The sequence below is a fragment of the Ruditapes philippinarum genome, unplaced genomic scaffold, assembly GCF_026571515.1.
Source record: "Ruditapes philippinarum isolate M1 unplaced genomic scaffold, ASM2657151v2 ctg5798_1_1_1_1, whole genome shotgun sequence".
NCBI lineage: Eukaryota > Metazoa > Mollusca > Bivalvia > Venerida > Veneridae > Ruditapes > Ruditapes philippinarum.
The window spans coordinates 1-55,374 of NW_026865570.1; the positions used below are offsets into that span (position 1 = coordinate 1).

Below are 55,374 nucleotides of genomic sequence, written 5' to 3' on the forward strand. Positions count from 1 at the left end.
TTCATGTTGTAAATCGGAATGTCATTAGAAACGTTGATTTCTTTTTATAAAAGGTGACCATATTGCCCATCACAAACTAAGGAAATGCCTGCTTATATGTATTCTTTTAAGCGAAATATTGTGTCACATTGTACCTAGAATATAATGACACCTTGTACCTAAACAAATGGATTGAATGAATATTCTAGATTAATTTTGTGATATTTTGAACACTTCAAGACATCCATTATAAACTTGCACTTCAAAGTAAATGAAATTATTTCACTACGATAACAGGTTTTCCACCACAAATCAATGTATATGTGCACCCAGAAGCAGTTTAATTATTTATCTGGTACTACAAAGATCCCGTTTATGACAGAGCAACAATATACGATAAAGCAAATAAACAACTACATTGAAAATACCTTAACATTAATGTTCAAGGGAAAGGAAATTTGTAATAACAATAAAACACTTTTAATGTATATGCGTATAAAACATTTTACTGTTTTCTACTTAGTAATGAGGTGACGGCATGTCCTATATTTATATAAAAATGTACAAATTACACTAGAAGAAATTATATTTTATATCGTCTAATGTATGTTTTCAAGAAAACTGTAATGCATTTTTATACTAAAATAGTCATATTTGTTGATTAAGCCGTTTAGCGAAATTTAAAACTAAAAATAACTAAGTGTCCTTGAATGTTAGAATTGTATTTGTTATACAATATATTTGTCATAAATCTGTCTTTTCTATGTCTAAGAGTTGGGACAGGTAGGGAAGAACTGAAATTTGTAACATAGGCTTGGTATTGGTAATTAAAGCTATTAATTGCCAAAGGATTATAGCAGGAATATGCTTCGGGAAAAGATCACTCTAAAATTGTGAATACAGTAGAATAGAGAAAAACAGAATCCCTAAAGAAAGCACAACAAGGCAAAATTTGAAATGTTGAAGACTTAGTTTGATTCAGCCTGTTCACGGACGGTACTGAAAAGTGCAAGTTACCGTCGACTCCCTTTTGTACCGGCTTAATTAAGTAGAATTCAACATTAAAACACGAAAATGGTGAAATTTTGAATTAAGAAACATTTGCAGATATGTTCATACGGCGGTTATTATGGAACCTTCAATGTGATACAGTAGTGTCAGTCGAGCTATTAAATTAATTAGTCTGGCTTTCACATTTCTGACAACAATTTCATCAGTGTCTACACGTTAAAATTCAAGTTCATAATCACACATATTTATGAACTTAACTATCCAACTGCACATTTTTTATTTTCTATAATTATTCTACTTAACGAATGACATTTGCCTTTTACAAATGTACAAAAAACTAACTTGAAAACAATGTGGTACGTGAATTGATAATTAATTTACTCTTCCAAACAGAAGTTGCAGATTAAACTTTTCTCGAATTATGAATTAATTGTTATTTGATATTCGGTTCTAATAATTAATATACAGTACATATTAATCGGACACGGAAAAAACGTCTCACTTTGAAAATCCAAACCGTTGTTGGTCCCACTTAATGCTCAATGTTAATTATTTCCACTTTAATTCAAACCCACTTGTAACGAGTCAATTTCTGGAGTTTCGAGCTTTGTTTCTGCGATTTTTTTTCAATTACAGATTTAAGTCTACTTTCTATGAAAGCATTTCAATTGATATTCTAAATCGATATAAGAAAAAGTAGAACATTTCAGATCTTTCAGATAGTCGCGAATACAATATGTAATTATTTGAAACAAGCAATACGACCTTAAATCAAATAAATGCCGACCAGTGTAGTCAAAATAGCTTCATCTAAAAGATTTTAATTCTGTTGCCATGAGTAACAATTACTGCTTTTCTGCCATCTTTATAATGTTTGTTTTAATGAAATTATATTGTTTTGGATACCATGATCATCTTATTCATGAAAGCAGATCAAACCGTATCTTTCATTTCAAAATAAAAAAAATCTCTTTTATGTATTTGGTGACGGTATATATATGTATAATCCGACATCAATATTTTCTTGTCCGTTATTCTAAAGATGACAAGCGCGTTTATAATTATTTAGATCTAGTGACAGAATAAATTGGCAATTAAGGAATGCTTGTCTGGCACTAGACGTGACCAAGTCTAATGTCCTATCTTAATTATGAAATTTCTCAAATCCGCCCTGTTTTAATAAGACAGGTCATTATTTAGTAGTTCCTGTGTCTTTTCAAAATCTAACATGGTTTACTAGCATAGTGACCTTAATCTTTATGTGATCCTATTCTGTCGAAGTAAAGTGTACAACAAAATGTCACAGGAAGGAGGCGTTTAAAACAAAATTTAAAGATTAAAATAAAAGAATTGCAGATTCTAAATGAATTTGTCAGATGCATGTAGAGTAGACGTTTTTGGGACAACTTGTTTAACTTTACATGATAAGAGGAGGAAATAATAAATGGAGCAAATTGATAAAAGAATAAGGCGAACTATCCTACTTTTTAAGTAATTACATTTCAGATCATTCGCTCACTCCATTTTTCCAGAATAATCATTCCAATTTTGAAAATGACCCACAAACTGAAAAGCGTTGCAACACACACTTTTAACGCAAATCGGTCTAAGAAAAGCACAAAAATACGACTTTCACTTTATTTCTGAGTAGTTTTATAAAAACAAGGTATCATTTGTGTATCCTTCTGTTTTAAGTGCACCAGTAGAGCTCTACAAGAAAGTAAAATTTTATGATTTTAAACTTTCAGGCTTTTAGTCCTGCATGAAATTCCTTTAAATTCATATTTAATATATGACTTGTCTTGTTTTCATTTAGAAAAAAAAAAACAGAATGTACAATCTGCAAAAAATGCAAACTAACCTGAAGTCTACATTTTGCAAAAAGAAATAATTTTTAACAATTTTGATGGTTGACTTGAGATACGGTGTGTATACATTTATTAAATAGTTTTAGTTTTCCGATTCATATAATAGTGTCTTTGTGGTAAAAAAACACAGTATTTTCACATACATGTAAAATTGATTTAATTTTATCAATTTAATAAAATATGTAGGTCATTAAATCAAATGTATTCTATTATATTTAATTATATATTATAGTTTTTGAAAACATATGTCCAGAGTGTAATAAAGGACGTAAAATGCATTAACATTGCGATTACAATCTGTATCTGATGATAAACTTCTTTGTTTGAAATACTTAAGGAAATTTTTACAGTGTTTACTAATTGATGGATCCCTTCTCTAACATTTTATTTGAATAACAATAGATTTAACCACAAACATTGACACGTGTATTTTTGTTAACAAATAGTGTGTAATCAAATTCTTATTGAAATGTACTAATCTGATTATTTGAATTAGATAGGTAAGTGTCACATAAGAATCTATCCATCTGCTCGTCAATACTTTATTCCGGAGCAGGAAATTCGAAACTGCGTAAAGCAACAAAGTTCTTCTCTTCTTCTTTTGTTTACAATTTCCTTCTGTAAATATATAAGAATTCAGCTATCCTTAAAACGTCGTTAAAATTTTCTTATTTAAATGGGCTAGAAGTTTTATTCCGTGTTTGTTTATACATTTATTCTAATCTTTCTCTTTTATCTTATGAACTGAACCTTAATGTTATCGTCATACGTCTGAGAATGAAGGAAGCAGAATGTGCTACCACATTTATATATATAAAACAAAGTATCTATTTTTTTAATCAGACTTCATCACTTTATTTATATAACAAATTATCTTTTTTATTTATATATATTTATTTATATTTAGACTTTATAAATAATTTAAAGACGTTTTTGTATTCTGTATTAATATGAACGCGCATGTTCAAGGAAAAAATAAAATACGAGGGCTGTTAGGAAAGTATCCGGAAAGGTTTCATAACTTTTTTTTATTTACAAACATATCTTTTAACAAAATTAAGATAAAAAAATTTCAACACTGTTACTTTGGAGAATTATGCTTATGATCCGGTTGAAAAAAAAAACAAAAAACAAAAACATCACCAGTTGCATTTATGAACATTTTACAGTATCTATGGTAACGTAGGTTTACGTTGAGTGGGGTTACTTACTTATGGATGGGATACAGCGTCAGGAAAATCGGTCCTACACTTTTAAAAATTAATCCTTTCTATAATATTCTACACTACACGATACACACTTCTCCCATCTATGAATCCAATTGTCAATGCAGGACTTGAACTGATTGTCCTTGGAATTTACGAATCGTTTCTCGAATAAAAATTGACAAATCATAAACGTCATTAAACCTTGTCGTGTTTGGGCGTCCAGATCTTTGGCAGCCGACAACATCACGCGTAGAATCGTTTTAAATGTGTTGTACCACTCATATATGCTTGATTGCATCATAGAGCTGTTGACGTAGGTATTTATTAAGACTTTGTTTTTCACATTAGCACGCAAAACATTATTGAATACCGCTGCTCGATCTAACACCATAATTGCAATATCAGTAAAGCGATGTGTTTAACTTTTGTTGTTTCATCTTCTGTTCTTTACAAATATAACGTCATATTACAAACAATGACGTTACGTTCGTCAAGACAAAAATGCACAAAAAAGTCACATGAAATTTGGTCAACTTTTTATCTTCGCAAAATACAATTTTTGATCTTATTAGGAAAAGGTAAATATGTGATCGTTTACCCAATTAAACAAAGTTGTCCCTCTCGAAGTCACTCGACGTTGCCATAGTGACTGTAGGTAACACATAAGTATAAATAGGTTACTTATTTCTGCCGGACTATAAGAATAATTCCGAAAAGTATCAGTGTTAAAAATTCCATCACGATAAGTGCACAAATGAAAAAAAAAAAGAAAAAAAAAAAAAATGAAACATTTCCGGATACTTTTCTTACAGCCCTCGTAAAAAGTGTCAATATAAGGAAAGAATGTTATAAAAACATCAGGATTACGAAACTTGATTTAATCATTAGATACTGTGCATTTTACAATGAAACAATTGAGTTTTTTTACAAATATTTTGCAATATTTTATCAAATTGATGACTTAACACAATCTCACGGATAAATTGCGGACAACTGGACATATTGTGCATTGTACGATATAATAGAAATCAATTTTTAAAATTGGCAAATGTGCCTAAAAGGTTTTCAAGACCAAATATCGACACACCAGTACCAAATATTCTTAAAGGATTTAATTTTTTGAAGTACAAATCATCAAAAGGTGGCCAAAGTACCTGGGACATTAATCAAGGGATAAACCGGGACAACATACAAGTATTGCCACAGGTGATTCACCCCATAGAAATTATTAACAGGGAAATTCAGAAAATTTATAAAGTGTCTCAAAACACAACTGTATCCCGTATACATGGTATAAAGAGTGAATCCTCATCGTTAGTTACAGGCAAAACAACTATAAATGTATGTTGTATAAATCCGAGGTCATAGAAAAACAAAACAATATCGTTCTGTGACTTTATTATCACGAATAATTTAGACGTAGTTGCCGTAACTGAAACCTGGCTAGGTTCTTCCATTGACAAAGCCTGTTTGGGAGAACTGTTAACAAATGGCTACCACATACGTCACGTACTTAGGCCTTGTGGTAGGCGAGGTGGTGGCGTTGCTCTGATTTATAGATCAACAATCTATGTTAAGATCATCTCTTCGAGCCAGGATAAAAAATATTCCACGTTTGAACATTCATTTTGATAACCAATTAGGCAATAACACAATTAGGTTTAATAATGTGTTACATTCATGTGGCATGCTTCAACATGTGAAAGAGTCGACACACGTCAGTGGTCACATTTTAGACGTTGTCATTACCAGGGATTCAGACAATATAATTTCGAATCTAGCAGTGAATGATCCTGGATTCTCTGACAGTAGCGGGAAAGTAGCTAAAGATCATTTTGCAGTCTTATTCAGTGCTATTCTGTCGCGGGTCAGCTCTACCAGGTAGACAGTATCAAATGGATTTTGGATCGAAGTGAATACTGACGCAACAAAAGATACGATCCTGTAATTATATTCATGCAATTTATGGTACATATACACAAGTCATTATTTGATTAAATACACAATATTACATTTACTGATATACATGATTCATAACAGTATATATTTAAGAAATAATATCGGTCTGAGCGGTGTATATCGGCTATTTTACACCGGTTTGGAGTTTTGATGCATTTGTTCTTTCTTCCTTCGATTGCCTTTATTATGGGATAAATAATTTATTTACGTTTGAGCGTAGCGAATTAGGAAATAATGTCTTATCTAAGCAGTCATAACTAGACCTATCACTGAAGGTGATTAATACCCCCACCAGCAACTTTGACTTTTTGAAAAATAAGTAGTCTGAAGAAAAATTTGAACACAAACTATCAACTGTGTACAAAGAAATATTTCAATTAACTGAGACGTGTTTGATTACAATATCTCATACCTAACTCAAGTTATTGTCCGAAAACCATTTTTCTATTTTTAGTATCAGTGACCTTGACCCCAAGGAGTCCAAATGCAATACCAACCCAGGTCTTCATATAAGCTTGCTATTCACCAAGTTTGATGAACAAAATATCTCATTCCTAACTGTACTTATTGTTCGAAAACCATTTTTCTATTTTTAGTAACGGTGACCTTGAACTTGAACCCCAGGGGGTCCAAATGCAATACCAACCCAGGTCTTCATATAAGCTTGCTATACGCCAAGTTTGATAACAATATCTCATTCCTAACACTCTAGTTATTGTCCGAAACCATTTTTCTATTTTAGTAACGGTGACCTTGACGCTTGACCCCAGGGGGTCCAAATGCAATACCTGGCCAGGTCTTCATATAAGCTTTTGCCTATACACCAAAGTTTGATAACAATATCTCATTCCTAAACTCTAGTTATGTCCGGAAACCATTTTTCTATTTTTAAACGGTGACCTTGGACCTTGACCCCAGCCGGGGGTCCAAATGCAATCGACCAACCGGATTTTGCCACATAAGGTTGCATATAAAGTTTGATTACAATACCTTTCCAAACTTAGTTACTCCGGGAACCATGTTTTGGGATCGACGAGGGGACGGAGGGACCCGACCGACCAACCGACAAGTTTCTCCTAAAAACCCCCCCCCTAAACTCTTTTGGGGGGGGTATAAAAATAACTCATTTTTTGCATCTAAACAAATTTTCCAATATTTTATAAGGAAAATTATTACAAAATATTGATCAATTTTTGTGGAATGCAATTTCTTATTTTTTTTTCAATGCAGAATGAATTAAATATCAGTCAAAAATTTTGTTTTTTTCACAAATACGAAACAAAAAATTTTTATTTAAATTTTATATAAGGGGGCAAAGCATTTCAAACAAAGACCCCACATCAAGTTTGTCGTTAAAATTTAATTGTTTTTAAAAAATGTTCAATTTTTAAATTTCCATAGACATTTTTATTTAAAAATCTGCAAGTTTTATTTTTCCCAAAAATAAAAAACCCCTTTAATTTAAGACAAAAATTTAAAATCAAGTTTAAAAAGCCACCGAAAAAATTCTTTAAAAATAATTTTTTGTTTATTTTGTAGCATCCAAAATTTTTTCTTTTTTTACAGAACCCTAGTTTACAAACCCAGCCGTAATCGTTTGGGAAATTTTTAAAATCTTTCAGTGTCACTTTTAAACGGTGGGGCTACATCAATCGGTGCTAACATTTTGGTTTTGTGGTTTTTTACATTACAAGCACATGCTGAATTTTTAAATTTTATTATTTTAAAACCCATTTCCCTATCTGAACCATTAAATTAATTTCAAACATTTTTAATGTTGATTTTGGGGTTTAGTTACACCCTAATACACGTGAATGGAAATAAATAAAATTTTCAATTTAGGTGCCAAGTTACTTTGTATTGATAACGACCATAAGTACTAATATTATGACACGGGCGTGTGCATTTGAATTAATTAATGATTTTCAATTAACATGCTTAAGAAGAATGGTCTATTTTCATTTGGTATAATGTTGACATGTGCAAATAAACTTTAATGCTCTTGATTTTAAATACTAAACTACCTTTAAAATCTAAAATGCCTTAAATACTTACAAGTTACATTACAGACATTGGCATCTAATTTCGTTAACATCAGAATTTCATGTGTGTCATGTTTAATGTATTTTAATGGCTTTATGTAAAATAAAAAAATAATTTATTGAAATTTCATAAAACTTCCTTTTATCTATTATATTCTATGTACAAAAATTAAACGGCATTTTAAAGTACCAGCTCCTTTATGAAAAAATAATTAACAATATCATATCATTTATTACATTAGTTTCCTCTTCTAATATCAATCTGATATATTTATGTACGTTTTCAATTATGCAAAGCCAAGAAAAGGATGTTACGTAGGTCATGTGTCAGAGCAATATATCTTTTAAGAAGACACACACCGAAAATGTTCCTCAGTTATTTTTTCCGCAGGTTTGCCAAATTGTTTGTTTCTCAGAATTTATTTACAGACTGAATTAGCTATTAGTTGTTACAGGACCTATTAGAATATCTAGGCATAGTGGCATGCCCAGATTCGAACACGCTTTTTTCGAACACCTTTAGGAGACATGATTCAAAACTAGTATATTAAAGTCACTCGCCTGAATAAGACATTAATAGAAAGTTGTTTTTATAGAATGCATTAACTTTACAAAGAGGTAAAAAATATCAAAATATAGAATATGCTTTCAATAAAATAATTTACGTTGAACACTTTTCAGAGGAAAGGACAAATAAATCTTCAGCCACCGGTACTTTTTTGGAAACGAGTCTCACATCAATAATTCATAGATTTGAAATAGATAATACATAATGTAGCATGGATAACGTTCCAGCCAAATGTTTGTCCTCATTTAGTTTTGCATTTAGAGCTTTAGGATTGATTTTGGTACTGTGTCTGTTGCCAAGTCTGAAACAATTACGGCTACTGTAAAAATATTGTGAACCGACCTTGTGTAAATGAAGGGCCTTTTAAGCAGTACAATGGAGTGCTAGGTGATTTTCTGAGCATTTTATAAAATTGAAACGTGTGGAACTAAACTGTATTGTAATGAAGATTACATTTGATTTACAATCATTCACGTTTTAGAACAAAAAGGATTCGATTGAACAGAAAGACCGGAACTGTACAGGCTTACTAATAATGCAGCCGGATTATACAATTAATTTTAGAAAACTCTAATATATAACGTGGAGTAACAAGTTAGTGGTTTAATTTATATTATGTCATATATGACGTCATATGCGATGGGTAAATCGCGTAAACCTTGAAATATAGTATATATTTATGCATTTGGCACAATTGTCTATGTTAAATATGGAAATTGTTCCTGTTACAGGTCCATTGCTAACAAGTGTTTTTTATCATATTTTATTATTTATTCAGGCCTAATACAGTCTATATATATTGTACATAGCATTATTTATTGATTCTAACAGCGTAGTTTTTGTTGAATAAGAGAATAATGGGAAGTAAAATTTCAACAAGTTTTATACCCTTAACTAGTTTTGTAAGAGAGGGGAAATAAAAATACACAAATCATATCTGTACAATTCTTTATTATGAGAAGTGACACATTCGTGTTATCAGAACCAATCAAAAATCTTTTTTTCATTTCAAGTATTAGCTCTACATAATAATAACAAAACCGGCAAAACAACAATGCTTTCTATAAAATAAAGCTTCCATGACATATATAGATTAATATATATTGCTTCTATTTTGTTAACATTTCTCTATACTGATACACATGCAACTTTTGTTGGATAAATTCAATTGATGGGGATGTTGTATTATTTAAACTTTTAAACCTAAAAAATATAGAAATAGAGACCAGAATTTTTAAACAAAATATAAACCAATAAACGGGGGTGAAGTTGCATTTTATTAAATCCAATTCTTTTTAAAACCAGCAAATTTCAAAAAAAAATTTCCATATAAATTTAATAGAATAATGTAAAAAAATCTGTTTAGTCTCTCCCAGGCATATGCTAACAAAATAAATATCTGAATACTGTTTGCAATAAACTTTTCCCAATTTAAGATTTAATAATTGAATAAATATTAAACCCGTTAAATTATCTATACTATAATTGTTTAAGCATAAAAAGCCAATAAATTTTATCTTGCAATAATTACATGTTAACAAAACTGTCAAACAGCGAAGCTGATATACTAAACTCCGGAGTCTATGTGTTTTCTGACCAATTAGTTTGAAAAATGGGGGAAAAAAAAATTGAAAAACAAACAAAGGGCAAAATAAAAAAAATTAAGGCAGAGCAGCAGTTTCCTGTGCACTGCACTTCTTATCAATAAGAATCTATCATTCTCTGAAGTTTCAAGTCCATATCTTTTACAATTTATGAGAAATAGCCTGGACAAAAATAAAGTTTGAAAAATAATAAAGGGTAATAGCTACAAATAAAAACTATGAAAGAAAAATCAATTATGTATAATTATGTTTTAATTTATAGTAAAAATATAACACTGTTAACATAAATTCCAAGATCAAGGGGAATAATTCTAGAAACAGTCTCGGCTATGACTTTGGTCAAGCAAACATGTGTGATAATGATAAGAATATATATTTGAAGTTTGAAGTAGATACCTTAAAAAGTAAAGAAGTTATAATATTTCTTTAAGGAAAATTCCAAGTTCAAAGAGAGATACATTCTGTAAGAATATGAACATGTCACATAAAACTGAATTGAGGTAAGGAATAAAGTATTGAACAGTTGAAACGGTAGATACCTTTAAAAACTAAAAAATCATAGTAAAAAAATAACATTTTTCTAGTAAAAAAATCTAAGTTTTATGGGGAGATAATTCTTGCAATATTGGTGCTAGAGTTATGAACCTTGTCACATAAGATGTGGATGATGATAAGGTACTATATTTGAAGTGTAAATTGATCCCTTAAGAAATAAAAAAATAACGTAAAAATAGAATATTTTTAAGGAAAATTTTAAGTTCAAGGGCGAGATTAATCTGAAAAATATTGGTGTAAGAGTTATGTACCTTTGTCACATAAGATGTGGATGATGATAAGTACATATATTTGAAGTATGAAGTTGATCCCTTAAGAAATAATGAAGTAACAGTAAAAAAAAAATAATTTTTTTCAGGAAAATTCTAAGTTCAAGGAGATAAACCCAAAAAAATGTCGGTGCTTAGAGTTACAACCTTTCACATAAATCTGGTTGATGTTAAGTGAACATGTATTTGAATATGAAGTTTATCCCTTAATAAATAAGAGTTACCGTAAAAAAATAGTATTTTTAAAAGGAAAATTCTAAGTTCAAGTGGAGATAAGTCTAAAAAATATTGGCACTAGAGTTATGAACCTTTGTCACATAAGATGTGGTTGATGATAAGGAAACATATATTTGTAAGTTTGAAGTTGATACCTTAAGAAATACAAAGTTATAGTGAAAAATATTTTACTGCACCAAAACTTAGACGCGGACGCCGACGCCGGGCGAGTAGGACAGCTCTCCCATATAATTCGTATAGTCGGCTAAAATGTACTAATTATATATTCAAAAATTCCAATTAACAAACAAACATGTCTAATTGCATGTTTTCATAAGAAAATAGCATATCTAACCATGGAATAAAAATAACATTCATATACTTGTAAAGAATTAATAACACTTCAATAATTATATGTTTTTTACGTATATACTAGATGAATTACTCTATATATTATTAAAAGTTTAAAGGCACATAACGCCTCAGAAATAAATACATGTAGATTTTTATTTTTGTAAAAAGGGGCAAATATGTGTTTAATAATGTTGTTATAATAGAATTTAAAACATGTTATATTCTGACAAAAATATTGAGTTTTGAAAAGAAATATTAGGATAAGCAAAATGTAAACGAATTGGAATTAAACTCCCATAATTAAAAGACTTATTCTTTATTACTTACTATTTACTAAAATGAAAAAAATGGCTTAGATATATGACCAATGTGAAACGTTTTTTGAAAATAAGTGATAGCATTTTTTAGCTTTAATGGGCCTTTCAATCAAACTTGTGTAAAACCATTGAAAAATTACACAGACAATGTATATATTCTTATAGTATACAATAAACATTTAATAGCATGTGACTGTACATATAAATACTGGATACATTCAATAATAAACATTTTCATGTTATAAATAATTATGTGTAACATAATGTTTATATGGTACAAAATTGTGACAACACATTACATTCACCAATAAACGACACAAATGTATTAATCATTTGTACTCAAATATTGGTAATCAGTTAAGTAAAATCTAGACATCTTTAATGAATATTTAACTTTTAACATGAAATAACTAAGTTCACAAGCAATTATCATAGTATTGCAAGCAATCCATAAGTCCCCTACCGGTAAAGAGCCCAAGCAACATTCTGAAGGCCATTCACTTAGGTTCCTATTTTAAGTAAATTTGTTGAAAAAGTCCTTTAAAAGTGATCACAGGAAACAGTTTTTATGTACAGACAGACGGACTGAAAGACACTCTAAAAGTTATTTTTTAAACATCCCTGTTTATCAAAATATAACATTTTTAAAATCCTATCATGATTGTAGAAGTTTGGAGTAAAAATTACCAATTTCTCAAAAAAAAGTCTAAGTTCAAAAGGGGCATAATTCTGGAAATAGTCTTGCTAGAGTATTGAACACTCACAAAATTTAATGTTGAGTGATAATAAGAAACATTTATATGAAGTTTGAAGTAGATACATTTCAAAAAAAGAAGTTATTAAAAAAAAAACAATGTTTTTTTCATGAAAATTTAAAGTTCAAGGGAGGTAATTCTGAAAAATTCTGTGCTAGAGTTGTAAACCTTCTCACATATGATTTGGTTGATGACAAGCAACTTATATTTAAAGTTTGAAGAAAATACCTTAAGAAATAAAGAACTTATAGTGAAAAAACTTAAAAACTAGAACCAGAAATCTTGAAATTCAGTCTATTTGTTGCCATAGCAACCAGAATTTTCAACATAGGAAGATAAGAAAAGGATGTGCATAATTTCCATACTGCCATCTACCAATATGTCAAGTTTCATAAACATATTTTCAGTACTTTCTGTGTTATCACTGGATCCAGGTTATGTGTAAAATTTGCCATATTTTCAGTCTATTTGTTGCCATAGCAACCAGAATTTTCAACATAGGAAGAAAAGAAAAATACGTGCATAATCTCCATACTGCCATCTATCCATATAACAAATCTCATAAAAATATTTTCAGTACTTTTTGCGTTATCGCGGGATCCAGGTTATGTGTAAAATTTGCCATATTTTCAGTCTATTTGTTGCCATAGCAACCAGAATTTTCAACATAGGAAGAAAAGAAAAAGACGTGCATAATCTCCATACTGCCATCAATCCATATATCAAGTTTCATTAAAATATTATCAGTACTTTTTGCGTTATCGCGGGATCCAGTTTTGTGGACGGACGGACTGACGGACGGACAGACGGACGGACTGACGGACGGACGGAGGGTAAACCTAAAGTCCCCTCCGGTAAACCGATAGGGGACTAATAATGCATGGTTGTCAGTTGAAAGAGGATAATTTATTCAAAATAGCCCCAATATTTGTATAGGCCCCCAAAATGGACCTTTCCGCTAAAATAAAAAATTGCTTTCACAAATTCAAATACACGTACAGTACTGTGGAAAAGATCAAATGGAGGAATCTGTAATGGATTCTTAAGCACTGCACTTCAGGTCAATGAAAAAGTCGTGCATACCAAAAATTTGGAGTCAATCAAACTTAAGTTTCAAGTTGATAGGTTTTATAGTTTAGGAGAAAATGTTTCAGACAAAAATAATTTATGAGAATTTACAAAGGGCAATAACTGAAAAATAAAGAAGTGCAGAGACTGGTTCTTGTGCACTGCTCTTCTTCTTAATGAGATCTATTATCCTATGAAGTTTTACGTCCATACCTTTCATTGTTTAGGAGAAATGGCCAGGACAAAAATTAAGTATGAAACTTAACAAGAGGGCCATGATGGCCCTGAGGTCGCTCACCTGTATATAGGCCCCCTGGAGTGGGGCCAGTTTAAACCCCAGGGCTTTTATTTTAACAAACTTGGAAGACACCCATTAGATGTTTCATGATGTTAAGTTTTAACTACACACATATAATGAAAAAATAATTATTCCCCCCCCCCCCAACAGGGCAAATTTTAACCAAGGGCTTTTATTTGAACAAACTTGGTAGACACCCATAAGAAAGATGTTTCATGCTAAACATCTAAGCTCTAGCTCATTGGGTTTTTTAAAAAGAAGATTTTTTAAGTTTACTATACACATATAGTTTAAAAACAATGACACCCCGAGGCAGTGCCAGTTTTGACCCCAGGGCTTTTAATTTGAACAAACTTTGTAGACACTTGCTAAAAGATGTTTCATGCTTAATATCTAAACTCTAGTTATTTGGGTTTTTTTCAAGGAAAATTTTTAAGTTTTTTGCTATACACATATAAGGAAAATCAATGATCAATGACCCCCAGGGCAGGGCCAATTTTGACCCCAGGGCTTTTAACTGAACAAATTTTGTAGACACTTACTAGAAGATGTTTCATGCTTAATATCTAAACTCTAGCTATTTGGGTTTTTTCAAAGAAGATTTTTAAGTTTTTGCTATACACATATAAGGAAAATCAATGACCCCCTGGGGCGGGGCCAATTTTGACCCCAGGGCTTTTAATTGAACAAACTTGGTAGACACCCATTAGAACATGTTTCATGCTAAATATCTTAGCTCTAGCTCTTTGAATTCTTAAAAAGAAGATTTTTTAAGTTTTTACTATATGCATATCTGGAAAATCAATGACCCCCTAGGGCGGGGCCAATTTTGACCCTAGGGCTTTTATTTGAACAAACTTGGTAGACACCCATTAGAACATGTTTCATGCTAAATATCTTAGCTCTAGCTCTTTGGGTTTTTTAAAAGAATTTTTTTTAAGTCTACTATATGCATATAGGGAAAATCAATGACCCCCTGGGGCGGGGCCAATTTTGACCCCAGGGCTTTTATTTGAACAAACTTGGTAGAAACCCAATAGAACATGTTTCATGCTAAATATCTTAGCTCTAGCTCTTTCAGTTCTTTTAAAGAAGATTTTTTAAGTTTTTACTATATACATATAGGGAAAATCAATGACCCCCTGGGGCGGGGCCAATTTTGACCCCAGGGCTTTATTTGAACAAACTTGGTAGACACTCACTAGAAGATGTTTCATGCCAAATATCTAAGCTCTACCTCTTTAAGTTTTTTAAAAGAAGATATTTAAAGTTTTTTCTTTCGGTTGCCATGGCAACCAGAGTTCTGCATGGAATTGAATTCTTTGAAGAATTTTTAAAGGTGACCACCAAAGGAACATTCTTGTGAAGTTTTGATGAAATTGGCCCAGTGGTTTATGAGAAGATGTCATTTAAAGTAAAAGTTTACGGATGGACGCCGGACGGACGCCGGACGAAAAGCGATCATAAAAGCTCACCCTGTCACTTTGTGACAGGTGAGCTAACAAAAGGACAATTACTCAAAAAGATAAGAAGATGCACTGCAGTTCAGGTCATTGAAAGAAGCAGGCATACCAAGTTTGGAGTCAATCTGAATTATAGTGTGGAGACCCTTTCATTAAATTGAGTTATTTTAAGTAACAGTATAAACTCATGTACACACCAATACTTGGCATAATTATAAGCAAATATAAAATATAAAGGAATCTCTAAAATAAAACAAGTAAATGTTTCTTCTCATCTCAATGAAAACAAATATATATATATACACCATTTACTTGTCCTTTATGTCATATAATCATATTTATCATATCACTGGAAATAAAATATACTGTTCCCCTGTCTATATATCATATTACTGGTATTTATAAATACGATATCCTTGTCATATATATCATATAACTGGTATTTTTACAGAATATTCACTTCTCCTACATTCATATAACTGTATTTTTATAGACATTCACTTCTACATTCATATTACTTGTATTTATATATACCATATCCTTGTCATGTTTATCATATAACGTTTATTTTTTATATATACCATATGCTTGTCATATATATCATAAATCTGGTATTCATATATACCATTCAATTGTCCTTTATATCATATAACTGGTATTCATTTGTATACCATCCCTCGTCCAATATATCATATAACTGGTATTCATATCAGAAGACCATTCCCTTATCTTATATATCATATAAATGGTATTCATATATACCATTCACTAGTTCTATATATCATATAACTGGTATTTATATAATACCATTACCTTGTCTTATATATTAAATAACTTGTATTTGCATGTTACATTAATCTTATACTTTCTGACCTTGTACAATTAACATCTGTTTCATCAGATTTCAATTTTACTTATTAATTTATACACTTGTTTATTTACATATCTATTTGTATTTATAACTAGAATATTACTTTTTTCAAATCAGTTTTTTTTTCACAAACTATACCTGATCTTTAAAAAAAAATAACCTTTACCCTTACTAAGATCAATATATCTATAATATTTCACTTCATTTTTTTTTATTTTTTTTATTCATAAACACAATTTGAATGTTATTTTCTTCAATTTCAATTTTATAAATGCATTTTGTTAAAATGACCAGAAATCAATATTAAACAACTTAATATTTTGCATGATTTTTAACTTGTCATTAGTATCATTTGAAAATAAAGAAACAAATTCATGTCATTTTAACATAAAATAATTCAGTTTAAACTGCAAGTATCCTATATCACTGACCATATTTTTGTAAAAAATGAAGAAAAAACACATTTATCATCACTTTTTACTTTGACTAATTAAGTTTAAACACTACGTTTACCACATAAAATTCAAACCAAAAGTAATCATTATGCTTAACATGTAAATTACATGTACCTTACCTTTTTGTTGAAAAACAAAAGAATGCTTCATCACCTTTAACATGAAATAACTGATTCTTATCTTTTACATACTGTATAGCATCATTTCCCTTCCCTCCTCCAAGTCCTTGTGATATCAATGTAGAACTATCATATAACTCATCACCATCTTCTGTTATATTACAGTACATTAAACTCACATCTACAGTATGGGGAATACTAGGAAGACTATCAACAAATTTCTGCCATGTTGTCAAACTCATTATTACATAAACAAGCTTAATGTCCTTTAAACTTTTCATCTCTAAAGGTAACTGTATTATATTGTCAGTTAAACTACAATACCATAACTCAAGCTTACTGAGATTGTGTAACAATGGTAATACTGTGACTAGTCTCTCTGTTATATTGGCATGATATAATTGAGGTTTACTGAACTTATCATCATACAACACAAGTTCTTTTAATTTGTAAGATTGTTTAATAATATCAAATATTTTCTCATAACTACTATCTTTTAACTCACTAAATTTAAATATTTTAAGGTTTTTAGTATCAACATCTATCACTCTAACAGTATTTTCCAAATGAAGGTAATGAAGTTGTTGATGTTTTGAAAAATTAAAATCATGCTGGTTATGACATTGACAATAAACATTGCCAAGATAAATTTGTTCAAGATGACTGGTTCCCTCAAGAAAATTACAGAATGTAGTAGTATCATCATGACTCATTCTTATACAACTCATTCTTATTGCTACAAGATTGACCATACTAGGTAGGTTACTAACAACTGTTTTACCCAGTGGGTAATACTTGCCAGTGAAAAGGGTATTATTTTGGAGAGACAGAGATTTTAATGTTAAAGTATTTACTTTTATTGTCTCAGAAACACAATTGTTTATCTCATCAATCGTCTGTTCATTACTCTGTTCATTACTCTGTTCATTACTCAGTGTAAAATCTATTTGTATACTGAATAAACTGTATGTTATTGCAATTTTTTCAATATGATGAAAAATTGGTAAATATTTTGTAAATTTAACATTTTTAATGTTGATTTCATCTACATTAATAGACAGAACAGAGTCAGGAACAATTTGATGCTGATCAATGCTTGAACAAACAATATCACAATTACTGATTGAATGTTATCAAAAATCAAATCTCCTATATAAAACACAGGATTACTTCCTTCACTTACATGGTGCATTTGATTCTTCTATTAACTCAATAATAAGCTTTTGAATATCACGTTAATACAACTATCAACCATATAAAAGTCACTTCTTATTGTTCTCCTGTTATTCCTGAACACGAGAGTCTTCTGATACAGTATTCATATATGTAAATTTTGAAACAGGTGTTGCTAATCTAGGTCTAGACCACATAAGCATAATGAAAACATTTGACTGCTCTAATATGTCATTTACTGTTTGAACATTTCTGAAAAATCTCATTTAATAAACTTTTTTTTAATTCAACACTTCCTGTACTACCTGATGAACCAATATTTGTATTAAAATTAATAACCAATGTAGACTGCCAGCCCAGAAAATTCTTGCATTGACTTGTGAAAAAAGAGAACAATTTGAGCTTGGTGTTTCTTGATACAGACAAACTTGGACATTTCATTCTTCTGTAATTTATTTCCAAGTTTTCAAACAATTTCTCTTACTTCATCTGGATATTTCCCTAGTTCATCAAACATACAAATGTCAAATGACAAGGACTTATTCTGTAGGACAATTAAAAATAGTGTCTTCAAAAGCCAACTGGACACTTCATAATCAAATCTGTCTGTTTAATCTTAATTTGGTTTTATCTCGCTAAATATTGAGGGGGAGGTTTTTACATTTTCTGGGTACCCTTTCATTGAGTCGAATACTTGTTACTGTAGTTTTCATTGTCATTTCCAGGTGAAGAATAATTCTAACATACTGGTATTAGATGGCCACACTCTTGAGGTTTTATCGAGTTTACCATCAAACCATAGACATATTTTAGTGTTGCAGCATAATTGGTACCTGTTTTAAAACTTTTCAGAGACATTTCTTTGAGCTTTTTTCCCTACAGTCTCTAGCTTCTTTTATTAGCTTGTCTTCTAACATTTAATTGTGAGACTGTCCTATATACCATTTCTCTTTCACATCTAAAATCAAACCCATTCAGTTTCAGTGGACTGTTCGATCTTCCGCATCACTTGATCTTAATGTATGAAATTTCCATGGCCGTTGAAGTAGTTACTATTGTGTACTTCTTAAAGATGCTATGTTTTGGGACATTTTCAGATGACCATTCATCTAAGCCATCAAGCAAAATGATAAACTCTAGAAGATTCTTCTTCAAGAAGTGTGTTTAACATTTTCATTTGATAACGTTGTTGAAGCATTTCATCAATAGTGTTAATGTTTTGATACTGTCTAAGAGGGATGTAAAATAAAAAAAATCAAAATTTTTTTTCAGCTCTTTTTACACCATTGAATTTAAGTTCATAACTTTATTGTCATATTCATAGTCATCACTGTCGGATTCAGAGTCTGTCCCAAGTCACCATCAGAGTCATCACTGTATAATTCAGAGTTTGCTACGTCATTACTTTCACCCTGAATGTCATCACGGTCACTTCCATGTTTCTTAATGCCACCCATGTGTTTTTCATTTTCAATATCTCCTCCACGTTCCTTGTTTAACCTCTTCATTTACAATGTTCACTTCCATGTTCTTTATGTTTCTCATCACCACCTTCATTTTGATTGCCACCTCCATGTTTTTTCATGTTCTTCATTGTCACCCCCATGCTTGTCATTGCCACCTTTCATTTTTACCGTCATTTCTATATTTCCCACTGCTATCTTCACTTTTCTTTTTCATTTTTCATGTTTCTTATTATCATCTCCATGATTCTTCATTATTACGTCCATGTTTTTCATTTCCGCCCTCATGCTCATTTTTATTGTCAGCTTTCATTTTCATTGCCACCATTCATTTACATTATCTACCCCATGTTCTTCATTATCACCGTCATGTTCTTTATTTTCACTCCATGTTCTTCATTGTCGCCTCCATGTTTTTCATTTCTGGCCCCAATGCTCCTCATTTTTTATAGTCAGCTTCATTTTTATTATCACCTCCATGTCCTTTATTATCACCTACATGTTCCTTCATGTTCACCTCCATGTTCTTCATTATCACCTCCATGTCCTTTATTATCACCAACATGTTCTTCATTATCACCTTCATGTTCTTCATTGTCACCTCCATGTTCTTCATTATCACCAACATGTTCTTCATTTTCACCTACATGTTCTTCATTATAAACCTTCATGTTCTTCATTGTCACCTCTATGTTCTTCATTGTCACCTCCATGTTCTTTCCATTATCATCTCCATGTCCTTCATTGTCACCTCCATGTTCTTCATTTATCACCCCCATGTTTTTCATTGTCACCTCCATGTTCTTCATTATCACCAACATGTTCTTCATTATCACCCCCATGTTCTTCATTTCACCTACATGTTCTTCATTATCAACCTTCATGTTCTTCATTGTCACCTCCATGTTTTTTCATTTCCTCCCTGGTCCTAAATTTTCAAAATTGATTAGCTTCCCTTCTTTGTTCACTAAATTGTGGCCATAACACCAACAGGGGACTCCATGGTTATTTACAAAAACTAGGGGGGTTTTTCCTTACCCTGCCATCCTAGAATATTTTAAACCAAATTTTGGGGCTCTTAATTGTGAAAAAAATTTCAGGACATGTTTTAACCTCCACTTCCTTTTTCTTTTGCCCTTTTTCTTCTTTCTTTTCCCTCATAATTTTTGGGGCTAAATTTTTTAAAACTCAAAAAAAAAACCCAACCATTTTTTCCTTTTTGGGTTTAAAGGTATTGGGGAGGAACCTGCACCCGGGTTTTTTTTATGAATTATTCCCAAAACGCCCCCTTTTTCCGCCCCTTTTTTGTAATTTAAATTTATAAAAAAGTTTTCCAAAAGGTAAAAGGGTTTAATGGTAAATATTACAGAAATATATTAAAGGGAAAAGGCAATACAGCACTGAGGGCCTCCGTGAATTATAAAGACAAACTAGAAATGTTTGTGTCCATAGGACACTGTTTGAGCGTTGCCCCCACCGTGCCACTGTTATGTTCAATCTTATGACTCTATGGTTTGAAAAATATTTTGTCAATGAATGAAACTAAACAATCTTTTACTAAGTAAAGGGCAAGAACTTTACAAATACTGAAAAAATCCACAAGCAAACCCCAAGGAGCATAAGTACATATGCTGACCAACATTTCTTGTAAACTTTCAGGCCTACAAGTGAAATACTTTTTGGGCTATGCATAAACAAGTTGAAAAATTGCAAAATTTATACTTCTGTAAGTCAAGGGCAATAACTCTATTAAACAAGAGCACCGCCTAGGCGGAGCATTATATGCCCGATGGTGATTTTTTTTTTTAGTAAAGATAAGGCATTTGTAAGACATGGGAGTAAAATAAAGTATTAACCTCCTTCAAATAACAATCCTCCTTTGAAGTTTCAATATTGTGGTCCAAATGGAACTTTAAGTTATGCCCCAGAAACTGTTTTCAATTCTAAGGTTAAAGTTGACCTTGACCTTTGACCTTGTGACCCCAAAATCATTAGGTTTCTTCTACCCAATATGGACAATCATAACTATGAAGTTTAAACACAGTAGGCCAAATGCATACTTAAAGTTATATTCCGAAAACTGTTTTCAGTTTTTAAGGTCATAGTGACCTTGACCTTGTGGCCCAAAATCAATAGGGGTCTTCTACCTAATATGGACAATCATCCTATGAAGTTTGATCACTGTGGGCCAAAAAAAACTTAAGTTATGCTCAAGAAACTGTTTTCAGTTCTAAAGGGTAATAGTGACCTTGACCTTTGACCTTGTGACCCCAAAAATCAATAGGGGTCTTCTACCCAATATGGACAATCATCCTATGAAGTTTGATCACTGTGGGCCAAATGGAACTTAAGTTTATGCTCCGGAAACTGTTTTCAGTTTTAAGGTCATAGTGACCTTGACCTTTGACCTTGTGACCCCAAAATCAATAGGGGTCTTCTACCCAATATGGACAATCATCCTATGAAGTTTGAACACTGTGGGCCAAATGGAACTTTAAGTTATGCTCCGGAAACTGTTTTTCAGTTTTAAGGTCATAGTGACCTTGTCCTTTGACCTTGTGACCCCAAAATCAATAGGGGTCTTCTACCTAATATGAACAATCATCCTATGAAGTTTGAACACTGTAGGCCAAATGGAATTTAAGTTATGCTCCGGAAACTGTTTTCAGTTTTTAAGGTTATTGGTGACCTTGACCTTTGACCTTATGACCCCAAAATCAATAGGGGTCTTCTACCCAATATGGACAATCGTCCTATGAAGTTTGAATATTGTGGGCCAAATGGAACTTAAGTTATGCTCCGGAAACCAAATTGCTAACGGAAGGACGGACAGACGGACGGACGGACGCCAGGGGGTATAACATAATATGTCCGAAATTCTTTCGGGCATATAAAAATGAAAAAAGTCCCAGGTGCATAGCTTCACAGTGATGTGAATCATTATTCCTGTAATTTAGTGATGTTGATCATTATTCCCTGTAAAGTTGGTTGATTCTAACTCAAGCACTCAAAGAACAAATAACAACATAATAAAACGGTTTTTACTAAGTCAAGGGAAATAACTCTACAAATACTGGATAAATCCACAAGCAAAACTAAATATGCTGAGCAACCTTCCCGTAAGGTTTAATGACTCTATGTCAAATCCTTTTTGAGTTACATGTGACACAAGCAGAAAATTGCAAAAAAAATTCTAACTCAAGGGCAATAACTTTAAAAATACTAAATAAATCCAGACAAAAATACCCAGGTGCACAACTACACATGCTGATAAATATTTCACGAAAGTCTCATGACTCTAGGTCAAATACTTTTTGAGTTACGTGCGACACAAAAGAGAACTGACGGACGGAAGGACAGATGGATGGAAGGACAGACAGAAAGAAGGACGGACAAGGGTAAATCTAATTGCCCGTCACTAAAGTGGGGCACAAAAATCAGTCAGACTGAAGCTAGTCAACAGAGAGTCACTGTGATACATCATACCTGATTTAGCCTTTTCATATTTGATACACAATATCTGATTTAGCCTTTTCATATTCTATACAAATACCTGATTTAGCCTTTTTGTATTCTATACAACAAACTTTGATTTAGCCTTTTCATATTCTATACCACATATCTGATTTAGCCTTCTCATATTCTATACAAAATACCTGATTAAGCCTTTTCATATTCTATACAACAAACCTGATTTAGCTTTTTCATATCCTTTAAAAAATACCTGATTTAGCCTTTTCATATTGTATACAACATACCAGATTTAGTCTTATCATATTCTATAAAACATACCTGATTTAGCCTTTTCTTATTCTATAAAACATACCGGATTTAGGCTTCACATATTCTATATACAATACCTGATTTAGCCTTTACATATTCTATATAATAAAACTGATTTAGCATTTTCATATTCTATATAACATACATGATTTAGCCTTTTTATAATTATTCTATATAACATACCTGACTTTTTATTTTCATAATTATAACATACCTGATTTAGCCTTTTCAAATTCTAGCTGTTTTTGTTGTGGAGAATCTTCTACTTGGAGTCTTTTTATCTCCTACAACATAAATTATCATACAAATAATTGTGTTTTATTCAGTAATTTTTAATCATTTCTATTTTATACAGTAATATTCTTAGTTTTAGTCAGTCTGTTCAACATACAGTGGCCTAATATATCTCAAGAACATCAAATTTCCTTCATTGAAAATCAATCTTATTGCAATGGACAATTTCTCTACAAAGAATTTTACATTTTGACATTTTTTGGTGCAATCATACATGTACATAATTTTATTATCAATGATAAATATTTATAAGCTGTATTGCCATATTTTCAAGTTTCATGAAAATATTTTCATACCATATTCACCATACTTTTCATCTATTTTTTGCCATAGCAACCAAATTTTTCAACATTATAGAAAGACAAAAACATTATAAATCTCCAGATTGACATCTAGTCATCTCTTAAGTTTCAAATGAACATTTTCAGTACTTTTTGCATTAGCATGGGATCATGTTTTGTGGATTGACATACGAAGGGTAAATCTTTAAAGTCCCTCCCGTTAAACCTGTAGGTGACTACCAACATTGCTTCAGAGACAGTATCTCTCTATGATACAGAGGCTGAAGCACCTCCTGGTGTACCGAGTTCAGATAACATTAGTTTATTATTGATTGAGATACTTGTATCATAATTTTATAGATCTTTTAGGTTTGTTCTGACCTGCGATTTCTTACCATGTGAGGCCATCCTTAAAAAAATGTTTGTTTGCAGTAACGCGACCGAAATTTGCCCCTACTCACAATTTTTTTTCATGGTCTGGATAAAAAAAAAATTTTTTGAATCAGAAAATTATGCCTTGTGCTGTAATGTTTTCGTTCTTTTAAAGGTTAATAGAAGAAATAAAAATGTAGGTCTTATTAAATTAGAATTCAGTTATCAATTTATTAATTGTTACCAGATTATCAAAGCATATATTGTCCAGCATTTTGAAATTCCATGTTTATATGGGAGTACAGTTCAATAAAAAAAAAAAAATCGACCTTAGCCTACCGACCTTGAAAATTCTGGGTCGGGTTACTGCAAACAAACATTTTTTTAAGGATAGCCTGATAGAACAGGACAATATAACAACCTGTGACCATGGAATCCAAGTTTGTATCAAACAAAGAGAGAAACTAATAAAGTGCTTTGGCTTTGATATTTGTATTTATTTGTTGTCCTTAGGATTAGAATTGATAAATAATGTAATACATATGATGACAGTACATAAATTTAAACTTAAGATTGAAATATTAGGGTGTCTTCATTAATGATTCATTACACCTAGACCAGTATTTACTGTTAACTTGAAATTTTATTTCAATTTTTTCAATCTGGAGGCGAGTGCATTTAACAAAATGATTAATGTCCTTATGGTAAATTTTTGTAAAAACAGTTTAACGATATTATTCAAAATGGGATAATATGCGTTACATTTATTTCCATACAATGACAATTTTTTTCTGACTTGTATTATTTTATTATTTTTCTCGTATGTATGATACATTATCATTCAGCGAAATTATTTTCTTAGACATATTATAATTCATTACAGGTGCAAGTTTTTAACCAAGTTTAGAGGACGGAATTTTCCACTATTACAATAAGTCTTTATCCCCATTAAGACAATTACAAAAGAGTATGATAATGGCTTTTACAGAGATATACCCTAAAAATCTGATAAAAATCTGATAATAAGCTGTCTTGAAAACAAGCCTGTCTCAAAAAATAAGCCACCATTTTCTTACAGTCAAAATTTACTTAAACAAGAGCAATGTCAACATGGCCATCCTCGCCGAATGTGTTTGCTCATTGGAAGAATATATATGTAGAAGAGCAGAATAATTCAATTTTAAGAGGTCTTTTGGTAATGAAAACTGACGCCTGAAGTGATTAAAGATTTGAAACCTATGTAAATACTGATGGCTGATAATAACAAAGGGCAATGACTGAAAAATAGAGCAGGGTAGGCTATCATTCTTGTGTGCTGCACTCCTTAATGAGATCTTTCCACCTATGAAGTTTCAAGTTGATATCTCAAAGGCTTTTATAGTTATGCTCTGGACACAAATTAAGCATGAAAAATAACAAAGGGCAATAACTGAAAAATTATGCAGGGTAGAGTTATCATTTTTGTGTGTTGCACTTATCCTCCTAATATGATCTATCCACCTATGAAATTTCGAGCTGATACCTCAAATACTTTTTGACACATGCTACGGACAAAAAAATGTATGAAAAATAACAAAGGGCAATAACTCAAAAATTATAATGGGAAGAGTTATCGTTCTTGTGCACAGCATTCCTCCTAAATAACATCTATCCACCTATGAAGTTTAATGTTGACATCTCAAAGACTTTTGAGTTATGCTCAACTCAGATGAAAAATCAAGTATGAAAAATAACAAAGGGCAATAACTCAAAAATTATGAAGTGTAGAGTTATTATTCTTGTGCACTGCACGCCTCCTGAGTGAGTTCTATCCACCTATGAAGTTTCATGTTTATATCTCATAATCTTTTTGAGTTATGCTCTGGACAAAAATTAAGTTTGAGCAAGAGGGCCATGATGGCCCTGAGGTCGCTCACCTGTATATAGCCCCCCCCACCCGGCCCAATTTTTTACCCAAGGGCTTTTATTTGTTTATTTGAACAGACTTGGTAGACACCCATAAGAAGTTCTAGCTCATTGGGTTTTTTAAAAGAAGATTTTTTAATTTTTACTATACACATTTAGTATAAAAACAATGACACCCCTCGGGCAGGGCCAGTTTTGACCCCTGGGCTTTTATTTGAACAAACTTTGTAGATATTTACTTAAAGATGTTTCATGCTTAATATCTAAACTCTAGTTATTTGGGTTTTTTCAAAGAAGATTTTTTAAGTTTTTGCTATGAATATAAGGAAAATCAATGACCCTCGGGGCAGGGCCAGTTTTGACCCCAGGGCTTTTATTTGAACATACTTGGTAGACACCCATTAGAACATGTCTCATGCTAAATATCTTAGCTCTAGCTCTTTGGGTTCTTTAAAAGAAGATTTTATAAGTTTTTACTATATGCATATAAGGAAAATCAATGACCCCCTGGGGCGGGGCCAATTTTGACCCCAGGGCTTTTATTTGAACAAACTTGGTAGACATTCACTAGAAGATGTTTCATGCAAAACATCTAAGTTCTAGCTCATTGGGTTTTTTAAAAGAAGATTTTTTAAGTTTTTACTATATGCATATAGGGAAAATCAATGACCCCGGGGCGGGGCCAATTTTGACCCCAGGGCTTTTATTTGAACAAACTTGGTAGACATTCACTAGAAGATGTTTCATGCCAAATATCTTAGCTGTAGCTCTTTGGGTTCTTTAGGAGAAGATTTTTTAAGTTTTTACTTTATGCATATAGGGAAAATCAATGACCCCCTGGGGCAAGGCCAATTTGGACCCCAGGGCTTTTATTTGAACAAACTTGGTAGACATTCACCAGAAGATGTTTCATGCCAAATATCTAAGCTCTAGCTCTTACGGTTCTTTAAAAGAAGATTTTTAAAGTTTTTACTATATGCATATAGGGAAAATCAATTACCCCCCAGGGCGTGGTCAATTTTGACCCCAGGGCTTTTATTTGAACAAACTTGGTAGACATTCACTAGAAGATGTTTCATGCCAAATATCTAAGCTCTAGCTCTTTGGGTTCTTTAAAAGAAGATTTTTTGAAGTTTTTACTTTATGGATATAGGGAAAATCAATGACCCCCTGGGGCGGGGCCAATTTTGACCCCAGGGCTTTTATTTGAACAAACTTGGTTGACATTCACTAGAAGATGTTTCATGCCAAATATCTAAGCTCTAGCTCTTACAGTTCTTTAAAAGAAGATTTTTTAAGTGTTTACTATATGCATATAGGGAAAATCAATGACCCCCCGGGGCGGGGCCAATTTTGACCCCAGGGCTTTTATTTGAACAAACTTGGTAGACACTCACTAGAAGATGTTCCATGCCAAATATCTTAGCGCTAGCTCTTACAGTTCTTTAAAAGAAGATTTTTTAAGTTTTTACTATATGCATATAGGGAAAATCAATGACCCCCTGGGGCGGGGCCAATTTTGACCCAGAGTTCTGCATGGAATTAAATTCTTTGAACAATTTTTAAAGGTGACCACCAAAGGAACATTCCTGTGAAGTTTGGATGAAATTGGCTCAGTGGTTTATGAGGAGATGTCTTTTAAAGCAAAAGTTTACTGACGGACGACGGACGGACGGAGGCCGGAAGAAAAGCGATCACAAAAGCTCATCCTGTCACTTTGTGACAGGTGAGCTAAAAATAACAAAGGGCAATAACTGGAAAATTATGCAAGGTAGAGTTATCTTTCTTATGCACAGCACTCCTCCTCAATATGATCTCTTCACCTATGAGGTTTCAAGTTGATACCTCAAATACTTACTAAGATATGCTCCGGACAAAAATGGACGGAAGGACAGACAAACGGAGACTATTTCTATAACCTCGCCGCCTTTCGGCTAGGGATAATAAAAGCCTATTTAAAAATCAAACAGAATATCAGATTGTTCAGATCTTTAGGATATATACACAGTGGTTCTTCTTGCATCAAAGATCTGTCGAACATGCATTGGCCTACTTCCAGAATGAGAAAATTGTTCATATAATACAAATCCCGTCAAATTTTAAGGTTATACCATACATCGGATTGCTCTACATGCTTTTAACTGCATAACCTTTATAGCTGATAATGATTTTCTTTCTATTATTTTGGGGATATACTCCAATTTATATTCTGTGTTTTTATGCAAATGCATTCAATAAGTAATTAATTTTCTATTAAACCTGGTTAAATTTTTATCATCCCTTGTAACAACAGACAACTGGCATTTGCTAACCTTATTGTGTGCCTTGACAAGCTAATAATACTGGTCTGCCATACACAAATTAGTTCTTTTAAAACATGGATGTAAACAATACATGTACCAGTATATTAACTGGAAACAAACAATTGAAACTTGAAGATTTACCTCTTTTAGTTTTGACATCTGTGTTTTGAGCTCCTTATATTCCTCTTTAGTTGGAGCATTTTCCATTTCTTTCTTGATTTGTCTCAGAATTTCTTCAAACCCTTCAGTAGTTATAATGAAGTCTTTCTCTTTCAGCTGATGAAAAATATAATTATGTGCTATAATTTCTTTCGGGGGAAAAATATGTAGCTAAGGGATTTATAATACACAACATATGATATATCAGGTCAAACTTCATTACACAAGAGCGATCAGTAATCACATGTGTCGCCTCATGATGGCCAATTTCATGTTGGGACAAAGTTTGTGACAGACGGCCAGACAGTGCACAACTAGACTTGGCACTGATCATTCGATAAAATTGCACCAGTAGTTTATGAGGAGTAGTCCGGACAAGCTTTTGCGTATCTGGCAACACACAGAAAAAAACACCTTTTTATCAAAGGGCCATAACTCGGCCAAAAATCATTCAACCGGAAAACCCGTGCAATATGCACAAGGACTTGAGCTACAGATCAATCTGTAAAGTTTCATTGAAATTGCTTTAGTGGTATAAGAGAAGTAGTCCGGACAAACTTTAAAAATAAAAATTATTAAAGGGCCATAACTCTGACAAAAATCATTGAACTGGAAAATGCTGATAATATGCACAACTAGACTTGGTACTGATCATTCCTGTAAAGTTTGGATAAAATTGCACCAGTAGTTTATGAGGAGTAGTCCGGACAAGCTTTTGTGTATCATGCAACACACAGAAAAAAACACCTTTTTATCAAAGGGCCATAACTCGGCCAAAAATCATTCAACCAGAAAATCCTTGCAATATGCACAAGGACTTGAGCTACAGATCAATCCTGTAAAGTTTAATTGAATTTGCATAAGTGGTATAAGAGAAGTAATCCGGACAAACTTTAAAATTAAAAATTATTGAAGGGCCATTACTGTGACAAAATCATTGAATCGGAAAATGCTGACAATATGCACAACTAGACTTGGTACTGATCATTCCTGTAAAGTTTGGATGAAATTGCACCAGTAGTTTATGAGGAGTAGTCCGGACAAGTTTTGTGACGGACAGACAGACGGACGGACAGACGACGAAGAAGTGATCCCTATATGTCGCAACTACATCCGTAGAGGCGACACAAAAATTATCTGAATTGCTCTTTTTTTTTTAACTCTCACACTTTTTAAGTGGACTTTTTAATTCTACCTTTAGAACAGGGTGTTTGGTATAGATATCTGGCTATCAGCCTCTTATTTTTGTTGATTTCTACATATATTTCAGTGTAACCTGGGACTAGCAGAAAAGTTCAAATCTAGAAGGTTCCAGGTTTTTATAATACTTCTCAGTATCTTAATTTCACACTTAAAAGCTTGACTGGTTGAATCAAGATATATGGTTGTATCAGCTAATTGGAAGATATTTACATTTTCAGTGTCTATTCTAGGAAGGGGGATTTACACATACATATGTATTTTGGAGAATGAATCCCCCCTATTTTTTCAGAGGCAGGGGGAAAATTTTACATAGAGAAAAGAAGGAAAAAAATAAAAAAATGTAATAAATTCTCACTCAGTCACTTTTCGATAAAAATCCCCCCTGTTATTCAAATCCTAGAATAGACACTGCATTTTGCAAAGTCATTTGGACTTCACAATTTACAAGTACGAAAATTCAGAGGTATGAATTATACAGGTCACAGCTAATTGGAAGATACAAATGTTTCCAATTTATTATCTCAAGTATAATAAACCTTCACCATGTTCACACCCTTTTTCAATTTCTGGATACTAGAAGTAAATATTTAATTGATATTATCAAAACTTTAACACAAATTGTTTTGTAATTCAGATTTTATAAGTCCTGAAATTCAAAGGTATGAATTATATAGAATTTCGAAATCCTGAAAATTGTTCGGATTTTAGAAGTTTTTCCAATTTTATAAGTTCCAGATTTCCTAAGTTTAACTCTGTACTAATCAATTCATGAGATCTCTTTTCTTTATATTTAGGTACATTATTATGTATGTTTATGTAACTTTATTAATTAACTTAAGGAAATTATCTTTTGAATTTGACTATAATTTACCAGTTCAAACTTTGTTACCTAAACTTTGTCCTAAATTTTGACTCAGGCTTGTTATCTTAAATCATAATATGTTAACACTATAAAGATTTCAAACTGAAATAGTTCATTATTTAACTTACATCTTCAAGTTTCTTCACGGCTATCTGGGCATCTGATCGTTGTAATAGCTCCTTACCATCTTTTAAAACTTTTATCATATCGTCAATATAAGAATTTGCCTCACTTTCTTCTAATTCCATATTGCTTGAGTGAAAAATATCATTCCTGTACTGACGAACCTATTAGATAGAAAACACAAGTTCACTATTGTTCTATTGTTGCACAAATATACAGTGCTTAAAAATAAAGCAATAAAAATTGTTTTGTTGAAAATTGTTTTTGTACTCAACAAGATGCAATCATGAATTATATCAGGCCTTTTTCCTATATTTTGGAAAAATGCCAGAATTGGCAAATTTGGTATAATTGTGTCTTAATTTTCTTTTCAATTTGTGGGAAAAAAATAATTGTGTAATTTATCATTTTGGAAAAATATGCCAGCATTCAAGATGTTAAAATTCTTTGAGCGAGTTAAATAAATCTTGTTGAAACTGATCAGAAATTAAAAGATTTCCAAAACGTCCAGGACCTCGACACCAAATACAACAAAAGCAGTGTCACCCAAGTGACGAATGCCCCCGAAAATGTTTCTTAAGCATGCAGTATTATGGAAAGAAAAGAGAATGAAAGTAACTGATAGCTGAATATTGTTCTTTGTATTATTGTACCTGTAATCTCTAATGTGATAGCATGAACCTTCAAAATATAAGAGTGACCTTGACCTTTGAAGAAGGGACGTGGTTTCTGGACACAACAAAATGTTGTTATGAGATAGACATTTGTGCCAAATTATTTCAAAATCCCTCAATGCATGACAAAGATACAGTCTGGACACAATTCTTGTGCAAGTGGAGACACACAGAGTCTGACATTAACCTTAGCCGTGACACATTGTCTTGATGTGGGAGACATTTGTGCCAAGTTTTTTTAAAATCTTTCCATGCATGACAAAGTTACAGTCAGGACATGAATGTGTATCTTCAAACTCTCCTCGAGGGAATGAGTACCTTCAAACTATAAGTGTGACCTTGACCTTGAAGGTAGGGACATGGGTCTTGGACGCGACATGTCTTCTTGATCTGGTAGACATTTATGCCCAGTTATTTTAAAATCCTTGGATGCATGACAAAGTTGCAGTCCAGACACAAATATGTGTAGCTATATACTCTAATTGTGATAAAGTGAACTTCAAAATGGTAGTGTGACCTTGACCTTTGAGGTAGGGACTTGATTATTGGATGCAACACATCGTCTTGATGTTGAAGACATTTATGCCAAGTTATTTTAAAATCCTTTCATGCATGAAAAAAGTTACAGCCCAGATACGATTGTGTGTACCTATTAATTCTTATTGTGATATTGTGAAACTTCCAAATGTTAGTGTGACTTTGACCTTTGCGGTAGAGACTTAATTTTCAGACGTGACACATCTTCTTGATGTGGTAGACATTTATGCTTTGATGTAGTTATTTTAAATCCTTCGATGCATGACAAAGTTACAGTCCGGACACAAATGTATGTACCTATTTACTCTAATTGCTATAATGTGAAATTTCGAAATGATAGTGTGACCTTGACCTTTGAGGTAGGGACGTGGTTCTTGGACACGACACATCATCTTTATGTGGTAGACATTTGTGCCAAGTTATTTCAAAATCACTCAATGTATGACAAAGTTACAGTCCGGACAAGAATGAAGTGTGACAGACTGACGGACAGACAGTGCGATTATTTCATGCCTCCTTTCGGGGGCATAAAAATAAGGTACTTTTCTTTCAAATCACCGACCTCGGATTGGGAAAAAAATAACAAAATTTTGTTTGGGAATGGGGCCTTTATATATATGGACCCATGGGATAGGGGAAAAATAGCCTGTATTCAAAAAGTTCTAAATACAAATCTACACTTGTACATGTTTACAGTATATATTATCCATAAGCCTCTTGAATTGTTACATCAAATTTTGCACTAAAAATGATTGGTGATATTTTTTTTTTTTTACATTTGTTGTGAATCATTAAAGTGGTGAATTACTTTATAACCTTCATAGTTAAAATTTCATTTTCCCTTTAACTTTGATGCTGAATATACATCATTAACATTACAATAGAGGCTGATAAAAGATAAATTAAAGATTTTTATTAATGGTTTACCTTTGAAAACAGGTTGTTTGTTACTGTGAAATCGCATGCAATGTGGCTGTGAAAATACTGGTTATTTATCAATAGGTGTAATAACCCAGTACAATCAGTTTCACTAGCAGATTGCGTCTGCTCGTACCCTGGAGCATTTATAAAACATTTACAAATGCTCCAAGGGTCTGTCGACCACTGTTGAGCACAGCTGTTTTTCCAGTTAGGTGAAGGTGGTGAAGATGCATGATTTTGCACAATAAAGTCATAGATGGCGCCACATATTTTGTTCGGACAAGCAGTTTTGCCCTTAGTAAAGCAGCAGTTGCATCTTACTTGCCCAAGAGGACAAACTTTGTTTCCAGCATTCCCTGCTGGCTTATGGTCTGGCTTGAGAGTATCAACTTGACAGCTGCCACACGTCGCAGTTGATGTTAATGATTTTGTAGACCGAATATTCTGTAAGATATCCTTATGTTGTTGGTCAGCTATGTCATTACAGAATGGTACCAGTCCCTCCTTCAAATATCCAAGTCCTAAACCAGCCTTTACCCACTGTCTGTAGTTTTTCTTCTCTAACTGTAGTTGAAGTGCCATCCTGATAAACTACCGATATCTAAACAAACAAACAAACAATTATGTTCAAATTTTATATACATGTAAATAGTTTAGAGTTAAGAGTTTTGTAACCATCTGAATGATGCACGGACAGACGATAGACACCAGACAAATTGTGATTACAAAAGCTCACCTTTAACAATTTGTGCTTAGGTGAAAAAAACAAACAATGATATAAAGTAGACTTGCTGAAATACAAGAGCGATCAGTAATCACATGTGTCGCTTCATGATGGCCAATTTTATGTTGGGACAAGTTTTGTGACAGATGGACAGACAGACAGACAGTGCACAAATAGACTTGGTACTGATCATTCCTGTAAAGTTTGGATAAAATTGCACCAGTAGTTTATGAGGAGTAGTCCGGACAAGCTTTTGTGTATCTGGCAACACACAGAAAACAAGAGGGCCATGATGGCCCTGAGGTCGCTCACCTGTATATAAGCCCCCCAACCCCCCCAACGTTGCAGGGCCAATTTAACCCCAAGGGCTTTTATTTGCACAAACTTGGTAGACACCCATAAGAAGATGTTTCATGCTAAACATCTAAGCTCTAGCTCATTGGGCTTTTTAAAAGAAAATTTTTTTTAAAGTCTTTACTACACACATAAAGTTAAAAAACAATGACACCCCTGGGGCCGGGCCAGTTTTGACCCCAGGGCTTTTATTTGAACAAACTTTGAAGACACTTACTAGAAGATGTTTCTTGCTTAATATCTAAACGCTAGCTATTTGGGTTTTTTCAAAGAAGATTTTAAGTTTTTGCTATACACATATAAAGAAAATCAATGACCCCCTGGGGCGGGGCCAATTTTGACCCCAGGGCTTTTATTTGAACAAACTTTGTAGACACTCACTAAAAGATGTTTCATGCTTAATATCTTAACTCTAGCTATTTGGGTTTTTTCAAAGAAGATTTTTAAATTTTTTGATATACACATATAAGGAAAATCAATGACCCGCGGGGCGGTGCCAATTTTGACCCCAGGGCTTTTATTTGAACAAACTTGGTAGACACCTATAAGAACATGTTTGATGCTAAATATCTTAGCCATAGCTCTTTGAGTTCTTTAAAAGAAGATTTTTTAAGTTTTTACAATATGCATATAGGGAAAATCAATGACCCCCTGGGGCGGGGCCAATTTTGACCCCAGGGCTTTTATTTGAACAAACTTGGTAGACACCTATAAGAACATGTTTGATGCTAAATATCTTAGCCATAGCTCTTTGAGTTCTTTAAAAGAAGATTTTTTAAGTTTTTACAATATGCATATAGGGAAAATCAATGACCCCCTGGGGCGGGGCCAATTTTGACCCCAGGGCTTTTATTTGAACAAACTTGGTAGACACCTATTGGAACATGTTTGATGCTCTATATCTTAGCGATGGCTCTTTGAGTTCTTTAAAAGAAGATTTTTTAAGTTTTTACTATATGCATTTAGGGAAAATCAATGACCCCCCGGGGCGGGGCCAATTTTGACCCCAGGGCTTTTATTTGAACAAACTTGGTAGACACTCATTAGAACATGTTTCATGCTAAATATCTTAGCTCTAGCTCTTTGGGTTCTTTAAAAGAAGATTTTTAAGTTTTTACTATATGCATATAGGGAAAATCAATGACCCCCTGGGGCGGGGCCAATTTTGACCCCAGGGCTTTTATTTGAACAAACTTGGTAGACACCTATTAGAACATGTTTCATGCTAAATATCTTAGCTAGATTTTTTAAGTTTTTACTATATGCATATAGGGAAAATCAATGACCCCCTGGGGCGGGGCCAATTTTGACCCCAGGGCTTTTATTTGAACAAACTTGGTAGACACCTATTAGAACATGTTTGATGCTCAATATCTTAGCCATAGCTCTTTGAGTTCTTTAAAAGAAGATTTTTTAAGTTTTTACTATATGCATATAGGGAAAATCAATGACCCCCAGGGGCAGGGCCAATTTTGACCCCAGGGCTTTTATTTGAACAAACTTGGTAGACACCCATTAGAACATGTTTTATGCTAAATATCTTAGCTCTAGCTCTTTGGGTTCTTTAAAAGAGAATTTTTTTAAGTTTTTACTATATGACTATTTACTATAATTTTGACCCAAGGGCTTTTATTTGAACAAACTTTGTAGACACTCACTAGAAGATGTTTCATGCCAAATATCTAAGCTCTAGCTCTTTGGGTCTTTTAAAAGAAGATATTTAAAGTTTTTTTCTATCTGAGTTCTGCATGGAATTAAATTCTTTGAACAATTTTTAAAGGTGACCACCAAAGGAACATTCCTGTGAAGTTTGGATGAAATTGGCTTAGTGGTTTATGTGGAAATGTCATTTAAAGTAAAAGTTTACGGACGGACGACGGACGGACGGACAACGGACGAAAAGCGATCACAAAAGCTCACCCTGTCACTTTGTGACAGGTGAGCTAAAAACACCTTTTTATCAAAGGGCCGTAACTCGGCCAAAAATCATTCAACCGGAAAACCCGTGCAATATGCGCAAGGACTTGAGCTACAGATCAATCCTGTAAAGTTTCATTGAAATTGCATTAGTGGTATAAGGGAAGTAGTCCGGACAAACTTTAAAAATAAAAATTATTAAAGGGCCATAACTCTGACAAAAATCATTGAACCGGAAAATACTGATAATATGCACAACTAGACTTGGTAGTGATCATTCCTGTAAAGTTTGGATGAAATTGCAGCAGTAGTTTTTGAGGAGTAGTCCGGACAAGCTTTTGTGTATCATGCAACACACAGAAAAAAACACCTTTTTATCAAAGGGCCATAACTCGGCCAAAAATCATTCAACCGGAAAACCCGTGTGATATGCACAAGGACTTGAGCTACAGATCAATCCTGTAAAGTTTCATTGAAATTGCATTAGTGGTATATATATAAGAGAAGTAGTCCAGACAAACTTTAAAAATAAAAATTATTAAAGGGCCATTACTCTGTCAAAAATCAATGAACCGGAAAATGCTGATAATATGCACAACTAGACTTGGTACTGATCATTCCTGTAAAGTTTGGATGAAATTGCACCAGTAGTTTATGAGGAGTAGTCCGGACAAGTTTTGTGACAGAACGACGGACGGACAGACGGACGGACGACGGAGAAGTGATCCCTATATGTCGCCACTACTCCGTAGAGGCGACACAAAAAATCACACAAAGACATTTAATCAATTTATTTTGACAAAGTTCAAAAGACCTGGCAGACCTTTTATCTCATCAAAGAGGCATGTCGACAATCATCAGCAGAAAATAATTTTGTCATTATCATTGCAGGAAATTTTGTTGGGTTTTTTTTCAGTTTGACAGAAGATCTAAGTAAAATAAAAATCTGTGTTTAACCACTTGGCATTTCACTTATTACTGCAAGACTTTTCTACATAAACAAATGTTTGTACCAATCTATTGTTGTATCATTTGTGGGGGGGGGGGGGGGGGGGGGGGGGTTCAAAGGCCTTTTAGGGGGAAAATCATTTAAATCATTTACATCTATAAGAGTGTCTTATTGTTTATAAAACCTTATTTCAAAGTGTTTTCAATAGTCCTGTGAACTTTGAAACCCCGCCTATATTTGCTTTTCACTCACAATTGGCCCCCCCTTGCCCATCAAAATAACGGGGTCCCAGCCAAAATATTTTGCTGACATTGGCAATATATTATTATGTAATGCTTTGATCTAAAATTTCAGGGGTTGTAATTATTGACCTTTTTGAAAACCTAGCTAAACATCGTTTTCCGGTACATTATAGATTAAGCTCTTAAATAGGAATAACATCAACCAGTTCTTAATACAATTTCATGATATTTCTATTTTTCTATCATTGTTTTACCGTTCAAGGTGAAAAAATTGACGTGTTTTAAATTATCAGTATTCCTTCAATATCTATTGCAAATTTTTCAAAAAATAAAATGTTTATAATGAAAATCAATAAAATTAAGACAGTCGTACAGTAGTGGCATCTTCCATAATATATAGAGATATTTTCTGTTTAAACTTGCGTATTTACTTTATTTTTTGTATGGAATTATTCATATTAAGATATTTAATTATTTTCTTACAAATTAAGAAATAATTGTTTTATTTCCCTTTAATTTTAAAAAGAATAAAAACATAGAATTTGTTTATATTACACTCCATTTGATGAAATTCCCAAGAGGTATGTACAGAAAGTATCGGAAAAAGGAGTTTAGCCTATGGTTTTCAGTATAATTTTGTATTGTGTATACCAGGTAAGGCTCCCACGTTTACATTTTTTTGTAAACGTTTACACGATTGCTATTGAGAACCGAAACGACACCATTTAAACGGTAGTACCTCTATATACTACAGTATACACACCATGTATTTAAGTTGCCCAATGATGTCTTTCTTTCTATTTTTAATACATGTACAAATAAAGAATGTGCAGGGCTCATCACGATTGAGTCAGCACACATTTTTGCATTGTAAACCCCTTTTTTACCAAAAATGTATTATGTCATGAGCAATTTTGCACTGTAATGCTGTGTGGAGGGTTGTAAACACCTATTTTCCGTTTTTTTTACTTTGGAATAAACCACCTAAGAATTGATAAAATCCATGATAACAGGCAATGATTGAGAAATTTCGTAAGACAATATGGTCATTTCGATTAAACGGTAAACAATATCTTAAATCATGGAACAGAATTAGTGCATTTATTCCATCTTGCTTTATGATATCGGGACTTACATTATGCTTGCTTCTATACTTCTTTATGACAATGGAAACCTGTGTTTTGCTGAATTCAATCATGCCTTATGATTACTGAATGCACTTTCATGTAATTGCAACCTTATGTGTTCCTTACTAAACCATCAAACTCACATATTTTAAAATGCTATATGTTTAATTGCATCTTTTATTAAGGACAACGTATCATGTTTGGTGTTTAAGATAACATTCTTTGCTTGTTCTTGATATAACTATATGTAACATGGTAAGTTTCTTTCAGTACCTTTAATTTTGCTTTAAACCTGCCACTTATATAGTCGACATTATGTCACAATAAATTATTAATTTTGATCAATAATTGGCGAATTTGATGTGTCTTAGCATTCATATGCTTCAATATATTCACTGATTACAAATATAATGCAATACATGATCACTGCGCATCTACAACGAAGATGACAACGATAGCGATATTATAGTGGCATGTGACAGTACGCACTAAGCAGTTGGCAGTAAGCATAATGCTAGTTGCAATAATTCGTGTTCATATTATGACAGCAGGTGTCGCTTTGTCGGTACATCCCATTATTTTCCGGATGGTCCCGTATTTTGGCACATGGAGTAAACAAAGTAACGTCCCCTTTATACAGTGGCGTATACAGAACAGTGTTAGTTGGGGACTGACATGTAAAGGGAACATTTACTGAAAAACAAGAGAACACGATGCGACAGACGAAAAGTGCGTGTTTTTGAAGATCCGCCAGCATGTGGAAAAAAATGTTATAGATGTCTCTAATAACTCATCATACAAGTGGCAACTCACCTCTTATACAATTGTTTACATTTTTTGAGCGTGTGTGATAGTCGTATGAGCAATAGTGAAATTGAATTTTAAGATATATACTATGCTCAAACTTACGGTGGCACAAAGGTGACATGTTAGTTATTGATTGGTCAAAGATTGAGCGTCATCGTGACCCTGATTTCTGACCAAATTGACCAAAAACTATTAGGTGTCATCTATTGATCGTTTTAGGTCATATAAACTACGGCTTATTCTTTCTAAATCATTCATCAGACAAGGAATTTACATGAAGTGTCATGTTTATCTGACCCGTGACCTCAAACATCCTTATAGGATATCTACTGTCCATGGGCAATGTCCCTACCTAATAAAATAAACCAGGACTAAGTCCCTGTCAAGTTATGGTATAAACAATGTTAACAGGCCGTTGTACGTACAAAATGACAAATTCTATCATAGAATTGTCCCAACAAAGGGCTATAACTTAGTCAAATTAATGTCTGATTTATGAACCTTATGATCCTAAAGACATGTATCAAGTTCAAAGTGAACACTTCAGTATTTTCAAAGATTAATGTTGCACGTAAATCTTTAAACAGAAATTTTCTAAGTTTAAAAAATCATGGTGTAATCTGATTTAATTATCTCGTCTGCACGACTTAGTTATCTCGTTCCCACGACTTAAACGACTTAGTAGCTCGTGGCTACGATATAGTATCTCGTTCCCACGACTTAACTATCTCGTGGCCAAGTACAAGTAACTCGTGGCCACGACTTAGTACAGTACAAACTTGAGATTTTTTTTCTGTAAAATAAAATAAATATAATTTGGCTTCACACAAATATTGTGCTTTAAATCCTTTAAACTGTAAGTGGGCAGTATGAATATACATGTATAGTGTTATTGCAAAAAAAATATATGGAAGTTTCTTTTATAGACAGGCACAACTTTTACTTGACCCGTAATAATGAAAGCAGATTCCTATACATTATGTGTATGTGTTTTTATTTAAATAAAACATATTTAGTGAGAATTTTATAGATTGGATCATTTCAATAAATTTCTGTGATAAAAAATATGTTACTGAAAGATGTGCATAGTATATCATTAAGCACAAATGTATGTGAATGTGGTGGTATGTGTGGGATATCTGATCTATAATCAGACACACATATGCCCAACATTTGAGCCGCGTCACGACAAAACCAACATAATGGGTTTGCGACCAGCATTGATCCAGACCAGCCTGCGCGTCCGTGCAGTCTGATCAGGATCCATGCTGTTCGCTTTCCAACTCTTTTACAAGTAGAGAAACTGATAGCGAACAGCATGGATCCTGATCAGACCGCGCGGACGCGCAGTCTGGTCTGGATCCATGCTGGTTGCAAACCCATTATGTTGGTTTTGTCATGATGCGGCTCAATTGTAATTGACTATGCACATTTTACAAAAATAAACAACTTCCTTCTTTCCTTATTATACATGTATATTTTAATGTGTTACATACCTATTCGCCACTATTAGTGACTCAGAGACATTTATTAAGTTAAAAGGCCAATAATGTTTGCTTTTTAATGTCCAAGTCATTAGATAAAGACCTTTGGAGTACCTAGGCAGGTGCTTTACAACTAGATGACAGCATAATATGTTTTGGTAAGGGAGTACACTGCATGAAACTGACACGTATATATTCCATCCCAGCTCATGAACGTATATTTGGCCTTAAGCCAGGGCCTGAATCCGCCACTGTACTTATAACTGCCCCATACGAGCATATTTTTTCTATTAGACTGTATACATATATAAAATTATATTGCATAATCCTTTACTACTTGTATTTATATTCTTTCAACTGCAATTTATGTATTAAGCGCTTAGTACGTATTTATATATACATGTACGCAGTATCTATACGGAAAATTCCGAAGATAGGCGAATCATGGAAAAATTCCGTTGATATCGATAACAGAGTTCTCGCCCCTTTACAGTTCACAAATCGCTAGACATAGTTTAAATTGTTTATCATAATGTAAGATGATCAAACATAATCCACAAAGCCTCAGACACCGAGCTTTATTAAGCATAAACACTGAGTAATGGATATAAGCAAAAGCTAATGGTAATTAATATCGCCATGCGAGCTATAAATCAAATAAGTCACATTTTAACAAAATCCATCAGGGAACAAAAAAAAGTCAATTTTAAATGACTTCTATATAAAAGTAATACAAAAAAAACTAAACCTTAAATGGTTTGTATAGAGCATGAAGAAAGGTAGCTTATACATAAAGGTTTATGACGTTAACATTTTAGTATTCCAAATGGCTTGTTCCAGTTTGATAGTTATCACTCAATGAAAGAATTGGTCACTACGAAATGTTTGAATGAAATAATGAAAAATGGAATCCAGCATAATGCAAAGTTTAAATATCATAAAGCAAGATGGAATTAAGCATAATGCAAGTTCTAATGTCATGTAGCAAGATAAAATTAAGCATAATGCAAGTTCCAATGTCATCAAGCAAGATGGAATCAAGCATAATGCAAGTTCCAATGTCAACAAGCAAGATGGAATCAAGCATAATGCAAGTTCCAATGTCAACAAGCAAGATGGAATCAAGCATAATGCAAGTTCCAATGTCAACAAGCAAGAGGGAATAAATGCATTAATTCTGTTCCATACTTAAACGTTTATGAAAGAAAATCGAAACGAACCCGTTTAAACATGTAATCGTTTAATACCTTAATACCAGGTTTGTTGAAATTTATTTTCCATGCATACATTGTGTTTGTGTATAATTGAATGATATTTTAATTCAGTTGTCAATATGCTTATTTATTGTATAGAGGGGTATATTTACTTTTATTTTCTAATTATTTGCTCATATTTTTCAATTATTGATAGAATGTCAAGCTCCCGTGAATAAATATAGGGGGCAGCATGAAATACCCAAATATATCCAAATACACACAAATATTGCAAAAATATACCCAAATATTGCAAAAATTTACCCAAATATTGCCCAAATATACGTAAGATGAATGTTTTATACTAAAAAGTGCTGTCTTAATTATGAATTACAATATACATTTTCACTAAAATTGATAGAACATAGTATATTACCCAAATAAAAATTTTAGTATCATTGTGTTTTGAAGCAAAATATACACAAATACAGTATGTATACTCCATTAAAGCTATATATATATATATATATATATATATAGAAATGAGAGAATATATATACACACATACCACCACATCGATATGCCAGTCCAATTACGGCACAGCGCCTAGCAGAACAGTCATGAAAGCATAGCCACTGCTCATCCACCATCACTAAAATGATGGTTTCAGAACAGCTTTATATACAGTCACAAACTGCACTACACATTGAAACAAGCTCAACATTCTCATATATAGAGTTTGTTCTCTGTTAACATATCTCACAAATCAACGATGACATTTTATTGTCTTCTTCACTGATTGGGACCAAGAGAACTATTATATCTTTTTTCGAAAGTCAACTGGATCACGTTAAGATCAAGTAGATCCTTAGGATACAATGAATTTAGACAGATAAAGTATATATAAAGGGAATAATTAAATTCAATACAGTTATACTTTCCCCTGCGTGGGATCACTTAAGATACAAGTGTGCAGATAAATTGATAGAAATGAGAGAATATATACACACATACCACCACATCGATATGCCAGTCCAATTACGGCACAGCGCCTAGCAGAACAGTCATGAAAGCATAGCATAGTTAAAGCATAAAAATTAATCTGCTTCGGCGAAGACATTTTGAAAACTCTGGTCACGTGATAAAGCCGGTGTATCGAAACCTTTCATTCCATATTGCCTTGGGCGAGAACCAATGAAAGGTCTCGATACACCGGCTTTATCAATTGACCAGAGCTTCCAAAATGTCTTCGCCAAAGCATATTTCTGCACTGATTTGAAGAATCCTTCGAAACAGACGAATGTTAAGAGCGCTTCACAACTATTTGTGCAGGTAGGTAATAGAAACTATGTTGTGTTATTGTTCGCATGCGTTTATTTGTACCTCCCCCTTTTTAAATTTATGTTTTACTGTATTACGCTATAGCAAAAGGGGATTCCTCTCGTTGGTTAAGATACAATATGTAGTAAGTAAGACACCCAAAGGTAAGATTTAGCATGTTATACTTTATTCAAGAGATTTTTGTATGATTTCACTAATGCAATTTTGACCCTCACTTTACGTTCCATGTTTTCCTTGCAAAAATGGACTGGAAAATACCTCATCCTGTCTGTTGACCTCATTTCCTCATTCTCAGGTCACATGGCAGTAAAATTACCCAATAGTGTTGTTTTTTGGCGCATTTTTTCACCCTAAAGCAACCTGTATGTGTTTTTTTACGGTTATTAATCATGAATGAATGTTAATTGAAAATTAATTGGATATGTTTATCTTATTTGAATGGAATGAATTTCCATATTTTAATTAGTTGCTGCAATAAGTGTATTATTTTGTTTTCGCAGGTTCGACAAAGAGATTAAAGGTGCTATTTTCCAACCTATATTTTTTCAGCAGTGGAGGTCAAACAGACTAGGGCAACCATCCAAACCACTGTAAAAATACAACAATAGCATTTTACCGCATATAATTATGCTTTATTTATGAAAGAAATAAAGAATAGATAAACTAGTTTTCACTGGTTGATACTTTGCAGGTCTATGCTCTTGATATTGGTGAACAACGTAAGTAAAAGTATTATGATGTACAGTCTCCTGTAGTGTGTAATTAAAACCAATCAATGGCACACTCAATAAAATCGGCCGCTAATTATGGATGAAGTCAAAGTAGGATTGTTCATGAAAAGGAATAGCTGGAAAAACAGCTTAAATTTACCTATTTCATGAAGGTTAGAGATTTTTTTAAAAACTTACAACATTTTATACAATACAATCACATGGTTTTTATAGACGCATCCAAAACAATCCTTAAGGGCGTCGAAACTGGTCACTCGAGGATAGGGGTGATTGCCATTTCTACTTTCGTTTTCGGTACACACGCGTTTTGATAATCCTACCCACACACAATAGGACTGGCCGTTTTACAATCATCAATTAATATAAGGAATTCATTTGAAGAAGAGCTTTAAAATAGTCTGATTAATAGGGTTGGACACTGGTTCCCGGTATCGGTCCTATACCGAATAGTAACTTCGTAAATTACCGGTATATACCGTTTCGTAAAATACCGGTACTGGATTTGATACTTTTGTAATTTTGTAAAAAAATAATTTAATAGTCAATATGTCAAAAAAAAATAAGAATTTTTTTTAATAAAAACAGCCTACAAACACGTAAAACAAACTATGAACTACTATTATCGCGCAGCGAGTACGGCTTTCGCGGCAAAGTTGAAGTTTGTGACGCGGCGATATTTTTGTAAAAGTCTTGTGCCGCTTATGTTCAAGATAATAATATTTTTTAATCGGCAGGAAAAAATAATTATTTAAACAGATTTTGGTAAAAGTTTGTAAGTTTTAAATGTCAAAGAAACAAGGAGAAAACAAATCAAATACTTGAGTAATCATCGGCACATCGCACACAGTCCTTCCAAACACATCGCACACAGCTTTTGCCGTAATGACAATTAAATCCAACATATGACAATTGTTTATTCAAACAATGCTTTTAAAAAATAATTAAATCCTTTTTTCAGTTTAAGTTTCTCACAATGAATAAATATTTAATGATTCCAGGTTCTTTTAATTCTTCCATTACCACATGTACAAATTTACACGTGAATTACGATTTGAACATAAATCAGGCCGAAATATTCCTACAAAATACGCCTCCTTTTGTTGTTGGTGTAACACTGAACTGTTATTAAACAAGTATACATTTTCTTAACAAAAGAATGCTGACAGAACTTCAGTCAAAAAGTGTGAATGTCGGCGGCTCTTTGATGGTGATAGAGTAACAACATCAAAGGGAGGCATATTCTTTTGAATACCCTATTATGCACCTGTCAAAGGTCAACTTGTGTGTATTACACATTTAGATCACTGAAACATATTTCATATAGTGTTTTGTAGGATTTTTTGCAAATGTTGGCTTAGGTATTTTTGCGTATTTGAGTAGTATGGAATTATGCAATTTGGTGAGGACAATACCCTTTTTTTCTGTAGCAAGATGTTCACGGTGCGTGCTATTGAAAAAATAAAAGATGTATAAAATTGAAATGTAAATTCAATATTAATAAATACCAAATTCTTATTATTTGTAAAGCATAGGTATTTGCTTTATGACTTCTACAAGGACTAATATTAGGTTATTATGAAAATGTAAACAAGTCATTTTGGAAACAGTCTGTGCATATACATGTATTTCCAAATTTCTAAGTTAATTACTGGTGGAAAATATGTTTGTGCTGTTGTAGTAGAACAGACTGGAAACATAAGTGACTTTGAAAAAACATCTAATGAAATTTCTTTCATGTAATTCCAAATTGCAAAGTAAGCCAACCAATCCAGTGATTTCATTTATTACAGTAAACAATAATGTGATTTAAAAAAGAATATCAGCATCAGAATAAAATTTCTACACAGTAATAATAATAGCTGTAAGAAAATAATAGATAACCAACTATCTTAAATTCTTTCAGATTTACAGAAATCAAGATTACAACAATAATTTGTAGACTTCTCAGCTGCAGACTGCTGTCCTGCATAAGATATTTTTCTGTGTATAAAATATAATAAATTATGTCATGTTCTTTTGATGAAAAAGTAAAAGTATTTTACATTTAACATGTGTAAATGTTGTAAAAAAGAGTAAACACAAAACAACAAAACATGGAACTTGAGAAAAGTATACTTTACAGCATGAAATTTAAGAAAGACAAGTAATGTAACTTATTTATTTTCTAGCACTACATGTTATATCTCTTCAGTTCTTATACTTGCAGCAAAGGGTTTGATGTGGTATTGTAAAAGTATCAGTATCGGTATCGATAAAATACCCGTATCGTTTCGTCAGTACCGGTATCGGTATCGGACCGTTTCGTGAAGAACGATATCCAACCCTACTGATTAATGCTTGTTGCATTTTAAAACGCGGAAATACCCCAAAATTTATTTTACTTCCTAGTTTCGTTTTCAATTGAAAAAACTTTGGTAATTTACCTGGCCGAGTTACTTATTTTTGTTTATAATGTTATCATTTCATCTAAGTACGAAATAATTTACTTATTGGTTTAAAAATTCACAAGGTACTTACTGCAATTTCTTCAAATTTTGAGAAAATATTACCCAGGACTTTTTTCCGCCATACTGATATTCTTCCAAATTTATAGCGCATGCGTACTGAAAACTAATTTACGGACAGGACGGACCGTGAGACAGGGCGGACTGTATTTTTGTTGTTGTTTTTTCTTCTTCTTTTTTGTTGTAATAGTATTATAAAAAATATCTACACATATTAAAATAAATGTAGAATAAATTTGTTTAGTGAAATTATAATTCTACTAACTGCATCGTGTTGGACCAATTATTTGGACATTACATTAAATAATATATAAGAGGGTAAAACTTATAAAACAATACGATATATAGAAAAGGCTTGCTATTCACGTATGACATTTGAAACACAATAGAACACAATAGCGTAAAATGATGATGAGTGACTTTACAAAAATGTACACAAAAGGTAGACAAAATTTGCATCGTACACAGAAAAGATGACTTATTTATTATTTTATATGATGACAAAGTCAGACAAACATATAAACATGTACAAAACTTTAAAAAACGCATGTAAAAATTATCGATATTAACATTTTAACATATATTAATTTATACGCATATATAATATAACACAATTACACAGGGCACTTAAGGTTTGCGCAGTTAGATCAAGGATTTTTTGGTAGAAAGTGTCATGTTGAAATAATCTGTCCATATATAATATTATCAATTTTGACTGCATGCTCCTGGTTGACCTCTCCCCAATTTCGACCAGTTAGTTTGTATTAGAAATATATTTTGTGATTTGTCTAAAAGATATGCTATGCTCAAATTTGATATTTAAAAACATTGATAATTGCTAAACAGTCTCTTTGTAAATATAAATTCTAACACCTATCGGAAAATTTTCCATATAAACAAATTTTAAGAAGGCCCGAATTAAGCGTGCATTACTCTACAACAATGCACTCGCCGTTCTTAATATCTCCCTGTGTATTTTCACATTGAGGGCGCCATTTTGTTTGAAAAATGTGATAAATAAAAACAATTTTTTGTCGAATTTTGTTGAGAAAACTATCTAGAATGAAAGGAAATGGTCTAACTAAGAAAATGAATCCGAACACTTATATCTTTAATTCAGTCGTTAACGCTGTACAGACGTTTAAAGTGCTGTTTACGTACTGTTTACGTGACGTCACAATGTAGCGCCAAACATCACGTGCAAAACAATCAAGTCAAGTACGTTATTTCAATGTCGCAAACGATTTAAGTTTTACATTTATTTCACTTTTAATAATTTGTATTTCGCTTGAAAAGTTATAGGGTGAAATAAAATAAACAAACAAGGTTTTATCAACGTTTTCAAAATTCGTTATTCTGAAAATGTTTCTACACACGGTAGATTTAACCACAGACACTTGGGGTTTGGAGCTCAAAACGGCTTTAAAATCCAAATAAAATGCATATTTGTCAATCCCAGCACATGTACTGATCATATATATCAAAAAAACTTAATATAAGCCGTTTTGAAAAAATTTCATATTTCAACATCTATTTTATTTGGATTTTAAAGGCGTTTTGAGCTTCAAACCCCAAGTGTCTGTGGATTTAACGACAGTTTTGTTTCAACCCACTGGAACAGCCTTTAAGAACTAAAAGCCTTTAAAGAACGTTTCTATTGGTAGAACAAATTCAACCACCAAACATAAAGTCCAACTTTATAGTAATAATTATATTTTTTCTTGACGTGTTAGAATGGAAATAGATATTAATTCTTCGTGCATTATTGTATAATAATGCACGTTTTTCGTTCAAATGCTTTGCAATTTATCACTCAGGCCTATCGGCCTTCGTGATTATATTGCTACGCATTTGAACTCAAACCGTGCATTATTCTACAACAATTAATGCACTCAGAATTGATATCTATTTCCTAAATAAAAATAATTTGACTCACACAAAGCAGATATTTTATGCTTTAAATCCTTCACAATATAAATGGACACACTATGAATATATAATGTCATTAAAAAATCCCAGCTTTACTTGACCCGTAGTAGGAAACATAGATTCCTATACATGTAGTTTGTACGCTATTTAATTCAAATAAGACATATTCCAGTAAGAATTTTATAGATTTCAATACATTTCAGCAATAAAAAATAATTCACACAAAGATGAGCATGATATATATTTAATAATTAAGATGCTGTCAGCTTAGTGAATTGATACACATATGTATACATTGTATATTAACTAGTTTTTGGTTTTCCTATAGTAACGAATTAACTATAATTTTAATAATAAATAATTATTCCTCTATACAGCTTAAATGTTATGAATGGTATATATAAAAATATTATAGTTAAGTTTATCAACATCAGCGCAGAAGGAAAATATGCTTTACTTATGAGATTTTTTTTAATCCTTCCTCACTATCTTACGCTAGCTGTTTTATACGTAAAATTGCATGGGAAAATGTTAATAATATTAATAAATATAAAGTTATAATATGAATAAAGGCAAAGCCTCGAAACGAACTCTTTGGCAGAAATTATAGTACCTACACTTTAATATTAAGTCCTTTCATGTTTTCAGAACAGTTTGGATTGCACACATTTGGTCGCACTTAACACAACCACCATTTCATGCTTTATATAATACTTAAATTGAATCCACCCATCAGAGAACATAGATTAGAACCATAACAGGACAGGAAACCAAAAATCAATATTTTTGCACTAATTCCTTTTATCCAGGTTCTATAGTTCGGGTATTGTAAGCCTCAAAACGAGCTCTTTGGCAGAAATTATAGTACCTACACATTAATATTAAGTCAATTTTATGTTTTCAGAACATTTAGGATTGCACACGTTCGGCCGCACTAGACACAACCACACACTATATACGGCAATTTAATGTTTTATATAATACTTAAATTGAATCCACCCATCATAGAACATTGATTAGAACCATAACAGGACAGGAAATTATATAGCTCGGGTATTGTAATATGAAATCAGGCAAAACCCATGAACGGGAAGTCGGTTAAAATAATCATTCATTTTTATTTTACATTTTTCGTTTAAAAGTGAAACATGTCAATCGATATTTTATGCACTACTTCCGTTTATTCTGGTTCCCTCGTCTATTATGCCTCCCATAGAAGTGCAAAGGAGACCAGTCTACGCACCCGTTTTCAACGACTTCTATTATTATCTTGTAAGTCGATAAGTTGCAATTGGTCTATTTCCCATAATTTTGCAATACTCCCGGCGAAAGTTTTCAAAACCATAACTCACGTTACTGAAATTAAGATCGCTTTGGGAGCAGGCCCTTCGGATTCACGGTCTACCGTATGTCGTGCGTATATACTTGATAAATGTATACATGTTTAACTAGCTAGATGTTTAAATTTCTTACTGTGAATCTGTTCAATATGAAAATGCTTAAATATACATGTTAAGGATGATATTGATTTCAAGAGATAAAAATAAATAAAAAGCAATATTAGATTTAAAATTAAGCACGGTCCGCCTCGTCTCCAGTCATGCTTCCTCCTTTCCAAAAATATGGTCCACCCTGTCCAAACATAAGGTCCGCCCTGGTTCGGTCCGCCCAGTTTCACGGTCTGCCCTGAAACTACCACTACTAAATTATAAAAAGATTTCACAACACTAAATATTTTCCTACACTTACTTTAGTAAAAAAACACAAAAAAAACAACTTGCAATAGACCATTCAAATTAACAACTTCAGATGTAACGGAAGGACACTTTGCGAACTATCATTTTAGGCAATACATATATCTCTTTTATCATTCTATTTTAATTGAATCAATTAGATTGAAGGTTGGAACAAAGAAGTCTTACAGATAATTACATAGTTTTCCCGTAACTACTTAAGTCACTACAACAAAAATTGGTGTACTTAAATGTTATGTTGTATGGATGATAACAAGATTTTAGCTATTTATTTTTACTTTATTTGTAAATTTGTTAACACATGCATGTAAGGGTTATACACTGTACAATATTCGCATGTCTACTCCCAGTTTTACTACACACACATAGCACCGTCCAAAGCAGTATAATCATTCAGTTCTTATCATCATAATTATCTCAATTCTCTAGCACCGTCTAAATCAGTATATTCAGTATTTATTAACATAATTATCTCAATCCTCTAGCACCGTCTAAAGCAGTATATTCAGACTTTGTTAACATAATTATCTCAATCCTCTAGCACCGTCTAAAGAAGTATATTCAGACTTTATTAACATAATTATCTCAATTCTCTAACACCGTCTAAAGCAGTATATTCAGTCTTTATAAACATAAGTAACTCAATCCGCTAGCACCGTCTGAAGCAGTATTTTCAGTCTTTGTTAACATAATTATCTTATTCCTCTAACACCGTCTAAAGCAGTATATTCAGACTTTGTTTACATAATTATCTCAATCCTATAGCACCGTCTAAAGCAGTATATTCAGTCTTTGTTAAAATAATTATCTCAATCCTCAAGCCCCGTCTAAAGCAGTATATTCAGACTTTGTGAACAAAATTATCTCAATCATCTAGCACCGTCTAAAGCAGTATATTCAGACTTTATTAACATAATTATCTCACTCCTCTAGCACCGTCTAAAGCAGCATATTCAAACTTTATAAACTTAATTATCTCAATCCTCTAGCACCGTTTAAAGCAGTATATTCAGTCTTTGTTAAAATAATTATCTCAATCCTCAAGCACCGTCTGAAGCAGTATATTCAGACTTTGTCAACAAAATTATCTCAATCGTCTAGCATCGTCTAAAGCAGTATATTCAGACTTTATTAACATAATTATCTCAATCCTCTAGCACCGTCTAAAGCAGTATATTCAGACTTTATAAACATAATTATCTCAATTCCCTTAGCACCGTCTAAAGCAGTATATTCAGACTTTATCAACATAATTATCTCAATCCTCTAGCACCGTCTAAAGCAGTATATTCAGTCTTTGTTAACATAATTATCTCAATCCTCTAACACCGTCTTAAGCAGTATATACAGACTTTGTTAACATAATTATCTCAATCCTCTAGCACCGTCTAAAGCAGTATATTCAGTCATTGTTAACATAATTATCTCAATCCTCTAGCACCGTCTAAAGCAGCATATTCAGTCATTGTTAACATAATTATCTCAATCCTCTAGCACCGTCTACAGCAGTATATTCAGACTTTGTTAACATAATTATCTCAATCCTCTAGCACCGTCCAAAGCAGTATATTCAGTCTTTGTTAACATAATTATCTCAATCCTCTAGCACCGTCCAAAGCAGTATATTCAGTCTTTGTTAAAATAATTATCTCAATCCTCAAGCACCGTCTAAAGCAGTATATTCAGACTTTGTGAACAAAATTATCTCAATCATCTAGCACCGTCTAAAACAGTATATTCAGACTTTATTAACATAATTATCTCACTCCTCTAGCACCGTCTAAAGCAGCATATTCAAACTTTATAAACTTAATTATCTCAATCCTCTAGCACCGTTTAAAGCAGTATATTCAGTCTTTGTTAAAATAATTATCTCAATCCTCAAGCACCGTCTGAAGCAGTATATTCAGACTTTGTCAACAAAATTATCTCAATCGTCTAGCATCGTCTAAAGCAGTATATTCAGACTTTATTAACATAATTATCTCAATCCTCTAGCACCGTCTAAAGCAGTATATTCAGACTTTATAAACATAATTATCTCAATTCCCTTAGCACCGTCTAAAGCAGTATATTCAGACTTTATCAACATAATTATCTCAATCCTCTAGCACCGTCTAAAGCAGTATATTCAGTCTTTGTTAACATAATTATCTCAATCCTCTAACACCGTCTTAAGCAGTATATACAGACTTTGTTAACATAATTATCTCAATCCTCTAGCACCGTCTAAAGCAGTATATTCAGTCATTGTTAACATAATTATCTCAATCCTCTAGCACCGTCTAAAGCAGCATATTCAGTCATTGTTAACATAATTATCTCAATTCCCTAGCACCGTTTCAAGCAGTATATTCAGACTTTATTAACATAATTATCTCAATCCTCCAGCACCGTCTAAAGCAGTTTATTCAGTCTTTGTTAACATAAGTATCTCAATCCTCTAGCACCGTCTGAAGCAGTATATTCAGTCATTGTTAACATAATTATCTCAATCCTCTAGCACCGTCTAAATCAGTATATTCAGACTTTGTTAACATAATTATCTCAATCCTCTAGTTTTTAATCAGTATATTCAGACTTTGTTAACATAATTATCTCAATCCTCTAGCATCGCCTAAATCAGTATATTCAGTCTTTGTTAACATAATTATCTCAATCCTCTAGCACCGTCTAAAGCAGTATATTCAGACTTTATTAACATAATTATCTCAATCTTCCAGCCCCCTCTAAAGCAGTATATTCAGTCATTGTTAACATAATTATCTCAATCCTCTAGCACCGTCTAAAGCAGTTTATTCAGACTTTGTTAACATAATTATCTCAATCCTCTAGCACCGTCTGAATCAGTTTATTCAGACTTTGTTAACATAATAATCTCAATCCTCTAGCACCGTTTAAAGCAGTATATTCAGACTTTATGAACATAATTATCTCAATCCTCTAGCACCGTATAAAGCAGTATTTTCAGTCTTTGTTAACATAATTATCTCAATTCTCTAGCACCGTCTAAAGCAGTATATGAACATAATTATCTCAATCCTCTAGCACCGTCTAAAGCAGTATTTTCAGTCTTTGTTAACATAATTATCTCAATCCTCTAGCACCGTCCAAAGCAATATATTCAGTCTTTGTTAACATAAGTATCTCAATCCTCTAGCACCGTCTAAAGCAGTATATTCAGTCTTTGTTAACATAATTATCTCAATCCTCTAGCACCGTCTAAATCAGTATATTCAGTCTTTGTTAAAATAATTATCTCAATCCTCTAGCACCGTCTAAAGCAGTATATTCAGTTTTTGTTAACATAATTATCTCAATTCTCTAGCACCGTCTAAAGCAGTATATTCAGTCTTTGTTAAAATAATTATCTCAATCCTCTAGCACCGTTTAAAGCAGTATATTCAGACTTTATGAACATAATTTTCTCAATCCTCTAGCACCGTCTAAAGCAGTATTTTCAGTCTTTGTTAACATAATTATCTCAATCCTCTAGCACCGTCTAAAGCAGTAAATTCAGTCTTTGTTAACATAAGTATCCCAATCCTCTAGCACCGTCTTAAGCAGTATATTCAGACTTTGTTAACATAATTATCTCAATCCTTTAGCACCGTCTAAAGCAGTATATTCAGTCTTTGTTAAAATAATTATCTCAATCCTCTAGCACCGTTTAAAGCAGTATATTCAGACTTTATGACAAAATTTTCTCAATCCTCTAGCACCGTCTAAAGCAGTATTTTCAGTCTTTGTTAACATAATTATCTCAATCCTCTAGCACCGTCTAAAGCAGTAAATTCAGTCTTTGTTAACATAAGTATCTCAATCCTCTAGCACCGTCTAAAGCAGTATATTCAGACTTTGTTAACATAATTATCTCAATCCTTTAGCACCGTCTAAAGCAGTATATTCAGTCTTTGTTAAAATAATTATCTCAATCCTCTAGCACCGTCTAAAGCAGTATATTCAGTTTTTGTTATCATAATTATCTCAATTCTCTAGCACCGTCTAAAGCAGTATATTCATTCTTTATTAACATAATTATCTCAATTCTCTAGCACCGTCTAAAGCAGTATATTCAGTTTTTGTGAAATAATTATCTCAATCCTCTAGCACTGTTTAAATCAGTATATTTAGACTGTATTTACATAATTATCTCAATCCTCTAGCACCGTCTAAAGCAGTATATTCAGTCTTTGTTAAAATAATTATCTCAATCCTCCAGCACCGTCTAAAGCAGTATATTCAGTCTTTGTTAAAATAATTATCTCAATCCTCTAGCACCGTTTCAAGCAGTATATTCAGACTTTACTCACCTATATATATATATATAACACCGTCTTAAGCAGTGTATACGTATTAAATAATTTTTTAACAAAAGGCTTAACCAACCCGGGAAACCCTCTAAAGCAATGGGACGACCTTGGGTTTATCTTTATGTCACACCCACTTAGCCCCCTTTAAAAGGGAGTGTATTAAGTCTTTGTTAACATATCTCGGAAAAATGAAATCCCTGAAAGGGCCATCTTTCTTGATTAATATTTTTTAAAATTTTCTTCTTTTATGTAATTAAATCATTTGCAAATTTAATAAAAATGCTATCTAGACATTCAAGTTATCATTTTTAAGTGAAATTTTCCAAATAACACGTGATTTAATAAAAGTTTGTGAATACAAAATCGATACAAAATTATTTAAAGATCCTTAGGAAAACAATGACACAGAGAAAGTCCTGTATTAAATATCCTTTGTAAAAATTGTTTTGGATAAAATGCCATTGGCCAGATGTTATAATTTTAATTTCATTCGATTCCTATCAAGTGGAATATAATACTCGCAAATCGTTTAACTGGAATAGGAATAACACAGCATATCATGAACGACAAATTTTGATAAATGTGATTATCCGTTTAGAAAAAATCACTGAAAATATTGATGAATTATATGTATTGCATAAAGTTATTTTTTCCATTTGTTTTCACGTGTTTATATTTGTGTGTGCAAGCAGTTCATTTGAAAATAAGGAAATAACATATATGATCTGCAAGCATTGTAATCGGGGATTGCATTTAGATTCTTGTGCATTCTATAATTCTATATTATTCATATCTCTAAACTCTTAAACTAGATCAATGCATAAGGAACATTCAAACAACCTTAAGTGCAATTACGCTTTCAATAAAACGTTTTTGCAATTTTCTGGTGATTTATCTATGTACTTAACATGTTATCATAATTCGAAAGGTAATTTACATGGAATGAAGTAGAAGAACAGGGTCTTTTTTCAAA

At 32.5% G+C, this 55,374-nt stretch overlaps 2 protein-coding genes across 2 annotated transcripts; both read right to left on the minus strand.

Moving 5' to 3' along the window:
• Positions 1–20,044: 20,044 nt before the first annotated feature.
• LOC132729558 (uncharacterized protein DDB_G0290685-like) lies at positions 20,045–20,480 on the minus strand. The gene is made up of 2 exons (XM_060715336.1): positions 20,154–20,480; positions 20,045–20,089 (listed from the first exon to the last, which is right to left on the minus strand). Exons 1-2 carry the CDS (start codon positions 20,464–20,466, stop codon positions 20,055–20,057), a joined length of 348 nt encoding a protein of 115 aa, XP_060571319.1. The 5' UTR covers positions 20,467–20,480; the 3' UTR covers positions 20,045–20,054.
• Positions 20,481–23,563: 3,083 nt separating this feature from the next.
• Positions 23,564–46,522, minus strand: LOC132729559 (uncharacterized). The gene is made up of 5 exons (XM_060715337.1): positions 46,419–46,522; positions 33,039–33,633; positions 30,906–31,064; positions 28,695–28,829; positions 23,564–23,682 (listed from the first exon to the last, which is right to left on the minus strand). Exons 2-5 carry the CDS (start codon positions 33,612–33,614, stop codon positions 23,602–23,604), a joined length of 951 nt encoding a protein of 316 aa, XP_060571320.1. The 5' UTR covers positions 33,615–33,633; positions 46,419–46,522; the 3' UTR covers positions 23,564–23,601.
• Between the last annotated feature and the right edge of the window lie 8,852 nt (positions 46,523–55,374).

What these genes read in the sequence shown, in the direction of transcription:
- LOC132729558 (XM_060715336.1), bottom strand. Translation starts at nt 20,466, where the DNA reads ATGAAGAACATGGGGGTGATAATGAAGAACATGTTGGTGATAATGAAG. An exon ending in TGATAATAAAGGACATGGAG is followed by an intron (nt 20,090 to 20,153) that starts GTGATAATGAAG and finishes AAGGACATGGAG; the next exon opens with GTGATAATAAAAATGAAGCT.
- LOC132729559 (XM_060715337.1), bottom strand. Translation starts at nt 33,614, where the DNA reads ATGGCACTTCAACTACAGTTAGAGAAGAAAAACTACAGACAGTGGGTA. An exon ending in CAAACAACCTGTTTTCAAAG is followed by an intron (nt 31,065 to 33,038) that starts GTAAACCATTAA and finishes TCTATCTAATAG; the next exon opens with GTTCGTCAGTACAGGAATGA. An exon ending in AGATGTCAAAACTAAAAGAG is followed by an intron (nt 23,683 to 28,694) that starts GTAAATCTTCAA and finishes TTTATGTTGTAG; the next exon opens with GAGATAAAAAGACTCCAAGT.